Genomic DNA, 69,355 nt, shown 5'->3' with positions numbered 1-69,355 from the left:
TCAGACTTTCAGCGTGCCAACGGACCACACCACTCCCAACAGACAGACTAAACTCCTGGACTCCAGGGGACCCCAGCCACAGACCTCCTAGGCACCCAGAGGTCAACACAGCCACCCCCTCGCCCCAGGGCAGGTGCGAGGGGTCATTTCCCTTGTCACAGCCCTAGGTGTGCCATTTGATGGTCTGCCTCTCTGGGCACTGCCCATCCTGATGTGGAGAGGTCACTGCACCCACCCTGAGGTTGAGCCCCCACGGTGACCCCAAAAGAGTCTGCCCCCAAATCCCTCATGGCTCTGCTTCCCTCAGCCATGAGACTCACCTTCTTCAGAGCCACAAACTCATTCTCAGCTGTGGCCCTCAGAGAAACTTCCTCCTCATACCTGAGATGGGAGAGAGGGGAGGTGAGGGCAGGGCAGTGTCCACAGTTCCCACCCCGCAGGCCAGCCAGGGGCTGGGGAGGGAAGCCCACACCGCTGACCCCAGCCGCCCTGCCAAGTCCTTGCTGGTTGGAGTTGGGGTGTCCGGGATCCTCTCTCCACTCTGAGTTGGGGATGGAGAGGGCTCCTGTGGGACCTTCCAGTCCCAGTGCCAAGGCTACACTGAGGTCCCCTCAGGAGGCAGAGAAGGGAGTGGACACTATGGCCTCTGGGGTACTGCAGCCAGCGCCCTCTGCCATGGTGTCAATCCTAGCTCAGCTGTGAGGTGTCATAGACCCAGAGGAACTCAGAACTGAGCACCAAGGCAGGGGGCCACCTAGAGTGCCTCAGAGGATGGAAGGCTGAGGTGGGTGCAGAGCACTCCAGGCCTCAGGGCTGCTCTCAGGCAGGTGTGGACGGTCACAGCTCCATGAACAGGTCCTGCACTCCCTCAGCCTGCGCTGGGCCACACACCCTCCCTGGGCATTCTCATCATCTGTGCCAAGGGCTCTCCCAAAGCCAGTCTGTGGGGGAAGGGACACCAGAGCCGGCCCCACTCACTTCTTCTTGTAGCCCTCCAGCACCTCCCGCACGTGGTTGAGCTCTGAGGCCAGCCTCCCGCTGTCGGCCTCCGCATAGTCGGCCTCCCGCCTCAGGGTCTCGATGTAGCCCTCGAACAGGGGCTCCAGGTTGCTCTCGCAGCACTTGCGGTTCTGGTAGAACTGCAGCTTGGTCTCCAGCAGCTTGTTCTGCTGCTCCAGGAAGCGCACCTGCCATTCGGGGTGGTGGAGAGAAGGGATCAGGGGTCAGCCAGCTCTTGGCATGGGGGTGATTGTTTGAAGGGGCCTCTGACCCTGGAGCTCACCAGAGGTCAGGCAGAGGTGGGCCCTGAGAACAGGACAAGTTCTCCCTTTCCTGATCCTGATCCATGGTGGGAACCAGGGGCTGGTGGAGATATGTGCCTGTTCTCATGTGAGCCCAGTTCCCCATCCAGATGGATCCAAGTGACACATGTCAGGGGCCACGTTCAGGGCTCAGCACCCCTACTCTGAAGGCAGTGAGGCTGGAGCTCTCAGCCAGCACCCCACATTCAGACCCCATCATGGGGTTCTGGTGTGGGCATCATAGAGCTAATGTCAGGCCATCCAGAACAGAGCTGGGCTATCCTGCCCTCCCCCACTTCTTCTGGCAGACATCCCTTCCTGCCCCAACCTGGCCCACCTTCAGTCTGGACCAGTCTCAGCAGCCACTGATGCATCCCTCTTATACTTCCTGCAGTCCAACTTGTGCCTAGATAAGACTGTTCACTCCATTTCCCCACACAATCTGCTTCTCTGACTGACAGTTGAGTCTTTCTGGGTTTGTGTCTGTGTCCCATCAGACTGTGGTCTCAATGATGTAAGGTCATTCTGCTTCTTCCTCCTGTCTCAGTGTTCAGGCCTGGCTGTGCACCTGTGTTGGGGATCAGGAAGGGTGCGATCCAGGACACCCACCTTGTCGATGAAGGCAGCGAACCTGCTGTTGAGACCCTTGATCTGCTCTTTCTCCTCGTGCTTCACGCACTGCGCATTGGGGTCGATCTCCAGGTTGAGGGGCGCCAGCAGGCTCTCGTTGACGGACACGGAGGTGATGCAGGGTGGGCTGGGTCCGCACACGCCGCCAGAGCGGTAGCCGAAGCTGCGTCCGCAGGAGCCCGAGCGGAAGGCTCCGCAGACGCTGCGGCTGCCGAAGCCCCCGGTGATGCCGCGGTAGCAGGAGATGCCGCGGTAGGGGGCGGCGGTGATGCAGCAGCGGCCTGGCCGGGGCCCGCAGGCCGAGGCGCAGCTGAAGGCACGGCCACAGTAGGATCCACAAGTCATGGTGCTTTGGCGGGAGACGGGTGGCTCTGACGTTGGAGACGTCCAAATGGAGGGTGCAGTGGACGTGGATTCAATTGTTTGCCTTTTCCACCTCTGTCAGCCTTTTATATATCCGCGGAGCCTGGCTGACCACGTGGTTGGGGACTATTAGATGCCTTTATAGGCTTGGGTTGTTAAGCTACTGTGGCTCTCCCCTAAATGTGCTTAATTGGTGCCCATGTTTATGGTCCTTTGCCCTAAACTGCACAATTTTCTTCTTCAAAGGGCCAGCTCACCCCCACACGCACACCCCAGCCTTCTAATACTGTGTAAATTGAGAGGTTGAGAGACGTGGGGCGCACTGATTCAGGCTAGAAAGAGGGGTCAGGGCGGACCTGGGTCTCAGATTAGCTGCTTTTTTGGGGGGCGGGGGAGGTCGGTGCCGCTGTCCATGGTGCTGATCTGACCGGCTCAGAAAGGTTGGGCCAGCACATCAGATGATGTAAAACCTGAGGTGTGCTTGATCGTCTCCCTGACCCAGATGGTCCCTTTCTGCTCCCCCAAATCCTCACATTTACAAAAGTATCTAACTTAGTCTCTCACACAGGAACCCAACGCCTTCACACCTGCTCCCAAATCCTTCCCTATACTTGTCAAACCCCCCCCCCTCTCTCTCTCATCTCTCCTCACCTCTCACTTCCCTCCCTCTCACTCTCTCTCCACTCACTGGCTGCCTTCCCTCCACCGTCTCACACACCACCTGTCCTCAGGTACTCATCTGCACTTTCGCTCATCCTCACAGGAACATACGTGTGTACAGGATCTTAGGCCATCTGGCCAGTCTATGCCATAAGGAGGCATGCCTTCCCTTAGGGTCTTCCACAAGGTCTCGGGGGAACACACTGGCTCACTGATCCCAGGAGAACCCAGTCATTTCCACCAAGGCTTCGAGCAATGATCAAATATCTACACTTCACTGCAGGCCTCTGTGTTTCCTCCAAGGTCTGGGGTGAGCCCTACTTTTATGAGTCTGCATACCATTGGCTCAGAATACTAAGCCCCATAGAGCTACCTGGTCCAGCCCCCACCTCACTCCCTGAATCCTGCTACTTTCCATGTTCTGCCCTCCTGAATGCCCCTCCATTCACAGCAGTTTGTCATTAACCTTGACAGGTGTCAGAGGAGATCCAGATTGCTGCCCATCCAGTGTGGCCCTGAACTTCCAATGACTGAGTAGGGGCCAAGGAACTTTCCTAACTAGCCCTGGGGGCAGGACAAGGAGCAAGTCACTTCACTCTTCTGGGAAGTGGGTTAAGGCTTTGCCACGCACTGGACATTTACAGAGATGTGTACATGCTCAGTGTACTCCAGAGCACCATGCATATGGGTTTTGTTGTTATCTTTAAGAGGCAATTTGTGGGGCTGGGATGTAGCTCAGTAGTAGAGCACTTGCCTAACACATGTGAGACACTGGGTTCGATCCTCAGCACCACATAAAAATAAATAAATTAAATAAAGGTATGAAAAAGATGCAATTGGCTCTGGGGCAGTGTTTTGTTTGTCTTATTTATTTATGTATTTAGAGTTCATGTTGTGACCCACCAATGAGAGCAACCAGAATTTTATTTTAATGAACTAAATTTTTTATTTTAATGAACTAGATGAAACAACATCAAATAAAATAGAATAGAACAATATCAAAGTGCTTTATATTGCTTCCTGTGTAACTCTTGTTCCATAGTCTCTGGGTTTAAATTGTGTGTGTGTGTGCGTGTGTGTGTGTACACTCAGTCACTGTGTAAATTGATGTCTTAATATGACTGCAAAAAAAAAGTAGGATAGGTGACATGTCAGTTGAGACGACAGAACCAGATTCCAAAATTGCCTGGTGTCAAATCCCAGCTCTGCCATCCTCTGCTGTGTAACTTTAGGCAATTACTTCACCTCTCTGTACCTCCTCCATGATTTGTGAAATGAGGATAATAATAGTGCCCACCTCATAAAGTTGTTGTGGGGATGAAAGGAATCCGTCCGTGCAGAGCTCTTAGAACTAAGCCAAACGTACTCCAAGTGTGCAATCATTTTTATTTTTGTTGCTGCTGCTGCAGCCATGTTGGCATGTTTGATGGATTCACCCACCCACATTCCTAAGCCATCTATGGTCAGTTAACATCAATGGTGCCTGTTTTTAAGTGCTAATAAGAGGACTGAATGCAGTAATGTATGGGCGATGCTTAACACGACACCTGACACAAAGAAAGTGTTCAGTGAATATTATCTATTGTCATTCTACCACATGGGCCTGTCCAAGGGGCAGAAAGAACTGAAACCTTTTACTGTCTTCATTTCCCATATCCTGGGAAAGAGCCCAAATGCCCCTCCTCCAATCCCCAGTCCAAACTGAATGCCTCAGTGAGGCCCTTTGAGAATTTATCACCCTAACCAAGAAAAAAATGTCATTCATCCCTGGACAACCACACTAGTCGAAAAGAAGTTTGGTTAATCTGAAAAGCCAGTAATTGGTGAATAATTCATAGATTGTATTTATTATGTGACCTTAACTGACTATCAGCAAACCTCAGTCATGAATCAAAAACGTCACGCTCACTCATCTTGATCCCCAAACCTCCTGGTCTGTGGGTAGCCAGGGGGTGGCAGAGTGGCTGAGAGTGGAAGGTGCCCTTGATAATCCATCCAAGTATAATGGAACGCCAAGGAGAACAGGAGAAGGTCAACTCTCACTGCAGCTGGACAAATGTAAGTTGGAGCTGAGGAAGAACTTCCCAGAAGCTCCAAAAAGAGTTTGTACTTAAGGAAACTTTCTATCAAAGAAAACATCAGAGCTCCCTTAAGTCCTGCCTTTCTGGTGCAGCCTGTTGTGAGGTGGATTCTCCAAAATGGAGGATTGCTAAGATCGGATGTCACCTTCCAGCTGGGGCATTCAGGGACTCGGTGTCTGATATGATATGGGAGCTATCATATGATATGATAGGCTGGATCCTATCTTAATTTTGGAGGGAAGGAGGCAGTAAGGGAAGGAGGGAGATGCTCTAGGTCTGGCAGGGAAGACAGACCCTCATTCACAACAAAGGCCAGATGTCTGGAGAGGGCTGCTTTCAGATGTTCCACCAGATGTTAAGGAACACAGTGACTCTGCCTGTGTCCATTCAGGGACAGTGTAAAATGCAGCTGATCTGACTGGAGCAGCAGGGAGGGCTCCCGGGGAAGAGCGAGGACAGGCCTGGGTAAGGAGGCAGTCAGGACAGCGTTGGCAAAAGGGTGTGCCCCGGCATACTTCAGAGAGTGGAAGCAGGCGAGACCGGGCCAGGGGTGGATGGAAGGAGAGCCTGCAGGCCGTTGCGGGAGTGGAGGGGCCCGAGAGGTACTGTGACAGAGGAGGCAGAGAGCCGTGAAGCAGGGCCAGTGTCATCCTTGAGACTGCGTGCTGCGAGGCAGCCTGTGGCCCTACATCTGGAGGATACCAAAACATTTGCCTGCCAGGCTTGCTGGCGTCCAGGGGGCTGGGTCCTCTCTAACCTTGCAGTCCTGGCTGTCTGTGGGCAGGCCAAGTTCCAGTGAGGGGCACTGAGGGGGTAGCAGAGTGGCTATTTACAGAACAGCAGAGCTACCAAGCTGTCGCTGGGGGGTTCACCTCAAGTCTATCCACTAGGCAGGCAGTGGGTTAGTGAACTGGGGAGACGTTCAAGGTAGAACCCTGCCTCCTCAGCCAGGAGAGCCCCACACTGGCCAGTTATCCATCAGAACTCACCAGAGGGGAGTCCAATTAGATAGAGGGCAAAGGCCCTGGTAGGAAGCCTGGGTGGGGCTGGACACTGAGCTCTGCCTCCGAGAGCCCTCCCACCAACTAGGCCCCATGCCTACCCCAGCCCTTGCCCCGGCCCTGCAGAGCTCACTGCTATAAATCTGGAGCTCAGGTTGCCCACCACTGCAGTAGGTCTGGATCTTGCCCTCCGTGCTGGGCCCCTTCCCTCCTCCTCCTCCCCTGCTCTTCCATCCCTGGAGTGTCCCCCTTTCTTCATTATCCCCTGGATCTTCTCCCATTTTTCCTCCGCGGTCCCCCAATCATCTCTCTCCCTCCCATTCTCCCCAGCCACTCCCCGCCACAGGCCTCCTTTGTTTTTTTTCCAAGTGGCCCTTTAGAGTAACAGTCTAAGATTAAGCATCTCCTTCTCTCCATTTTCCCTAGGAATCCTCTCTCCCCTCCATGCCTCTCTTTCCCTCCCCCAGCATACATCCCATCTCCACTCTGCCCAAGGCCTTCAGGATCCTTGCCTCCGTCAGCTGGCTCACTTTGTCCAAGGACACATCCCCCTCCCTTCACTCAAGTCCCAGCAAGGAACATCACCCCTCCCCCTCCCCACTCCCAGGAATGGGCACACTCTGCTCTGCTTCATTTGGTCCCCACCCCATCCGACCACAAAGCTTGACAAAATTAGCCACCAAACTTTGATGGCTCCATTACTCAGCACTTAATATGTAGCTAGTACATTTTAATCATTCAACAAATATTTACTGAATACCTACTATGTGCCAAGCCCTTGGAACATATCCACAAACAAAACTTTTATACATTGATGTGATGCAGTCTTTGCACTTCTGTCCAGGGTCTGGGCCCACATCCAGCTTTTTTTTTTTTTTTTTTCTAACTGAAAGCTCATCAAGGACAAGGGTGAGTTCTCCTCCACCCGCTAGTCCTGAGTCCCAGTGGCACCCTGCAGGGCCTTGAAGAGGGCACAGGAGAAGAGATGACTGAGTGTGTGCTTGTGTGTTACACACAAACACCACCAAATGGGTGCTACCATTATTGACGGCAGGTGGCGGTCAGATAGAGGCACAATAGGACAAACTCATCCCTTCTACAGGGGTCCACAGCACCAGGCTGTGTCAGCTCTGTCTCAAACTCACAACCTGAGCAATTTCTCAACCTCCCCAGGCCTCAGTGTCTAAGAACACAGGTCTCAGGGGGTCATCAGTAAAAATCACGTAAGTCAAAACACGTTGGGTTCTCAGAAACATATCTAGTATGGAGAATGATAAACATCTAAGATGATGATGATGATGATTTTGGTACTGAGGATTGAACCCAGAGGTACTTAACCACTGAGCCACATTCTCCAGCCCTTTTTAATATTTTATTTAGAAACAGGGTCTCACTGAGTTGCTTAGGGCCTAAGTTGCTGAGGCTGGCTTTGAATTCTCCTGCCTCAGCCTGAGCTACTGGGATTACAAGTGTGCACCACTGTGCCTGGTTTAGGTTGTTATTTTTTAAGTTTGGAAGAACATTCATAAAATAGCATTCTACTCTAAAGATATACTACTTCCACAATTAAAAAACAAACAAACAAACAAAAAAACCCATGCACTCCAGAAAACCCCTCGCACAGATGCACCAGAAGACACAGAAAAGATTGTTGGTGCCAACTCTGCTCACCATACAGAACTCGGGAAACACCCATGAGAATATGGGGGTAGAAAGGTGAATAACTCTGTTCTCTTCGTACAATGAGCACTCCGCGGAGAAAGCCGAGCACTGCAGTCGCAGGAAGCAACCCTGAACAAAAGAAACCAGAATTGAAAGAAGACTGCAGCATGACTCCATTGATGTGAAGTTCAAAAACTGGGAAACAAAATAATACATCATTGAGGGATGCTTACATTGATTCTAAAACTAAAAAGGAAAACAAGGGATAATTAAACACAAAATCCAGGTGAGGGGTCACCCTAGCCAGGAAGGGGGAAAATACAAAAAGAATGGGGTATATTACATAGGAGGCTGCTAAGATTCCTGTATATGGTTTCTTCCTATAGGGGCAGGTACACACCTCTACAATCTCCTGTGTGTTGACATATTTCACAAAAATGATTTCATGAAATTAAATTTTATAAGAATAATTTTAACTTTCATAAAATACCTATACACTGCCAGAGACAAGAATGGTGAGTCTCTAACCCTCCCACCACCACCACCGTGAGTTTTTCCACTTGAAGAAAACAGGTTTAATGGAAATTTTATGTCTTCAAAAATGAGCAGCAATCAATAATTTGTGAAGTTTTATGAAGTGGTGTCACATCTGAGTTTCTTCATATCTCATTTGAAATTGTTTCTTGCGTCTTGAAAAATTGCTTAGCCACGGCCAGTCATTAGTAATTAACTTGTGCTTATGCATGGCATTTTTATAACGAGTTACATGGCAGAAAAAGTCGAGTGTGTGAGATGCACCTTGACTCAGCATCCTCAGGACACCCAGCCAGCTGGTTTCGGGAGACACTGCTGTCTGATGGTGGGCATTGCCCAGAATTGCAGATGAGGGTACAAAGAGTTTCAGAAGTATTGGCCCAGCTGCAACTGAACACATAAGGTAACAGCAACTGCCACATCCTCCTCTAGATGATCAGGTGACCCACAGAGTCTGTGACCCCGTATCTATCATGTCACAGGCCCCCTCTGAATATTGTGCACAGACACACTGAACCCTGCCCTGATTTTCCCCTTCCTGCTCTTTCCCACCAGCCACCCCCTTGCCCCTTCCCTAAGGCAGCTCTGCCTGCCTTGGCCCCCCAGGACCATGAGTCAAGTCATTTCACAACCCTGTTCTCTTCAGTTTAATGCATGCCTCTGTATTTTATGCAGTAGTTTTTCTAGACCTGTTCAGTATGGGTGGTTCATGGGTAAATAGGACATAGTGCAATCTACCAAATGAATTACAGGTCTAAAAATCCCAGAGGTATCCCAGTAGCTAAAAGTGATGGTGTCCATCCCCTGCCTGCCCTGCACAGCCAACCCAACTCCTTCCTGTCCAGCCTTCAAACAGCACCAGGGTGCCCCCTGCCACACACACCCCTCATTCACTCCTAGTTCTTTTTTTTTAACTTTATTGGTTCCTTTTGGATATACATGACATAGAACCCATTTTGGTATAGTTATACAAGCAAGGAATACCTTATTCTTATTAGAACTCCAGTCTTGCGGATATTCACACTGGTGGGATTCACTGTGCTGTATTCATAGATTTACCAGGAAAATTATGTCAGATTCATCCACTGTCTTTCCTTTTCTTTCCCTGTCCCCATCCCTTCATGCCCTCCTTGTTCAATCCCCTCTGCTTCTGCCCATCTTCCTGATTCTCCCCACCATGAATCCAGAGATATCCCCTCCTAAACAACTTTATTTATAGGGAGTAGGAAAAACAAGGGATGTCATTGCTTGCAGGTGGGAAAGCACCTATATCTCCTGGCTCTAGCCAGCCATGAGGCTATGGTCAAGTCATTTAACCCCTTTGCACCTCGGTTTCCTCATCTGTAAAATGGAGGTAATGGTACACCCTTCATTTTGTTGATGTGTGAATTAGAGATCACTTAGGTCATATAATGATGATCATATAGTACATAAACAATAAAATACCCTTTATCATAATAGGATGTATGTTTCCCTACAGAGTCCTTTCCAACTGTAAAGACAAAAAAACATATTCAAGTGATCCAATTAGCATCACCAATCTGACATTTTATGCTTCCTGAGCTGATATAATATGATATAGCATCTTTTAAAAAAATATTTTTATACCTTTATTTTGTTTACTTTTTTTTAATGTGGTGCTGGGGATCGAACCCAGTGCCTCACGTATGCTAGGCAAGCACTCTGCCACTGAGCCACAACCCCAGCCCCTGATATAACATATTTTATAAAATGTTTAATTTAAAACTATTCAAGATCCCAACCCAATATTGTCCAAAACAAAATTATGGGATGGTGAAAATGTTCTTCACCTGTGCTACCAATGAAGTAGGCACTAGTGGTGTGTAGTAATTGAGGACTTAAATACACAGAGTGCAACAGAAGAACTTGATTTTCTATTTACTTAATTTTAACTGATACAAATTTAAATAGCCACTTGTATCTATTACCTACCATATTAGCAAACCAGTTGTAGATCCAACTTCCAATTTTTAGAAAACACAAGGGAGAAAGCCACAAATAAATCACATAAAATCTATTTTTAAAAAATCTAGGGCAGCCTGAGATGGTGGCACACTCTGAGTCACCAGTGACTCAGAAGGCTGAAGGAGGATTGCAAGTTCAGGGTCAGCCTCAGCAACTTAGCAAGACCCTGTCTCAAAATAGAAAATTAGGACTGGGGAGGTAGCTCAGTGGTTGAGTGCTTGCATGACATGAATGATGCTCTGGGCATCACAAAAAAAATAAACAAATCAAATAAAAGGGGCTGAGGGTTAGCTCAGAGCATTCCTGGGTTCAATTCCATGTAACACACACACACACACACACACACACACACACACCCCTAGGAACAATTAGGAAAAATTGAATATGGGGTGGATAATATGTGGTGTTTGAAATTATTGTTAATTTTCTTACATGTGGAAAAAGTACCATCCTTAATCTTAAGAAATTTGTGCTGATGGGGCTAGGGTGCAGTTTGCCTAGTGAGCACCAGGCCCTGGGTTCAACCCCCAACATATCTCTCATCTCTCTCTCTCTCTCTCTCTCTCTCTCTCTCTCTCTCTCTCTCTCACACACACACACACACACACACACACACACACCATAAATGTCTGTTAAAGTATTTAAGGTTTACCAGCAATGATTTCTGAAAGCATCAAATAATGGGGCAAATGTAACATAATGTTATCAGAGGTTTTCTTTAGATATCTAGGTGGAACATCTGTCTGTGTTTGTTATAGTGTTTCAACTTTTCTCTGAAAATTTTTATAATAAAAGTTTAAAAAGATGTAAAAAATATTTAATAATCTGCTGACCGCTATCATATTAGGAAAATCTGATGATTTTCAGCAGCCCGTTGCAGAATCTAGAGTTGGAAAGATGCAGGTTTGTTTTAGAAGTACTTTAGTCACTGGGGCTGGGGTTCTGGCCCAGTGGCAGAGGGCTTGCCTAGCACATGTGAGGCACTGGGTTCAAGTCTCAGCACCACATTAAATAAATAAATAAATAAATAAATTTCAAAGACTGGAGGAACTTTGGATTGGGCAAAGGGGAGGTGGGGAAAGGAGGGGCACAGGGGTAGGTAAGATGGTGGAATGAGATGGACATCATTAAGCTAAGTACACGTATGAATGCACAAATGGTGTGGCTCTGCATAGTGCACAACCAGAGAAATGAAAAGTTGTGTTCCCTTTGTGTACAATGAAGCAAAATGCAGTCTACTGTCATATATAACTAATTAGAAAAAAATAAATAAAAGAAAGAAGGAATAAATGAACCAACGAACTTCACTAACTGTGGAATGGAGATAGCCAGTTGTTATTTGTAAATGCCTCAGTCTGTCCCAGGTCCCTTCCTCCATACATCACACTCTAGTCACAAGTCCCCTTCCCCAAGCCCCATTCTCCCCTCTGCTGGTCCTCTGCACAGCCCTCCTCTATGCCTCAAGTGCGCGTTGGGTGCATGGCTGCCAGCAAGGCACTTTGAAGTGGAAACATGCTGAGTCCCCAAGGGCCCAAAGGCTTTACAAAGAAGAGGGTGCGGGCCACTCCACCATTAAAGTACATTCTGGAGAGGGGTTGGACAAGGCTAACCGCCCAAGCCCATAAAGCTCAAATTGCCCCAATCCATCTTCATAGCCAAGCCCGTTCAGAAGCTGGGCATAAATAGGACTGGGGTGCCCAGACCAGCACATTGGAGTTTCCACCACGACTCCAGCCCTCCCATCTTCACCTCTGCAGCAAACACCTTCAGAAGCACCATGACTTGCGGATCAGGATTCGGAGGCCGAGTTTTCAGCTGCGCCTCAGCCTGCGGGCCCCGGCCAGGCCGCTGCTGCATCACCGCCGCCCCCTACCGCGGCATCTCCTGCTACCGCGGCATCACCGGGGGCTTCGGCAGCCGCAGCGTCTGCGGAGCCTTCCGCTCGGGCTCCTGCGGACGCAGCTTCGGCTACCGCTCTGGCGGCGTGTGCGGACCCAGCCCACCCTGCATCACCTCCGTGTCCGTCAACGAGAGCCTGCTGGCGCCCCTCAACCTGGAGATCGACCCCAATGCGCAGTGCGTGAAGCACGAGGAGAAGGAGCAGATCAAGTGCCTCAACAGCAGGTTCGCTGCCTTCATCGACAAGGTGGGTGTCCTGGATCGCACCCTTCCTGATCCCCAACACAGGTGCACAGCCAGGCCTGAACACTGAGACAGGAGGAAGAAGCAGAATGACCTTACATCATTGAGACCACAGTCTGATGGGACACAGACACAAACCCAGAAAGACTCAACTGTCAGTCAGAGAAGCAGATTGTGTGGGGAAATGGAGTGAACAGTCTTATCTAGGCACAAGTTGGACTGCAGGAAGTATAAGAGGGATGCATCAGTGGCTGCTGAGACTGGTCCAGACTGAAGGTGGGCCAGGTTGGGGCAGGAAGGGATGTCTGCCAGAAGAAGTGGGGGAGGGCAGGATAGCCCAGCTCTGTTCTGGATGGCCTGACATTAGCTCTATGATGCCCACACCAGAACCCCATGATGGGGTCTGAATGTGGGGTGCTGGCTGAGAGCTCCAGCCTCACTGCCTTCAGAGTAGGGGTGCTGAGCCCTGAACCTGGCCCCTGACATGTGTCACTTGGATCCATCTGGATGGGGAACTGGGCTCACATGAGAACAGGCACATATCTCCACCAGCCCCTGGTTCCCACCATGGATCAGGATCAGGAAAGGGAGAACTTGTCCTGTTCTCAGGGCCCACCTCTGCCTGACCTCTGGTGAGCTCCAGGGTCAGAGGCCCCTTCAAACAATCACCCCCATGCCAAGAGCTGGCTGACCCCTGATCCCTTCTCTCCACCACCCCGAATGGCAGGTGCGCTTCCTGGAGCAGCAGAACAAGCTGCTGGAGACCAAGCTGCAGTTCTACCAGAACCGCAAGTGCTGCGAGAGCAACCTGGAGCCCCTGTTCGAGGGCTACATCGAGACCCTGAGGCGGGAGGCCGACTATGCGGAGGCCGACAGCGGGAGGCTGGCCTCAGAGCTCAACCACGTGCGGGAGGTGCTGGAGGGCTACAAGAAGAAGTGAGTGGGGCCGGCTCTGGTGTCCCTTCCCCCACAGACTGGCTTTGGGAGAGCCCTTGGCACAGATGATGAGAATGCCCAGGGAGGGTGTGTGGCCCAGCGCAGGCTGAGGGAGTGCAGGACCTGTTCATGGAGCTGTGACCGTCCACACCTGCCTGAGAGCAGCCCTGAGGCCTGGAGTGCTCTGCACCCACCTCAGCCTTCCATCCTCTGAGGCACTCTAGGTGGCCCCCTGCCTTGGTGCTCAGTTCTGAGTTCCTCTGGGTCTATGACACCTCACAGCTGAGCTAGGATTGACACCATGGCAGAGGGCGCTGGCTGCAGTACCCCAGAGGCCATAGTGTCCACTCCCTTCTCTGCCTCCTGAGGGGACCTCAGTGTAGCCTTGGCACTGGGACTGGAAGGTCCCACAGGAGCCCTCTCCATCCCCAACTCAGAGTGGAGAGAGGATCCCGGACACCCCAACTCCAACCAGCAAGGACTTGGCAGGGCGGCTGGGGTCAGCGGTGTGGGCTTCCCTCCCCAGCCCCTGGCTGGCCTGCGGGGTGGGAACTGTGGACACTGCCCTGCCCTCACCTCCCCTCTCTCCCATCTCAGGTATGAGGAGGAAGTTTCTCTGAGGGCCACAGCTGAGAATGAGTTTGTGGCTCTGAAGAAGGTGAGTCGCATGGCTGAGGGAAGCAGAGCCATGAGGGATTTGGGGGCAGACTCTTTTGGGGTCACCGTGGGGGCTCAACCTCAGGGTGGGTGCAGTGACCTCTCCACATCAGGATGGGCAGTGCCCAGAGAGGCAGACCATCAAATGGCACACCTAGGGCTGTGACAAGGGAAATGACCCCTCGCACCTGCCCTGGGGCGAGGGGGTGGCTGTGTTGACCTCTGGGTGCCTAGGAGGTCTGTGGCTGGGGTCCCCTGGAGTCCAGGAGTTTAGTCTGTCTGTTGGGAGTGGTGTGGTCCGTTGGCACGCTGAAAGTCTGACGACAAAGCAAAGATCTGACCCCAGAGCCTAGGGATGATGCAGTAGGACCAGGAGTGGTCAGGGGGCCACTTGGGGGACTGCTGGGGGCTAGGGAAGGACCAGGTGGCAGAACTGAGGGGTCCCCTGGGCAGGCTTCCTACAGCAGGAGGGGTAAAAAGGAGAGGTGGGAGGGGTCCTGCCAGGCAGGTGGGCCATGTCCAAGGCACCAAAGGTTTGTTGTCACAGTTGAGGAGGTTGCTGGGTGCATCTGGGGAGAGTCAGAAGGCAGGAGATGGCTTGCTGGTAGAGACAGTAGGGATCCTTCTCCCCTGGCGTGAATGGAAGGGGTAAGAGGAAAGAGGCATTTAGAGGCACAATCTTCAGGGACCCTCTGAGCTCACCCCCACCCATCTTCCCAGGACGTGGACTGCGCCTACCTGCGCAAGTCAGACCTGGAGGCCAACGCAGAGGCGCTGACCCAGGAGATTGACTTCCTGAGGCGACTGTATGAGGAGGTGAGGGTCGCTAGGCCGGGCTGAGGGCTAGAGGGAGTGGGGAGGTGGACAGGGATTTGTGTCTGGGGCTCCAGGCCTGGATTGTGTGATCAGGCAGGGTCTGGGGACCAAGGGAGCCTGAGAAGTTGGGCATGGTGTGCTGGGTTGAGATCTGGTCTCAAGGAGCCTCTGACATGTCCCCATGCTCCTCCTGCAGGAGATCCGCATTCTCCAGTCCCACATCTCTGACACCTCAGTCATCGTCAAGATGGACAACAGCCGAGACCTGAACATGGACTGCATCGTGGCTGAGATCAAGGCTCAGTATGATGACATTGCCAACCGCAGCCGTGCTGAGGCCGAGTCCTGGTACCGCAGCAAGGTGAGGGGCTCAGGACCCTTGCCTCGTGCATGTGGCAGTGGCAGGGGAACAAGGCCTCTTTGCCTGGGGACTCTGATGCCCTGAGGTGGTGAGGGGAGGACAGACAGCTCTGAGGTTGGGGCCAGGGCAGGGCTGGCTGGCTGGTTGCACAGGCTCAGGGTGCCCCATGCTGAGCCTCAGAGCATGTCTGCCTCCCCCAGTGCGAGGAGATGAAGGCCACAGTGATCAGGCACGGGGAGACCCTGCGCCGCACCAGGGAGGAGATCAATGAGCTGAACCGCATCATCCAGAGGCTCACGGCTGAGATTGAGAATGCCAAGTGCCAGGTATGGCTCACCGTGCCCAACAGCAGGGGGGCTGGGCCCTGCCCTGTGCCACACAGCCAGGCTGTGCCCTATGTGGGCCTCACCACTCATTCTGCAGCCCATCTGCCTGACCAGGTCCCCAGGGTGGTCAATCTGGGTGATCCAGGTGAACAAGGCAAGAGGGCCTGTTTCTGGGCTGTTCCCAGCTGTGAGGAGACCCTGGGCACATCCAGGCAATGACATATACACACACTCAGGGACCATAACCTCCCCTGTTCTCCTCTGGGTCTCTAGAACAACAAGCTGGAGACCGCAGTGACCCAGTCTGAGCAGCAGGGCGAGGCGGCCCTGAGCGATGCCCGCTGCAAGCTGGCTGAGCTGGAGGGCGCCCTGCAGAAGGCCAAGCAGGACATGGCCTGCCTGCTGAAGGAGTACCAGGAGGTGATGAACTCCAAGCTGGGCCTGGACATCGAGATCGCCACCTACAGGCGCCTGCTGGAGGGCGAGGAGCAGAGGTGGGTCCCAGTCCCTGGATGTTTGTGTCCCTAGTACTGATACCTTGCCTAGACCCTATCTTTTCCTTGGTTCATCAAAGGTCAAGATTTCTGGGGGTAACACCTAAGATTTATCACCTTGGGAAGGTAGGGTGTATATGGTCAACCCGCTCCCTCTGGGCCTTGGCTCCTAATTTGTTGAGACTTCCTTGTGGATCCCACCCTAAGACTTTGGAGAGCTCTGTTTGCAACTGGGGCTGGTCACTAATTTCCTTTTCTTGTCCACCCTCAGGTTGTGTGAAGGCGTTGGGGCTGTGAATGTCTGTGAGTATTGGGGCCCATAGGGAACAGATCTCCCCCTTCTTGTGGGGGAGGTGTATGGAAAGAGGGATAGCAGTAAGAGCAGAACATAAATGTCACTTCAGGAGGGACAACCAGAAAAACCATGAGGAGATGCCCTTGGGGAAGTGGGATGCCTTGCCTTGCCTCCCAGTTTTGACTCAGCCTTCTGGGACTGCAGGTGTCAGCAGCTCCCGAGGCGGAGTCACGTGTGGGGACCTCTGTGTGTCTGGCTCCAGGCCGGTCACTGGCAGCGCCTGCAACGCCCCCTGCAGCGGCAACTTGGTGGTGAACACTGGAATGTGTGCGCCCTGCAATTCCGTCACGTCCTGCGGCCTGGGCACTTGCGGAGTGGGCTCCTGTGGCATTAGCTCCTTCGGAGTGGGCTCTTGCTCCAGCAGCTGCCGGAAATGTTAGTCGCATAGGCTGCAGCCCAGGCCCTGGCCTTTCTCCTGAGGAGCCAGTTCAGCCCCTCTCAGCCTAAGGGCCTGAGGCAAGGGCTCCATTGCTTCTGCACTTTGATGGGTCCCTTCCGCTCCCAGCCCCTTTGGTTTCCCTGTGTGATCCCCTGCTCCTGGGCTCTGCTGACCGAGAAGAAGTCCCCTTAGAGCCTAGAAAGGGGAGGACCAGGACCAGGGCCATACCCTGGGATACCACGGGGCCCAGGCTGGAGCCCCCCCCCCCAGCCTCCCCCTTCCTTTTCTGCCCTGTTCATCTCTGTCTTACTGTGCTTCCAATAAATCAATGTAGCCAACAGTGGACCTTGTGTGCAAGTCTGTTAAGCTCCTCAGGTGCTGGGGGTTGAGAAGGGCCTCAGAGTCACATGGATCAGATAAAGACCCAGGGCTGCCTCCAGGACTTTCCCTTACCCCTGGGCTCACAACAGTCTGACTTAGCCAGGGTTTGTGCTAGGCTCTACATGATGGAATTTGGTCCACACAACTTTAATGATTTTACCCACACAACCTCAACGGTACATCTCACAGATGAAGAGATCAAAAGTGGAGATCTGTGGTAACCAGCTTTCCACTTGGTTGAGTGGTTGAACTATGGTTTGAACCCTGTGTGTCTCTCTAGGGCTCATTCCACTAGACCGGAGCTACCTCAAAGACATCCTGCGCACGTCTGTAAACTGGTGGATAATGAGTGTTAGATTCTGTCATGACTCAAAACTTAAGGAAACATCACTCACTGCTTTGTTGGTGAAGACTCATACCTGGGTAATTTATTGGAATTCTTTAGGGGTAGATACATGAATATGATTTAAAGTTTCAAAAAGCCTTTGACATGGCTTTCTTTTTTTTTAAATGGAGTCTCTTTGAGGTTTGGAGATGCATTGCCTCAAAGGTTTGCATTGCCTCAAAGACAGAAAACTACACACAGAAACATGATGTGGCCCAGAGGTGAGAGCAGAGACTCTGGATCCAGGCTGCCTGGGTCCAAAATGACTCAGGAACTCAGGCAATGTGCTAGTTCTCTCTGTTCCTATTGGCATATTTCTAAAATAACAATAAAAGAGCACTTACCTCAAGGTCAATTTAGTATTTTAAACATAAAACACTTAATGCCTGCCACAAAATTATCACTATATGCATTTGTCATTAGTGTTATTCTTTTGCAGAATGCAAAGTAGAAGTGTCTCCAGGGGTCAGGGCCATGGCCAGCCTCTTATCACACTCATTCATGATCAGAAATTACAAGTACATGGAGAAATCTCCACCTCTTCTGGACCAGTGAGCTCCCTTGGTCAGGGAAGTATTCACAACACTGTCGAGGGTTTTGCAAGTGTTATGTGTTAGGGGGTGGGGTTGGCAGCTCAGCAGCACCATGGGCCCTGGTGAGTTCCTGAACAAGCATCTTTAGAGCAGGGTGAATCTCTAAACGTCAAGTCCCAGGGCCAAAAAAATTAGTAGAAATGGAATTCCTCTGCCTCGGGACAAGACAAATTTGAGAAAATAGAATACTGAGAAAGGAGAAGTGAGCGGCCTTAAGAAAGGCTCTTATAAGGAATCAAGCTAAGGTCTCCTGGACATTTCTCATGAAATTCTGAGCAGGACAGAGCCTCGCAGAGTTCCATAGTGGGCTGGTGTTGTAACCAGCTCTCTGTACTGTGACACCACACTGCTGAGAAGCAGGCCTAGTTAAGATAGCATCCTGAAGCCCAAACACCAGCTCCTCACTTCCATCCCTCCCCAGTCCAGAAGTCACCTACATCTCCAGTCCTGATGGACTCCCCATCTCTGCCACCTGATCCCTCCTCCCCTCCTGTGCCACTGGTCCTATCAACCCAATTGGTCCTTGAAGCTCTGCCATACTTTCATTCCCTCACCTACTCCAAGTCTTATCTCTCCTTCCCAGTCCAGCTCCACAACCCTCTCCTCCCTCCAGGATCCTGCTGCTGGAGAGGCTCAGGCAGAGAAGCAAAGGTGAACACATCATGTCCATGTGTGGAACAGTCACAAAAATGGACCTCTTCACTGTGTGACCATTAGCAGGTCCCCTCCCCCCTCCATGGGCTTCAATGTATTCATTAATCTAGTCTGGACTAGATTATATGTATTATAATGTAATAGAGATTATGTATTATATGCTATATAATACAAATTATATATATTTAATTTATGTTTATTTAATTTATATATAATAATGTATATAATTATATAAAATAATTTTCATATAATTTATATAGATTATAATATATACTCTATATTGTAGAATAATATAGATTATGTGATATAATCTATATTATATATTACATTTATATATTCTATTCACATATTTATATATAAATTATAATATTTATGTAAATTATATATTTGGTTTATATAGCTAATAGTTTATATAATTATTACATATAATAATTTATATATAATTTATGTACTATATACAATCTAATCTAGACTGGATGACTGCTAAGATCTCTTATCAATTTAAAGCTCTGTTAAATGAGATCCTAACTAGAATAAAATGTATTCCATGTTTGTATAATTTTGTCAAAACGGATTTTGCTGTCATGTATAACTAAAAAGAACCAATTTTTTAAAACTTTTTTTTTTAGGAGAGGTAGGAGAGGTCTTGGGGCTGGAGAGAAATGGGGAGTGTAGGCTGGCTGCAACTGTGCTGCGTGGGTACGTGCTATCTACGCATCTGCTCAAACTGCATGACTCTGGGTCTACAGGTGGCTGTGAGTGAAGCAGCGTGATTATATCTGGGTATTCTCTCAACTCTACCAGCTGTGTGGAAGCTCATGTGTGACTGTGAAGGTTTCTGTGTTTGTGACCAGGCACACAGATGTGTACATGTGCTGAAGAGAGGGGTTTTGGGTACATGTGGGTGTGGTAGTAGGGCAGGGATCACCGATGGAGACAGGCCCAGGTGGGAATAGTTATGGGCAGGTGCTGCTGGTTGCTGTTCTGGGGAGATGCCCTCTGGCTAGGGAGTCATTGTTCTAACCCTTGGGATTGCCTGCCTACCTCTCTTGCCCATCTGTCTCTTTAGCTCCAGCTGGAACAGAGAGATCAGAGGGCCTTAGGGTTTTGACATCCTTCTTTAAAGGTATTCAAAGTGTTTCTAAAGGGCTGGGGGTAGAACTCAATGGTACAGTGTGTGCTTAATATGTGTAAGGCCCTGAGTTCAATTGCCAGCATCCCTCAAAAAACTTCCACAGAACTCCAATAACTAAAAATATTAATGCATTTAACTCTTATCATTTTAAGTACTTTATAAGCTCTTTACATACAGGAATGTCTTTTGTTCTCAAACACCCTGCGAAAGTACTATTCTATTTTACAGATAAACTTTGACTCATAGAGAATAAGTAGGAAGGAAAAATCACTTTACCAATTAGATCTGAAGTCTGATGTGGGGTGGGACTGAGACCCAGAAATAGGGGAAGAGTTTGGTCCAGGTAACATCAAGACTGGAGCAGACTCCAGGTCTTTCCTTCCTTACTCCAAGCAGGTTTGGTTGATATCTTGAACATGGGGTTACCACAGAAGACTTCTGAAGAGTTATGTGAGGTGAGGCATGATAATGGTAGGAAAATAGGACCCATTAGAGACTGAGATAAACTTCAGTAGAGTTGAGGCAGCTGGGGATGTTTAACCAAAACAGAAAGGACGTGGGGTGGGGTTCTGGACAGCAGGGTAGATAGTGATGGGTTAGATTAACCTGAATCATAAAGCCTTCGTTCCCCATTCACATCCACTCTGTGGCAGGCACTGAGTATAGATGAATGAGACAGTCACCGCCCTCGGGAGACTCAAATAGAGCCTGTGGACACAGCTAAGATAGCATCCCGCTTGTTTGAGTGCTATGAAATGTGAGGCAGGTGTGTGACACCAACAGAAAGCTGATTCCTTATTGTCCCCTGATGCCAAGAAGCAGTGACTGACTGGTGACGGTCCTCCCTTCAAAAATCACCTGACTCAGGGAGCATGCAATTGGACTGGTGAATGACTCTCCATAAAAGCACCAGGCATTTTCTCCCACCCCAGACTGGAATGTGGCCCATGGCCATGGTAGTCTCTCATGGGTCCCCAAACCACAAACATTGCTGGTGACCCACAAGGCCCTGGCCTAGAGACTTTAACCTGACCCCAGTGACCTTGGGGATCTCTTGGACATCAGAGGCAAGTTCAGGCTTAGGGTTCTGGAAGCAGGATGCAGGCTCAGTCCTTAGAAATGCAGGCTGCAAACACACACCTGAAACCCTGCCCACAGTCCTCAGGGACATTTCTGTCTGCACTTCCCACCAAGTTCTTTCATCGACATGCTCATGGCAGCAGGAGCTGGAAAAACTGGCCTTGAAAATCACAGAATCTCATTACCTCCCAGCAAAATGCAAGAATATGGAGCTGGATCCAGTATCTGGCAACAGGGCAGTCTGCTTTCAGGCAGCCGTTTTGCATTGGGAATCGTAGGAGGAATATTTATACTATTGGTGTAGGTCAGCTTTGATCCAGTGTGGTTAACATGAGCCCAGCAGGGCCACGTGCCCTGCCTCTCAGGTGGGGGCCACCTACCAGCCAAGTTTCTCTCTCATTCCTTTTGCATGAGACTGTTCTATTTACCCAGGAAGGGGGACTTTTGAATACCTGTTCTCAGGACAGAGAAACAGGAAAACACAGCAGACAGTCTGGCACTAGAGTACCTTAAAAGGTAAAGCGAAGGGCCTCTGGCGAATGACGCACCTTAGCCCCACCCAGAGACATAGAAAGCAGGAACTATTGTTCCCAAGACACACTGGTGATGTAATCCTTTGTGCAACAGAAAAGAATGTGAGTTTACTAAGAAGAAGCTGCTCTCCCCAGTTTGCATGGTAAGGAAAGAGCCCAGAAACTCGGCCTTGCTCTGGCTACTCCACCCCAAACTATCCCATCTTCTTCCCCCAAAGTCCGGTTGCCTTGCAAAACCTCAAATCACACTAATTCTTAGACCTGGAAGTATATAGGTACCCATGCTGCCCTCTGCCACTCTAAGGTCACTTGCTAAACCAGAACTCAGGCCTGGGCTGCCCAATTGTGTTCATCTCCCCCAGTGCTGCCTGTGGAGGCCCTCTTTTCAGAGCCTGTCCTCAAGTACCTTGTCAGGGCAGCAGAAAACAGGCAGCCCTCACTCACTTCACCCCACTCTCCTCTCTTTCTGGTCTGTTTCCTTGTTTATGATTGTCTCCTCCTGGGATAGGAAATCATCTCCAAAGAGCCAGGTCTAGAATGTCTTGCTCATGGTCACACACCCCAGTGCCAAACACTGTGCAAGACCCTGGGAGGCCATTCAAGAAATATTGATAGAGTAAAGGAGTGGCTGAATAAATACTGTCCTCAGCAACTCTACCCAAGAGAGCTGACTGCAGAATCCAGGCTAGACCCTCCTGGAGGAATTTCCCCTTCTCTTGGTTTTCCCCAAGGGCCCTCTGATTTGCCCTCCCCATCCTAAGGACCAATAGCAAGTTACCGAACATCAGTCATGTGGGCCACACACCACAAGGGGAGAGTTGCTTCCTGGTATTGCCCCCCCCCCTCCTGCCAATGGGGCCAAACTTGGTTTTTGTTGCGGGGGTGGCCTGGGGAATAAATCCTAGCAGCTCAGTCACTACAGAACTTTTATTGTAAAGGAGGAGTCCCTGGAAAAGAGGGGTTAGGGCAGCTCAGAGCTGCAGGGTGCTGGGTGCAGGGAAGCCACAGTCTACGCCTACTCCATGGCACCAGCGACCAGACTTCCTGCACTGGGGACAGATCTGTCACAGTTCTGTAAGCTTCGTTCCTAGACCTTACGCTCCGCAGCGAGGACTGAGAGGAAGAGGTGGAGAGAGGGCTAGCTCCATGGGAGAGGGCATCTGAGACAAAAGGGCCAGAACTTGAGGTTCCTCTGGGGGCAGAAGTTGGGATTCCTCGTCTTCTCCGGAGCTGGCAAGAACGGTTCAGCATCCGCGGGAGCCACTGCAGCTGAAGCCCCCGTCGCAACCTGGGCGGCCGCAGCGCGCACAACCGCCGCTGGGGGCGCTCGCGTCCAGGGAGCCGGAGCAGGCTCGAGGCGCCAGCAGGCGGGAGGGGCTCGAGGTCAATGGCCTGCTGGCCGCAGCGCTGCCCAGGGCTGGGCAGAGAGCGGTGTGAGAAGGAAGGAAGCCCTCCGGTGCCCGCCCCGCCCAGAAGACCGACGTACAGGGAACAGATACCCAGACCCTCCCCACCACACTTGTGCAAACTGCCCCCAAAGAAACAGATTCACAGAGCCTTCCCCCAACACACACAAAGAACCGCCCCCAAGAGAAGAAGGGTCCCCAACCAAGGCAAGCTGCACAGAGACGGCAGGCACAAATGTAAGGACAGAAATACCCTTCAGGTTGGAAGCATCCAAAATGGGGGTGGGGGAATACAAGAGTTGGCCTCTGCGCAAGGTACATTGTTTACTTACCCACATTCCCTGCCCCAAATCCCAGACCAAGCCTGTGGGGAGAAGCAAGAAGGTAAGTGAATCTATATACTAAGTTTGATACTCTCCATTCTCCAAGACGGACGCTCTGACCCAAGCCAAGAGACTTCCATCCTGCAAGCTCCATGGGTCTGTCTGATCCCCACAGCCTTTTCGTCAAAATTCCTTCCGGACCTTTAAACTCAGTTCCTCCTGCTTTCATCCATATGACTTACTTCAGTGGATGACTTCTTGGAGGAGAAGAAAGCAAAAGATCGCCCCCTTTCTTTAGCCTCAACTGATCTTGGAAACTAGAAGGGGGGCATTTTAAACTTATAAGGGAGACCACAGAGGAGACAGCTCAGTGATCTAAAGAATGTTGTGAAGCCTCACACCATCACTTTTTACCTGTGTGTCTTTGAGGTTGTCATTTACCTGCCCTGAGACTTGTCCCTTGTGTAAGGGTAGTAATTCCTCCCCCCCTGGGCTTTTGCAGGGATTAAAGGAGATGATCATTGCAGCATGCCTATGTGGCTCCCACCTGCTGGGAGTTCACGCCTGTCTGCCCCTCAGCCTGGCCTACCCAGTTCACACTGGAAATGCTTGGTTCCTATTGCTGTCTACAGTGACAAGCCAGCCCTACCTGTTCCTTTTAAAAAAGCATTCCCAAGCCTGAGGAAGAGAGGCAGAGATGAAGGCACATCACACTAGAAACCTTATCCCCCCACCCCTGGTCTCTGCAGCTGTCTTGATGGACAAACTGGCCCCTGCTGTCTGACATGGGGGTGGGGGAGGGGCAAGATACTTGTGGGATCACCCCCCTCCCCAGTGCCAAGGGTCCTCATTAGCAGAGCCCTTTTGTTCCCAGGCTGTAAGAAGGTGGGGAAACTGGCTCCAGAAGAACCGGTTACCCTCCAGGTGACCCCTCCCCATCTAACAAGGGTTGTGGCCGCTCTGCCATGCCCTGCTCACCCACAGCTACCAGAAGCACCTTCTCCCCTCACCGGCTCTCCTCACTCTCCAGAAGTCTGCGGTAGGTGGCGATCTCGAAGTCCAGGCCCAACTTGACAATCATGAGCTCCTGGTACTCGCGCAGCTGCCGCGCAATGTCCTGCTTGGCCCGCTGCAGGGCGCCCTCCAGCCAGGCCAGCTTGCCCTTAGCACCTCCTGAGGCGCCCTCCTCCTGCAGGGCTGCCAGGTCCTTGGCTTTCTCTAGTTCATAGGGCTGAGGGTGAAGGAAAACCAGGGACAGAAGACATCCTTGGCCTCCACTCTTCTGCCCTCAAGGATTCAGATCTTTCTCAGGGGTGAAAGGGCCAGTGAGGGATTGGAGATTGTCCATGATTGTGAGGAGAGGTAACAGGCCTGTGCTAGGCCTGTGTCTAGACTGCAGGATACAAAACAATCCACCCACCCCCTGCAATCGGGGTGGAGATTTGGGGCCAGCCATCTGGGATGACTGAGAGAGAGCGCTTTGCAATCTAGCTTGGTGACACCCCTCATGGGAGCTAGGATCCAGGAAGCATCGAATGCTACTGGTGTTCATGTTTCATGAGGAAAACCAATAGAAAGAATACCTTCCCCCACAGACACTAAAGTATGGGGTCTCTGAGAAAAATAATAATAGTAACAAATACTGAAGCCTGAGGCAAGCCTGCTGCTTGGGGAACAGGCTGCCTCACCAGGGAGGTGAACCATGACAGGCCCACCCCACCCACCCTGCCAGCCCTGCCCCCTTAAAGTCATCAGTGCCTGGACAAGAGCAAAGCTTCACCGGGAATGTCCCTCAGGCCTGAGATACTTGCATTTGCAGAAAGTTAGACAAGATTGGAAGCAGGAGGAGGAGCCCTTCCAGGGGGTGCGTAACAAAGAAGGATAGTGGGGAAGAAAAGAGGGCTGGGAGGGAGAGAGAGATTAGGAGAAAGGAAGCATCCATCAGGATCCTCTTCTTCCTAAGGCCCAAAGCTCAAGTCACAAACACAAATGTCTGCAGGGGCCTGCCTGGCTAGAAGTACTAGAGGTGAAGGCCCAGTGTTAAACAGACATCAGTATATCCAGTTCCACAGAGAAACACACTCTCTTCCATTTCCCTGATGACACCAGGAACCCTCTGGAGCTTTCTATCTTTTGGTTCTCTAGGCAAGGGTTCTACACCTTTTCTCTTCCACAAGGATCACAGAGTGAAGCCAGGGTGTGAAATGGCAAAGGGTCTTCGGCCTAGGTACCCAAAGATGCAGTTGGGAGTGGTAGGCCCTGCAGCACCCCTGAACTTGTACCCTATGAGAAGAAGATGGAGAAGAAAGAGATGTCTCTTCTCCAGTCTAATGTTACCAGCTTAATATGGCCAGATCTTCATGTTTTAAAGAAAACAGGAATTCTAGGTAAAAATCTTGCAACTTCTGAAATATACATACTCATATGAACATAACTATACAAATAATCATATTCATACATATTTTTTATACGCTAGTTACCCACATGACGTACCTAGAGTTCCAGGCAAAGGTAGGCATGCAGCCTGCTTCTGTTTGCTCACACATTTACAAATAGAAAACTCTGGAGGGTTTCTGTCTAAAGGATGGGAGGGTCTGGAATAGTTGTCATAAACAATGGGCACCCTCCCACCGTCACCAGCCTGCCACCCCTACGCCCACACACCTGACCCTTAGCACCATCCACCTCCACAGCCAGCTGCTGAATGGCCTGGTTAAGCCTGTTCAGATCCTCCTTGCTGTGCCTCGGGCCCTGCGTGTGCTTCTGTGTGGCCATCTCCATCTCCTCACACTGGGGGTGGGCAGGAGAGGAGAGCAGAGGTCAGGGAGGAGAACCAGGAGATCAGGACCCATGGCTCCGGTGTCCACCCTCCATGGTCGTCACAGACGGCCAGCTCACTTCTGTGGTCATCTGTATGTCCACCTAAAAAGGGGCTGGCAATCTTTCTTGTCTCTAGGGTAGTTGGCTGCACCAGGCAGCCCAGCCAGGAGATGCCAAAGCCAGTCCACACTCCACACCAATTATCACACTTTATCTCATGTGACCACCAAAATGAATATTAAAAGCACTCGATAAAATTTTAAAATGATTCCTAATTTTAAAAATACTTTTTTCAAATCTAGGAATATGAGGAAACCCACTTAACTTGATGAATGCGATAAATCAGAACCCCGTGACGGGGACCCAAGCACCATCTCCTTTCTCCAACCAAGAATACTATGGGGAGCGCGGCCTACAGGAAATGAAGTTGGTGGCACTGTTGCCTCCATGTGCAATACGTAAACAGCTTGGGCACAGTGCCTGACACTTTTCCTAATCTTTTACTGCCACCATCTCATTGGTGCCTCATGTCAATCTGTGAAGTAGGCCTGGTAGAGGCGACCGTCTGTCACCTTTCCCTGAGCAAGCAGGTGGGTACTCATTCCATTTACCGTGGGCACGGAAGTAGGGGCTCAGAGGTGCTGAGCCAGAATGCATGTCTTAAAAATCTTTTTAGTTGTAGTTGAACACATACCTTTATTTTGTTTATTTACTTTTATGTGGTGCTGAGGATCAAACCTGGTGCCTCACACGTGCTAGGCGAGTGCTCTACCACTGAGCCTCAACCCCAGCCCCAGAATGCATTTTATACCCTGAGGGACAGTAAAGTCACTCACAACCCAGACAGTGGGAACCTCACCCACAAATTTCTGCTGTGTCCCCACTGCCTACCCGGTCCTGCTCCTTTTCCCAAAAATTGTAGACACAGCAGAAAAGCTTGTGCCTGACTGGGTCCCACAGATCAGAGTGGAATCTAAGCCCCCTTGATCCCTGGGTGACCCATGAGTCACCTGGACAAGTCTCACCATGTGAAAGGAGCTATCATTTCCTCCAGTTTCTCTTGAACACCAAAGCCCAGCTCCAGCGCCCGAGGAGCTCCAGAATCCTCACCACTGAGGCCTCTCCTTCCTGGGGGCTTTGTGACGTCACCTTGTTTCAATCGCAAAATTCTGACCTGGAGGTCTCAGAGATGGGATGGAAAGAGGCCATCCTGTGGCCGAGATGGGAAAATGGAAGTCCCTGGATTGAAGTGGGAAAGTGAAGGAAATTGGAAGAGAGAGAAGGCTACTTCAGATGGGGGAAAATGAGTGAAGTTAGGGAGTCTGGGCTTGTGGCATGTACAATGGGGAGCTACAGAAGGTGCTTGATCAGGAGAGTGTCCTGATGTGGAATGTCATTTACGAAAGCCAGTCTGATAACAATGTGGAAGATACAGGAAGGTAAGAAACTGGACTGGGGATGGCAGTTCCCAGAATTGGCAGGGAATCTGGGGTGAGGCTCTGACTAAACTGGTGGAGGGAGCCAGACCAGAGAGCACAAGTTGCCACTGATATTTTCTTTTTTTATATAAAGTTCTCATACTGCAAAAGAGCATCTGTAACATATGTTCAATGATATAAATAGCAACAATAACATAACAAACCTGTGTGCTTACCAGTACCTCCAAAAGTCTCCTTGGGACCCATGCTGACCCATGATCCGTGGCTCTGCCCCTTCCCCTGGGATTTTATGTTAATCTTCTCCTTGCCTTTCTTTGATTTATCATATGCAAGTATCCCTAAACTATTACCTGGTTTCACCTACTTTTAAGCTTTATAGGTGAAACCAGGTAATAGTTTAGGGATTCACTGTGTGCTTCTAAAAACAACTTGCTTTTTCTCTCTCGAGTTGTAATTTGAGATTTATCTCTTTTGATGAAGCTTTGTTTATTTTTCAGTGTTGTGTAGCATTCCAAATGTGCTTATTCATTTACCTATTAGTAGTGCATATGTGCTTTTTGGTTTCTTGTAACAAACCACGCTGTTACAGATATTTGTACTTATCTGTGGGCACACTTCAACAAGAGGTTCTTAGGGCTACTGGCAATCAAACAGTTTTTTTATTTTTTTATACCAGGGATTGAACCCAGGGGTGCTTATCCACTGAGCCCATCCCTAGCCCATTTTTATTTTTTATCTTGAGGCAGGGTCTAGCTAAGTTGCTTAAGACCTCACTAAGTTACTTAGGCTGGCCTTAAACTCACGATCCTCCTTCCTCAGCCTCTGGGATTAAATGTTATTTTATTATAATTTGGAATAATATATGTGTGTGTATATATGTGTATGGGTATGTGTGTATGTGTGTATATGCCTGAATCACTACCACACACATACACAATATATAAACTGAAATTATATTATTTATAATATAAAATTATTTATTAAAAAACTGCTCATCCCTACTGTATGTAATGTACTCTGATATTCTGACTAATCTCATTAACACATTTTCACTTTCTATTTATGTTCTTGTATTTTAGCTTCACTTCTTATAAACGGCATTTTACTTGTCTTTTTTTATTTAGTAATATAATGAAAAGGAAAGATCCATGAATATTTTGCCAGACCAAATGTATTACGGAGTTGCTAGCAAGCCACCTACAGGCTCCTGCCCTTGCCTCTCCTGTGCTTACCAGAGCTCGTCACTTCCCTGAATGGTGCTATATCCCTTTGATTTTGTATTGTTTTGTTTTATCAAATACATGCATAACTAAAAATGTAGTTTTTAGTTTTTTTCCTAACCTTTTTTATATAGAGAAAGCATTTCCATGATTACTATTGAAGTTTTAATATCTCTTTAAATTACAAGTGTTCTTTGTATTTCTGGATATTACTTCTTTGTCACTTCTATGTACTACAAATATCATCTTCAAGTTTACAAATTGTCTTCATGGCCTATTTTGATAAATAAAAGTTCTAAATGTAATGTATCCTTAATTTATCAATCTTTTATTTTGAGCATAGTATGTTTCTTGTTTAAAAATCTTCCCTATACCAAGGTCCAGTGTTTTACTTCTAAAGTTTTAAAGTTTTGCTTTTAACATTTATGATTTTAACTTGTTTAAAATTGATTTTGTGTATAATAAAGAACAGAGATCCAGTTTAACTTTTTTTCCTGTGGATATATGTAACTATGTATGGGTCCTCCTTTCCCTGCACTCTGTTATATGTCAAATACACACAAAAAAACATTGTTACATTAAGGTTATATGAAGTTTATGCTCTTGTTTATCAAAGCTTATGCACAAACTTGTTTATATATGTATATAAATGTAGAAGCTATCTATTTTGTTCCATTGGTTAATTTGTCCATCCTTGTATGAGTACCCCAGTATTCAATTATTGTTGCTTTATAATAAATAAGTTAAGATTCCTAAAAGAAGAGTAGTCCACTCATTCCTTTTTATTGGTACCTTGGCTATTCTTTCTCTTTGTTCTTCCCCATAAATTTTAGAACTAACTCATCAAGATGTATGTTGTTTGGAACTTGATTATAGTCACATCCACCCTGTAGATCAGCTGAACCAGAATCAATATCTTGTCACAGTAATGCTTCCTATCTATGAACATGGTACATCTTTCATTTAGTTAGATCATTTTTTATCCTTAATTTTCTATAACACTTTTACAATGTTTATATTTCTCAAGGTATAGGCCTCTCCCATATTCATTATATTTATTTCTAAGTATCTTGTGGACTTTAAATCATTTTATCAATTTTATTTAGATATAATTTGCATACATTTTAAGAGAACAATTCAACAAATTTTGACATTTCCATCACCTTAGAAAGTTCCCTGATGCCTTTTGCCATTGGTCTCTCACCCCATTCCAAACCAACATTGATCTAATTTTTATCACTGAAGACAATTTTTTCTAGTTCTAGAACTTCAAATGAATGGAAGCATACAGTCTATATTTTTATTTCTTTTTTCCATTTAGCAAAATGTTTTATAGATTCACCCACATTGTTTCATGAATGTACTAGTAGTTCATTTTTTTATTGCCAAGTGATATTCCATTGTCTGACTGTATCCCAGATTGTTTATCTATTCATCTGTTGATAAACATTTGGGTTGTTTCTAGTTTGGAGCGATTATGAATAAAATCCCTATGAAATTCATGTACAAGTGTCTGTATAGACCTGTTTTTCAGTTCTCTTGGGTAAATGTCCCAATCACTGTGCCATTTGATAAGTGCTCATTTAACTTTAAAAGAAACTGTCATACAGGGGCTGAATGTACCTCAGTGATAAAGCACTTGCCTAGAATGCGCGCTGCCCTGGATTCAATTCCCAGCACTACAAAATAAAATGAGATTGGCATACAGCTCTCCAAGGTAACACTAGCATTCTATACTCCATAACATTCCAGCTTATTCACACTTGGCATTGTCAATCTTTCATATTTTAGCTTTTTATTACTGGGGAGGAATCTAAACACAACCTCCAGCTTCAAAACACCTAATTGACTTAAAAATTCACAGCTGGGCAATGCATTATTAGTCTCACACTGGTTTTGCTGTAGAAAACAACTCTGATGTGTGTGTTATGATGATTATAGTTCACTAGGTTGCTCTACAGGGACTTAATGGCCATTTTTGCTAAAAACACTGACTCATTCCTTGAGCCTAGAAGTTAGGAATATGAGGTGGGTGCAGTAGCACATGCCTGTAATCCCAGTGACTTGGGAGGCTGAGGCAGGAGGATGTAAAGTTCAAGGCCAGCCTCAGCAACCTAGCAAGACCCTGTCTCAAAATAAAATAAAAAGCAAAAAGGGCTGAGGGTCATGGCTCAGTAGTAGAGCACCCCTGGTTTCAATACTAGTACTGTGGAAGGAAAGGAAAGGAAAGGAAAGGAAAGGAAAGGAAAGGAAAGGAAAGGAAAGGAAAGGAAAGGAGAGGAGAGGAGAGGAGAGGAGAGGAGAGGAGAGGAGGAAGGAAGGGAGGGAGGGAGGGAGGGAGGGGGGACCAGAAACACCAGACCATGAAAAGAGGTGGCAATCCAAGCTCCTAGAAGTATTTCCAGAAAATATTTGAATATTCCTCCCCTTTATTAGCCTATCTCTTTCCCTCATAATTCCTATACCATATCTGTAATCTCTCAACCCCCTGCATTTGAGAAGCAGATTTACCAGCATGGATTCCCACTTCTCCATTCTTTGGCCATGAACAAAGCCTTTCTTTCTCCCCAACTCATCTCTCAGATTGTTTTTTCCATGGGGTGAGCTTCTGAGCCTTGGGTCCGTAACAGGAAGTATGAAGAAGGTTCACAGTGCACTGGTTGCCATCTTGTCTGGGTCCACCAAGACAAGACACACTCATATGCATCCAGTTACACGAAGTGGATTTGTTACTTACACACCAGTTGCAAAGAACAATGGAAGCCTAAAATCTCTTGTGAGCCCAAGGCTCAGGAAGCTGCCTAGAGAGAATAGAGTCTCAAACTGCACATGTGCCATTTGCACCACAGATGAAGGACCCCTAAAGGCAGCTGCCCTGGGCTCTACACCTCAGAGGTGACATAAAACACTGAGCTAAAATATTGAAGGACATTCTTCAGGAGGACAGAAGCCAGGCTGTTCCTCAGCCACTCCCTGTCTCAGGATGCCAGGTTCTCAGCACATTCTGCAGTTTTTCTTGGAACTTCAAGCAAGTAATGGAGAGAACTGCATCAGACCACGGACACCCAAAGAACTGCCGAGCAGTGGGTGTTACATATTTTCTCCTTGTGGTTCTAATTTGGATTTCCTTTATGACTAATAATGATGAGCAACTTTTCACGTGCTCCTTGGCCCTTAATATATTTACTTTTGTAATAGGTTGATTCAAGTCTTTTGCCCATTTTAATTGAGTTGTTTTACTCATTATTATTGAGGTCAGACTTCTTTATTTTATGTTTAATGTAATTATTGATGACTAGATTTAAGTCAACCAATTTACTGTTTCCTATAATCCCTTCTGTTTGCTTGTTTTGGCTTTGCTTTGATTGTTCTCTATTGTTCCTTTTCTGCCTTCTTTTGGATTAATCAAATATTTTAAAATATTTAATCATATTTATTTTATTGGCTTTATAGCAATATTTTATTTTGGTAATCACTCTAGAATAACAATATGTATCCTAAATCTATCAAAGTCTATTTAGAGCTAACATCGTGCTACTGCACACTTCTCAGCTGACATTTCATCCTTCACAGAACCATTCACATTCCCACAGATTATTGTGAAATCTATATTTGCTTTTTGTCCAGTTTCCTGGCATACAACCCTTAAAATTCTTGGAATCTCTGAGGTGATAGTATCTTTTTTATGCTAGTGAGTTGACTGATGGCACAGCCCTATGGAGTGTCTGGATCTGGACTGGTCAGAGGAAAAAAAGAAGTCAGGATTAAAGGTGGGGATCTCTAGCCCCTCCCCCAATCTCTAGGGAGCAGAGAGGGGCTGAAGATGAAGTTGGTCACCAGTGGCTAATGACTGAATCGTTCATGCCTATGGAATGAAACCATCCTAAGAGCCCAAAAGGACAGGGTTTGGAGAGTTTCTGAAGAGCTGATTGCATGGGGGTTTCTGGAGGGTGGTCATGAGGCTTGAAAGCTCTGCCCGCCCTCCCACATGCCTTGCCCTTTGCATCTTTTCATTGTGTCTTTTTTTTTTTTTTTTTGGTTGTTGTATATGGACAGAATGCTTTTATTTTACCCTTATGTGGTGCTAAGGATCAAACCCAGTGCCTCCCACACGCTAGACAAATGCTCTGCCAATGAGCTTCAGCCCCCGCCCTCATCATATCTTTTGTAATGCACAGCAATGGACACATTTTGTCCACTCTTTTTTTTTTGGGGGGGGAGGCATTACTGGGATTGAACCCAGGGACACTTACACACTGAGCCACATCCCCCACCCTTTTTAATATTTTATTTAGAGACAGGGTCTTGCTGAGTTGCTTAGGGCCTTGCTGAGTTGTTGAGGCTGGCTTTGAATTTGTGATCCTCCTGCCTCAGCCTCCCGAGCCACTGGGATTACAGGCTTGCTCCATTCTTGGGTTTCAAAATGCCTTTATTTCAACCATGTTTTAGATACATTTGCTGGTTATAAAATTCTTAGTTTATTATTACCTGGCCATGATTGTTTCTGACAACTGGTCAGTGGCTCTATATGTAATGTGACCTTTTTTCCCTGGTTTCTTTGAAAAAAAAATTTTTTTTTTACTCTCAAGAGTTTAGAATTTTCACTATATGTCTATGTGTGATATTATTTTTATTTATTATGCATGAGGCCCCTTGATAAATTGAGTTGATGTTTTTATCAAATACAGGACATTTTTTGTCAAATATTTTTCTGCCTCATTTCTATTCCCTTTCCTTTTGGAATACCTATTACATATATGCTAAATTATTTGATGGTGGTACCAAGGGGCCCTAAGGCAGTTGATTTTTCTTCTATTTTTTTTTCTCTATTCTTTGTACTGGAAATTTTCCATGCATCTGTCTTCCAGACCACTGATCCTATTTTAATGGGAATGACACAGCAAAGGTTGCTGCCTAGGCCCTATTCTCTTATAAATACTGTTAATGTTACCAGAGTCCTTTAGGAATGGCCCCTACTCTATCACAAGAGACCAGATTCAGCCACCCAGCCCATATGTCAATCAAAGAGATGAGCAGTGGTAAAGGGCAGGAAAGGAGCTTTTAATCAGCATGGCTATACCAGGAAGTACAGATATAGGGGTATAGTGATCAAAAGTCTATCTTCAAAGGACTGACAGAAACTTTGTGGTTTTACAGAAAAGGGGACTTGTATGACTGAGGGGTTTGCATAGCTGACAGAGCAGGTCATCCTGATCAGACCACGGTCTGGCCCATCATTGCCTCAGCTCAGATTGTAAGAGGTGACCATGGAGATGTCAGCTTCAGGGAGCAATCTGGTTCCCCTGAGATGTTTGCTCCTGCTTGGGGGGGGGGGCAGCCTCAGTCCCTGTCAGGGGATAATTACTCCCATTTGGCGGGGTGGGGGTGGAGGGTGTGATTTTATCATGAACAGCACTGTCATCTGTGAGGATCTTTTATTCCTGGATTCCAAGTGACTAAAGGTTTAGGGCAATGACTGGAGACTTCCAGGCTCTGTAGTTGAATGTCCCTTCAAATCTTGAAAATATCTTAGCAACTCTGATCTCAGTGTCCTCAGTCTTGAAGGGGGATGAGATAGGTTAGATCAATTTAGGGCTAATAACCTTGTATTACATTCCTTAAGTGATTGACAGGCTCATGTGCAAATTTAGCAAGAATCTGACCCAAGGTTTAAGGCAATAAAAGAGACAGATATAAATGAAGCCAGAGGCTGAGCTTTACCCTGCTTTAAGTTACCCAATGGGGTCCCTGCAAATCTAAGTAAAGAGATTTGCTACTGCTCTTAGCAAAGGCAGTAAATGGTGATCTTGATATCCAGGCCCAGCTTGGAGTTCATCACCTCCTGGTACTCCTTGAGCAGGCAGGCCATGTCCTGCTTGGCCTTCTGCAGGGCGCCCTCCAGCTCAGCCAGCTTGCAGTGGGCATCACTCAGTGCCACTTCGCCCTGCTGCTCAGATTGGGTCACTGTGGCCTCCATCTTGGTGTTCTGGGGGCCCAGAGGATAACAGGGGAGGTTATGGCCCCTGAGTGTGTCTGTTCGTTACCTCAATATGTTCAGTATATCTATCTGGCTAGGAAACCCCCCCAAAATTGGGTCTTGCCTTCATCAGTTGGGTCACCCTGAGTCACCAAACCAGGGACTCTACCTGAGCAAGTGGACTAGAGACTGGATGTTGAACTATTTTTTTCTTATAATCATATATGCTTTATTTTTTCTTTTTTCACATCTTTATTGGTGCCTTATAGTTGTACTTAACAGTGAGATTTGTGGTTACCTATTCACACATGCATACAATACAACAATATAATTTGGCCAATATCACTCCCAATCACATTCCCCCTCCCCTACTCTCTCCCCCACATCCCTTTCCTCTATTCTACTGATTTCCCTTTGATTTTCAAGACTCTCCACCACCTTTATTTTTCCCCCTTTAGCTTCCACCTATGAGAGAAAACATACGACCTTTGAAATTTTGCTTAACATAATCTTAATTTCCACGTGTTTTCCTGCAAATGACATAATTTAATTTTTCTGTATGGCTCCATAAAACTCCATTGGGAATATATATCAGATTTTCTTTATCCATTCATCCTTTGATGGACACCTGGGCTGATTCCATAGTTCACATATTGTGAATTGTGCTGTTATGAACATGGGTATGCAGGTATCACTATCATTTGAGGACCTTAATTCTTTAGGATGAATATGGAAGACTGGTATAAATGGGTCATATGGTGGTTCACTCCCAGTCTTTTGAGGAACCTCCATACTGATTTCCAGAGTAGTTGCACTAATTGACAATCCCACCAACAGGGCAAAAGTGTCCAATTTCCTCCACATCCTTTCCAGCATTTATTATTGTTTGTATTCCTGGCGACTGCCTAAGTTTAGACAGGGTACACCCTGGCTGTGTGGCACTGGGTAAGCCCCAGACTCCTTGTTATTGGGCACTGTGACCCATACCTGGCACTTGGCATTCTCAACCTCAGCTGTCAGCTTCTGGATCATTCAGTTCAGCTGGTTGATCTCCCTGGGGCAGTGCAAGGTCTCCTGGTGCCAGATCACCGTGGCCCTCATCTCCTTGCACTGGGGGAGACAGAGATGCTCATGAAGTTCAGCATGGGGCAGCCACCACCCTCTCAATGCCAAGGCCCCCCCCCATGCACATCCTTGCAAGAGGAGCCATTCACAACCAAGAAGGCACCATCCCCAGCATGTCCACAGCCTGCACACACCTATGTGCCTGCCCTGTCTATGTCCCCCATAGAATCATTTGATCTTCTCTCACACATTCCCCAGGAAGGATGCGTGTCACTTGTTGGGGGCAGGGGACAGTTTCTTCAGCCGAAAGAAGCCTTGCTAATAGCTAGCTCTTGTCCCTCACAGTGCTACGTCTAGGAGGCAGGTGTCCTGAGCCCCTTATCTTGCTGCGGTCCCAGGAATTGGCCTCAACCCAACTACAGTTGGCGACATCATCATACTGAGCCTTGATCTCAGTCACCACGCAGTCTATGTTCTGGTCACAGTGTTGTCCATCCGGATGATGACTGAGGTGTCAGAAATGTGAGCATGGAGCAGGGTGTGTGATGCATGCCTGTAATCCCAGCAGCTTGAGAGGCTGAGGCAGGAGGATCAGGAGTTCAAAGCCAGCCTTAGCAATGGCAAGGCACTAAGTAACTCAGTGAGACCCTGTCTCTACATAAAATACAAAATAGGGCCAGGGTTAAGGCTCAGTGGTTGAGTGCCCCTGAGTTCAATCCCCAGTACCTAAAGGAGAAAATAATAATAATAAATGTGGGTGTGGAGAACCTGGATGCCCAACTTTACTGACGAAGGCAGCAAACGTGCTCTTGGAGCACTTGATCTGCCCCTTCTTGTGCTTCGTGTGCTGCACGTTGGGGTCCATCTCCCAGTTGAGGGACGTGGGCAGGCCCTCGTTGGTGACACAGTGGTGATGCAGGGGAGGTCCACACACACCACAAGAGCAAGAGCCCAGCTGTGTCTGCAGGAGCCACTGCAGAAAGCCCGCGCTGCAGCTGCCTAAACCCCAGGAAGGTGGAGATTTAGCAGTGGCTGGGCAGGGGTCCACAGACCAAGGCACAGCTGGTAGTTCGGCCTGAACCATGTCTCTGAGAGGTCACCCAGGAGCAGAACTACCAGAGCTCAGGCAAGACCATCCACAAATCATGGTAACTCCAGGCTGGAGGAGGTGGAACTAAAGGAAAAGACAGGATTCTGACTTCTCCCTCACTGCCTCATCTCCCCCCTTTGACAGAAAGCACAAGACCACACTCTCCAGATGGTCTCTGTTATCTGGGGATCCTTCAGGAGAACTTGTCCCATAGCTCTGAGACTGGGTCCCCAAAGCCTTAAAAGAGCAGTGGAATTTGGAGTCCTCAGTCAGGAGAGCATCAGTTTGCAGGAGGCCACAGTCCCAGGACCTGGAAGAGCAGGCCAGGCCATGGAGGGCTCCCTTGATTGTCACCAGTGCAATAGGCAATGGAGAGGAAAATAATAACTGTAATAATAACAACCACAATTATTGACAGCTGGCTATACACCAGGCATTGTGCTAATGCTTTATAGACACACTTTATCCTCAGAATGTCTCTGGGAAAGTTTTATTATCTCAATTCTAGATACTAGGGAAACTGAGACTCAGAGAGATTATATGTATGTTTTCACCCAGATCACAAATGGCAGAGCCAAAGTGTGTCTGATTCCAGAGACACTTGATCACTCTACCACGGAGAAGGAAGAAATGGATTTCTGAAACGGGAATACTGATGGTTAAGGTATTTCATGATGAATATTCCAAAAGTAGACAAACATATACAGGCACACATAAACACACACACACACACACACACACACACACACACAACTTTCACACACAAGCACCCTCCATGTATTATCCCCGTGTCCCTTCTGTGAGCATGGACTCCTCTGGGTCAAGCATCTCTGGTGCTCAGCTTGATGTTTTAAGCTCACCCTGCTTATCTACCCCTACCGTATCTACCCCTTCATCAGTCAAAGAGGACTACCTGCCATTCCCCAAATGGGTTCTGGCCTCTCTTGCTTGGTGTCTTTGCTTATACCATTTCCTCAGACTTAATCCTCCTCCTCAGCTCTCATCTTGTCACTTCTAATTCCTCACATTCTTCAAGCCCAACCAAAGTGTTGTGTCCTCCAAGGACTCAGCCCTGACCTCAGCCCCAAGCACCCATACTGGAGGGTCACACTGCAGGAAGTCCCCACAGCCTGGTGCTGCCGTTATAGCCAGACCCCTGCAGTTTTGCATGAAGCTCCTCTGAGCACGCCTACCCTGTCTGGGATGCAGAATCCTCCCTCATGCTCTGAGCCTGGTTTCTGCAGGATCATCAGAGATGTTCTCTGTCCTGAATTGTTTCCTGGGATCCACTGGGGAGGAGACATGATGAACAAGACAGGACATCAGCTTTCCATCCATAGAATGGTGCACTGGACATGGAAAGGGGAAGGAGACTATCTTCTAGAAGATCTGGCCACGAATGGAAAAGTCCTCCTGTTCCCATAGCCTGTGACCACCATCCCTCTCTATAGGGAACTGTCCTTCATTGTCTTTCCTTGACTGTGAAATTTCTCATGTTTCAGCCCATTTCTCCTGGGTTCCAAGAATAATAAAGGGGCCACCAGGGAGCACGTTTCCCTGAAGCTGGATCAGGGATCCGTGCCAACAGTTTGTGGGGTTTCTGTCCAATGTTCATTTTCCTCTTCTTCAGAAGGTTGTGTTCTTTGTGGGCACAAGTCAGCCTGCAGCTTTCCCACCTCTCTGAATTTCAAATGGACTTAATTTGCTGTGTGGACAAAGACAAGCCCACAGGAATGTGGAAAAGACAGCAAAGGGGACAATGGGACACTCCTTGGCAATGAGATGCCAGGCTGGCTGTGATGACCTCTGGAGTTCCAAGATTTAATTACTGTATGCACAATAATAACTCATCTTTAAAGCAAAGGAAGCACAGGGTGACTTGCAGGCTTCTCTTTAATGCCAGCTGCTGAGCGCACACTCTGGTTACCCCTGGCAGTCACTGGACCCATAATTAACCTCTTTATGACAGGTTGTGGCCTTCTGGAGTTGGTGGCCACCACCAAGTATCAGTTGATATCAGGGAAGGATTTGGATCAGTCCCCTCCCTCTAAGAGCCCAGCAGTCTATGTCCCGAGCTCCAAGAACTGAGCTCCCAAAACCCCAACCCTGGGAGAGGCCAGCATGGAGGAGGGCCAGAGAGTCTCCTTTCTGATTCTGACTGCAGGCCTCTATGGAGCCTTCCATGTAAGACCTTTAAAAAGTCCCTGGATCATTCTAAGCTCAACTTCCTAACAGATAAATGGGCCCAATAATATCAAATTCAGAAGGATGCCTGGGGAATTAGATGAATTATGTATTGGAAAGCCCTCCCCAAAGTACAAGGAGCATTGTGTAGCAGTGAGGCACATTTAGCTCCCTTCTCCCCCAAGTGGAGAGGAGAAGAGTATAGGGAGTCCTTGCTCAGGGTGAGGGGGACACCAACTAGAAGAGGAGAGGAGATATGAAGTAAGTCCTGAGGAGAAAAGAGAAAGTTTTGCCTAAAGGGACACAGGTGGAAATGACAAATTAATAATAGTAGAATAAAACAAACAAACAAACATTTGTGGAGTTCTTAGTGCTAGCTAGGGAGAGCCCTAAATGCTTTCTGATCCATTATCTCATTAGATCCTCCCAACAAGTCTTATCATTATCCCTACTTAGCCTATGAGAAAACTGAGACTCAGAAAGTTTATTCATCTATCCAACATCACGACATGAACTTGCCCTTGACTTTCGAGGGCCCTGACCCCTTCAACACACGCGCACACACTGGCCCCCCATACCGTGCACACATGCACAGGTAACTCCCAGGGCTTCCCAAACCTCAGGGTTGGGACCCAAGAGGGAGCCGGGTGTGTCCAGCCACATGCCCGGGATGGAGCCAATAACCCAGCGCTTCCCGGGCTGAGTCCCAGCAGCGGGGCGTAAGGGACCCGCCCGCGGTGCCCACAGTGCATGGCCCTCGGAGCTGACCAGGCGCTTCCCGGCCTCATAAAACGCTGGCAGGAAGCGAAGGCCGTTTCATGTGGGCTGCCAGGCGGCCCGGCCCGCTTTGATTCCCGGCTCGGCGAGGCGCAAGGGCCGAGCCCTCCAAGCTCGTAAACGCCTGGGCGGCGAGCTCCCTCCCCGGGCCCGCGGGCCGCCATATAAGGCTCCGCGCGGGCTTCGGGGTCCAGCCTGCCCCTGCCCCTGCCACTGCACCATGTCCTGCCTCTCCGGCTTCAGCGGCCCCTGCGGCGTCCGAGCCTTCAGCTGCGCCTCGGCCTGCGAGCCCCGGCCAGGCCGCTGCTGCATCACCGCCGCCCCCTACCGCGGCATCTCCTGCTACCGCGGCATCACCGGGGGCTTCGGCAGCCGCAGCGTCTGCGGAGCCTTCCGCTCGGGCTCCTGCGGACGCAGCTTCGGCTACCGCTCTGGCGGCGTGTGCGGACCCAGCCCACCCTGCATCACCTCCGTGTCCGTCAACGAGAGCCTGCTGGCGCCCCTCAACCTGGAGATCGACCCCAATGCGCAGTGCGTGAAGCACGAGGAGAAGGAGCAGATCAAGTGCCTCAACAGCAGGTTCGCTGCCTTCATCGACAAGGTGGGTGTCCTGGATGTTCTAGAAGGAGATGGGTTGCCCCAGGCCAGTCTTTATAGAAATGCAAAACGAGGACCGCTATTTTATGATAATTTTCGGGTGTCCAGACCCATGATATTAAATAGCATTGAAACATCTGATGAGAAAATTCATGTCCTGTTTTCTTCCTTAAAAGTAGCTAGAGAGGGCTGGGGTTGTGGCTCAGTGGTGGAGCGCTTGCCTAGCATGTGTGAGGCACTGGGTTGGATTTTCAGTGCCACATATAAATAAATAAAACAAAGCTCCATTGACAACCAAATAATTTTTTTTTAAGTAGCTGGAGAAAAATCTCATTGAGTGGCAATGTGTGTGACATCTACTACTTGCTTCCCTTCTGCTTGTAATAAAGACAGCAAGCCCTGGGTTCGGAGCTGTCTGGGACAATAGTTTCAGCTAGGATTTGTTTTGCGAATTCCTTGTACCTGCCTAGTGATGCTGGTTCTGTGGTGGTAACATGAAGTTACCACTTTAACTCCCTCAGTGTAAATGTTTACAGATTTCACTGAGTGAATATGCTTAGAGATGTCACATGAGTAAAATAGCACAGAGGGTAGCAAAATTCTGAAGTCAGCCTGTGAAGGGTGGATATTTAAGAATTGCTGCCAAGAGTGCAGTCCTTTGAGTGTACACAGAAAGGAAAAGGGGCAGGGATAAGGCAAGGACCCCCCCCCCCCCATCACCACCACCAAAGGCTCACAGAAAGATTTGCCAGAGCAGGACTCCAGGCCCAGGATCTCTCCTGCTCCACAGATTCCTGGGGCTAGAAGGTCCAAAGCTTAGATCCCCAGTTGCACCATTCCCCTCTAGGAGGGGCTAGCATGCCTCCACCGACAGTATCCTAGGGAGGTAGCAAGAGATGGCATGTGGAAAAGGTCCCAGCCTGAGCTCCACCCCAGCATCCTCCCCATGAAGACTGTGGGTGAGCTAGCCATGATTTTGAAAGGGAAGATGGGGCTAAGGTAGCCATGAAATCCTATGAGCCAAGACCACCTAAAATTATCCATAAAGTACCAACAGTCTCTATTCCTCATCTGGAAGTTCCAGCCTGGGAATTCCCAGCCACACTCAAGGAGTTGGATGGAAGGGTCCCGAGGCTAAAAGGCAAGGAGGCACCTCAACTCCACCTGAAATGCATGAGGAGTGGAAACCTGGAGGCCAAGGGCCTAATCTTGTTTGCTGATGGTCTTCCTGGCCCACAGTGTACTGCTGCCATTGTGTCTCTCCAGTTTGAATGACTTCCAGTAAAGGGTGGCACGCCTCACCTTGTCAATCTGGCCTCCAGAGCTGTGTGACGCTGTATCCTATATGAGTGTAGGCCACCTGCGACCATACATACCCCACATCTCCCCAGGCCTCTTCCGACCTTGGGCATCCTGCTTGGAAATAGTCTAACTTCTCTGCCCTCCCCAACTAGGAAGCCCTTCCCACCCTGACTGTTGGGCAACTGTCCACCATGCCCCAGCTGACCCCCAAGGACATCCATAAATAAGCCAGGGGTCTGCACTGGGGGAGCTCATGGTGGAAGGCTTCCTTCCTATTTAATCCTGCCCAGTACTGCTTTGGGGAGCCTTCCATGATTGTCACTATTCTCCATGGATACCTGTCCCCACAGTAACCCAGCACAATGCTATGTCTCTCATTTGCTCAGCCATGAAACAAGGATTCCACAGGTGCATCCTCAGGTCAGGAGAGCCCAGAAAGAACCATGACATCCACCTTGGCCTCTACACACTTTTTGGCCTCTACACATTTTGCTGCTGGTTCTGTCTCGACTCTGCCATTTCTCTAAGGAGAGCAGGGCATGCTGGTTCCTCCCGCAGACTTTTCTCCCACTCCCACCCTAGGTGCGCTTCCTGGAGCAGCAGAACAAGCTGCTGGAGACCAAGCTGCAGTTCTACCAGAACCGCAAGTGCTGCGAGAGCAACCTGGAGCCCCTGTTCGAGGGCTACATCGAGACCCTGAGGCGGGAGGCCGAGTGTGTGGAGGCCGACAGCGGGAGGCTGGCCTCAGAGCTCAACCACGTGCGGGAGGTGCTGGAGGGCTACAAGAAGAAGTGAGTGCAGTGGGGAAGCAGGTTTGGAGAAATAAAACAGGATTAAGTCAAGACAAGATAAATTTGGATTAGACTACCAGAGGAACTTCCCAATAGAAAGAAGACAGTGACAATAAGCCTCTGAAGGGGAGGGATTTTTTTTCTGGGTTGGGAGTTTATGGTCGTAGAGAGATTCTGAGCTACTCCAGCTACCTCGTCATGATATATTTATTTCATTAATTCATCAAACATTCATTGGGCATCTATTCAACATTCTAGGTGCTGTGTTAGGCACTGAGTGGGGGAGGGATAAGAAAGTAAGGAAGAGGGAAAAGGAGGGCTGGGGATATAGCTCAGTTGTTAGAGAGCTTGCCTCACATGCATAAGGCCCTGGGTTCAAGCCCCAGCACCACACACAAAAAAAAATGAAATAAGAGGGGAAAGTTTTACCAGGACTAGGGCAAATTCCTGCCCCTCAGAGAGTCACAGTCCAGAAACAGAACATGCACCTTCAAAGGCACCCACCCGGGAACCACATCAGCAATGAGAATCCCTGAAACTGGAAGAGCCTTGGGTGACAGGCTGGTTTGAATGCCCAGAGCACAAGAATAGACAAGGTCCCTTCTAGTTCAATGCTCTGGGCTGTGCTTGTCTGGGCCTTTATTCTCTCTTCATCTGAGCTTTGTGTCCTGGATCCTCAGGTATGAAGAGGAAGTGGCACTCAGGGCCACTGCTGAGAACGAATTTGTGGCTCTGAAGAAGGTGAGTGACCCCAGAGGACTCATCCCACATCTGAACCGAGGGTGGAGGCAGCAGAAAGTTGTGTACATTTGAGAGGCTGAGCAGCTCCCCCAGAATCACAGCTCCCCCAGAATGACTTCGCCCCTGTTCCTCTCTCCCAAAGGCTCCACAGCTCCCCTTTAGCCCCAATGTTCAAGTACAGGGCCAACTTCAAGCAGGCAACATTCTTGTCCATCTGGCCACTGGCTTCCCAGTTCCCCGGGCCCTGTGCCTGATGTAGATTGGGCACTCAATAAATACCCATGACTGAAGGAGCTGCTGAATGCCAGGCAATGCCGACAGCCTCAGAACGGTGACAGCTGGACAGTTCCTCACCTCTTCAGCCTAACTCTGCACAAGTCTCACCACGTTGCCTCTCCTTCCAGCCACCTCAGTGTGACAAAATGAGGCACAGAGTTGAAAGGTCTTGCTCTGAGTTGCCCTGGGCTGGAAGGGGCAGTCTGGATGGCCAAGCACCCTTCTGACCACAGATCTAGATTTTTCTTTGCACGAGATCCAGAGCAGAGAGGTGTGAGGCATCCACACTAGGTCCTAAGCTTGGGTGATAATGCAAGGTGTGAGTTCTAGAGGAATCATCCTAGTGGTCCCAGAGGAAGTGCCTGGAAACCTGGGGGAACCCCCTCTTCTCCCCACACCTGCTTCTGAGCCCACTAGCTTCATAAAGGGCTTTGCCTGAGCCATGACACCAGACACTAGGATGACATCCAAGCGAGCTTCTCAAAGAGTCTGCTCATCCTGCTGGGGGGACAGTGAGAGTTCTGGGTTGTGTTCCCAAGGAGACACCTGGCCCATCTTTCCCCTTTAGGACGTGGACTGCGCCTACCTGAGAAAGTCAGACCTGGAAGCCAACGCGGAGGCCCTGACCCAGGAGATCGACTTCCTGAGACGACTGTATGAGGAGGTGAGGGGCTCAGAGCAGGGGGCAGCAAGAAGGGTGTTAGGCTTGGGAAGGACTCATCACCATTTTGACTTCCAAGCCCTAAGGCAGCAGGTCGGGAGCACAGAGTAGTTGAGAGACTGAGGCAGGTTGCCTATCAAGAGTGAAGAAGGAGAGTTTGACCTCTTGTATCCTGTGCCCTGACAAGTGGTTACTTCCTGGTTACTGCGTTAACAATCATTACAGGACGTCAGCTCTGGTCCTAGACCCTGTCTGAGATCAGACAGTTGATCTCAGACCTGGACTCCCTCTACCTTCTCCTCTCAGCCCCAGGACTCGGGGCCTGAGGGGTGTGGTGGGGTCCCGGGGTTCAGGGAAAGACTATGACTGGGACTTCACACAGGGAAGGAAGCAGGGGAAGGGTCAGGGAAGGACTGTGAGATGGTGAGATGCCAAGAGTCAGACTCTGGACATAGTTCTTTCCCTCCCCTCCTCCTGCAGGAGATCCACATTCTCAACTCCCACATCTCAGACACCTCCGTTGTCGTCAAGATGGACAACAGCCGCGACCTGAACATGGACTGTGTCGTGGCTGAGATCAAGGCTCAGTATGATGACATCGCCAATCGTAGTAGGGCTGAGGCTGAGTCCTGGTACCGCACCAAGGTGAGAGGCCCTGGACACCTGCCTTCTGCGCATGGCAGTGGGAGGGGTGTGAGGTATCCTTTAGAAAGGCCTTCTTTTATTCTAAGCATGACAAGAGAAGGGCTGACAGCTCTCAAGTTGAGATGGCAGAGCAGGGCTGCCATGTCTGGTTGTACAAGTTGAGCACTATACCACCTACATAGACATCAATGATGTCTTAAGTGGGTGGGATGTCCCATGCTGAGCTTCATGAGCATCTCTGCCTCCCCCCAGTGCGAGGAGATGAAGGCCACAGTGATCCGGCACGGGGAGACCCTGCGCCGCACCAGAGAAGAGATCAACGAGCTGAACCGCATCATCCAGAGGTTGACGGCCGAGGTGGAGAATGCCAAGTGCCAGGTACAGGAGCCCAGGTCCCCCTCAGTGTGGGAAGAGTGGGGTCAGCCTGCATAGAGGAATTTCAATCAGACATCTTGCCACTTTGTGAGAATAGAAGCGAACATCAAACATCAGGCCGTCTTCTTCATGAAAAATGCTCTACATTCTCACTGAATGGAAAAGGCAGGGTAGTGTGGAGGGAAAGGAGGTGACAAGGGCTTCCCTAGACCCAGGCGCAGAATGGAACAGAGCAAATGGCACTGGTCAGGGATGCAGAAAACCTGGGCTCCCCAACCAGCCCTTTCACCATGTGAGGTGGGAGAGTCTGGTCCGTGTTCTGGATCAGTGATCACACCCTCAGATGTCGTCAGACACTAGTGAATGGGTGAAGCAGGCTGTACCCAAGGCCCTGGATATGGGGGTATGGCAGGGACTGTGGCTCATGAAAAACACAAAGAGCAAAACCAACCAGATCTCCCCAAGACAGGCTACACAGAACTGCAGGCCTAGTGTGATCAGATCTCCTGATTTTTCAAAAGAAACCCAGAATCTGGATTGTTATGTTAAATTTCCAAAACTGAGGCCCACTGTGCCTATGTTCCCCGAGCATGAATTTGCAATTCCTAACAAATAAATAGGCTCGTTTGAGAGTCATCCATCAGTGGAAGCCTGGCCTCTGATTTAAACCCAGATCAGGGGGCCTGAATAACTCTCTCCCCTGCCCCCAGAACACCAAGCTGGAGACCGCAGTGACCCAGTCTGAGCAGCAGGGCGAGGCGGCCCTGAGCGACGCCCGCTGCAAGCTGGCTGAACTGGAGGGCGCCCTGCAGAAGGCCAAGCAGGACATGGCCTGCCTGCTCAAGGAGTACCAGGAGGTGATGAACTCCAAGCTGGGCCTGGACATCGAGATCGCCACCTACAGGCGCCTGCTGGAGGGCGAGGAGCAGAGGTGGGTCCCACACCTATGGAGAGGGTGCCTCTTCAATGTCCCCAAGTAGGGCTGCTGCACTTCAAGAGTCAGGAGCGTGTTGGCATATTATTTGCATCTAATTTGCATCAACACTTCTTAAAGGAGGGAATTTGTAGGTCAAAACATTTCAGCAGCTTTTTCCTTCCTAATTTTTGTCTCTTTGCTTTCCCCCCAAGGTTGTGTGAGGGCATCGGTTCTGTAAATGTCTGTAAGTAAGCCACACTGTGGGTTTGGAAATAAGGGCTTGGAGTTTCGGGTGGGCAAACTTTTTCTTAAGGGGTCACATAGTAAATATGTCAGCCTTGCAGGCGGTGTGGTCTTTGGTAATATGAAAGCAGCCACAGTCATAGCTGATGCTAAACAGGAATGGCTGGGTTCCAACAAAAGGGAAATCACCATATAGCCATGGTTTAAGAGACTAAAAAGAAGGAGAGGGTAGGGCAGTGTGGTTATGGTCGTTTAAGTAGCTATTTCTGCCTGTGGGGAGTTCCTGGGCCAACAGTGTATCAGGGATGCTTGAGATTAGACTCCAGGGAGTGCCCAGGTGATGATGTGGGAGAAGGCACTAGAAACCTCCAGGAGGAGCCCTAGCTAGGAAAGGGGTTCTGGCCAGCAGGAGGGGGCCCCCAGGCCAGGATCTCGCCTGGGGCTAAGCATTGGCCTCCTCCCACAGGTGTCAGCAGCTCCCGGGGCGGAGTCGTGTGCGGGGACCTCTGCGTGACGGGCTCCCGGCCAGTGACGGGCAGCGTCTGCAACGCCCAGTGCAGCGGGAACCTGGCGGTGAGCACCGGAATGTGCGCGCCCTGCGGCCAGAGCTGTGGCAGCGGCCGCTCGGTGCGCTTCGCCTAACGCCCCGGCTGTGTGAAGACCCTGCTCCGCGAGCCCACAGTCCCTGCGCCCCGCCGCGGTCCCGGAGCTCCGAAGGCTCCGGACTTGAGGAGGAAGAAGGGCTGCGGGCACAGCGGCCTGGCCTGCCCACACCGCCGCGCGCCCCGGTCTGCACCCCCTTCCGCACTTGTCCCTCGGCGTCTTCCAGGAAGAGCCGGGCTCCTGGCCCGCAGGTCTGGCCCCGCTGGACCACCCCCAGGAGTCTAAATGACCGGTTTCCTTGTCGCCTTGGGCAAAGATCCGATCCCAATTTGGGCTGCTCTGGGCGCTTGGACACCTGTGGCTTCTCACAGATTGGCCCCAGGAACCTTCCTGCGCTTTGCCTCCTCCTCCTTCCAAGCCTAGCTATGGTGACAGGCTGCGTTTCCGTTTGGGAGGGACCAAGCTTCTATCAACGCCTCTGCTCCCTCCCTTCCCTCATGCTTGGTCTCCACGTTTCCAATAAAGCTCACAGTCATGTATAATGTGCTCTGATATTGTCCCCTCCCGTGGCCCACCAGGCCTTTCTACCCAAGTCTCATTCCTGGGGAGGCAGAAGAGCCTTTTACACCATGGAGGCAAAGAACTGTCTGGGTATCCTGCACCCAGCCTGCACACACTGGGTCAGCAGCCCTCAAACCCAGACATGCAGGACCATGAGGAGTTCTAGCCAGGAGGGGAGGAACTTGGATTTCCTATCACCTTAGGCAGGGGACTTGTCACCTATAGTTGCTGGGACGCCAGTGGTCTGCTTCCATCATGCCTACTCCCTCCCCCCAAGTTCAACATGGGAAAATTCCCTGTCTATGGGATCAAATATGCAGCTATCCCCCAGCAACCAACATATCCCAGATGCTCCTTTTCCACCACACACCCACATACCACCACCATCACCCCTCAGGGTCCCAGACATGGAGATCTCCTACTGCCTCCCTAGTATCCCTCAGATATGCTGCCGCCCATCAGGAACAGATGTCCCCACACACAGGTTCTGAAACAAAACCCTCAACATTCACAGATGCACAGGCCCCCATGTCAGAGGTCCTGCCATTAGGAGGCTCCCTTCAAGCCCAGGTGTGATACACAGAGTTCCCCTCCCCTCTCCTCCCACCTTAGAGACCAGACACCTCTGCCCAAGGACCCAAGCCCAGATCCCTACCAGGGACTTAGACTCTGACACCCCATTCCCATGCACACACAGACCTCATCCATCACGCCCAAGCACCCCAGACACAGTACATCCAGACACAGCATCCAGGGCCCTAGGGCCTGGCTGACCCAGCACCAGGAAGGCTTTTGGCAGCTGGCATGAAAGTTGGCTGGCCTACCGGAAACCCCGGCCTGGGGCAGTTGAATGTTTATGTCCTTCTCACTAGAAGAGGAATGTGCTCTGGCAGCAGAGGGCCTGGGGGAGGGGCGCAAACAGTCCTGTCATCCTCTGGACTGGGGAGGACTCTGCGCCCACTTGGAGCCTGAAGTTCTTTATGGTCTTCCCCAGTTTCCTGAGCTAGAATCAGGCCCATCCCTGGGAGGAAGCCAAGGCATCACCCTCAATAAGAGTCCAGTCCCTTAGAACAGCACCCCCACACCACCATGGTCATCCAGACTCTGCCCTGCCTAGTCCCCTGTCCCCACTCCCCATCCCCTTCCATGCCCAGTCTAATGAAATCCCGACGTCAGGCATGGGCATGGGGCTCACCCAGGGCTCAGAAATTCTCTTTATTGAAGCTCCTCTGACATTAGTTTTCAGACTATGTTTCACTCTCAGGACCAGTGGTGGGAGGCGGGAGTCCTCCCATGACTGTGGGCAGGGGATGTGTTGTCTGTGCCCACAGCTTAGTTGTGGAGGTTCCTTCTGGTGGCAGATGAGGTCCTGATGGAATAGGCCTTGAGGGCTCCAGGTCCCCCGCTGCTCGAGAAGCTCAGGGCGTTGCTGCCCATGGTTCCTCCGAAGACCAGCCCTCTGCCACTGCCACCAGTAGAACTCACCACAGCTGGGGGAGACAAAGGAGGGCGCCATTGGTAAAGCCCTCCACAAGGACTCCATCCCTTCACCCCACCCCACCCTCCAGCTCAGCTGCCTCCCTCCCTGACCCCTCCACTGGACAACCCAAAGGGAGTCTCTAACCAGGGGCTGCACTCCAGGGGTTCACTGCCCTCCCCTCCCCCACTCCGCCCCTCTGTCTCCCCATGACCCCTCACACTGAGGCCACTGAGCTGGATATGAGCTGCAGGGAACCTGCCAGGGTAGAAGGAAAGGAGGTTCCCAGCCCCACAAGCAGGGCCCGCAGGACAAACTGTCATTCTAATAACCCAGCGAGTCTGCACAGCACAGAGTGGCAGCCAGAGACTTACAGATGTTCACCGCTCCTGCTCCATCTCCGACCAACCTGGGGACAGAGGACAAACCATGAGAACAGCTCTGCTCTCAACACTGGAGGAGCACTCCCAGGCACCCCCTCCAGACCCCAGCAGGATCCCTGTTCTTTCCTTCCTGTCCCCACACCTCCAGCTGGCCTTCCACATTGTTGCAAAATGGGTGGAGGGGTGGGGGAGGTTCACATGCCACATGCTCAGGGGCAAAGTCGCACAACCTCTTGTTGCCCACTTATAAATTGGGTCTAACATAGGACCAAGGTCAGAGATTTGTTGGTGAAGGTTAAGTTACAGAAGTTATCTAAAGCCCTGCACACCCAGGATTTGGTAAATGGTAGCCGCACTTATTATATATGTACATGTTTGCCTTCCCTCACCAGATCATAAAGTCCTAAAAGTGGGTTGTTGCCTATTCATTCCCGTGTCTCATCCCCTAGCACGAGGCCTGGAACACAGTAATTACTTACTATGTGTTGAAATAATTAGTGAATTGTTGACTGATTGAATGCAGCTCCAGCCAGGACCTAGGAGGGCGGTGGGGTAGGTGGGGTGGCTTTAAGCAGCCTGTGGGGCTGAAACAGGTCTTGCAGTGGAAATTAAAAATCCATCTGAGACAGCTGGGTGTGTTTGTTTTGTGACTCACAGCCCCATTTTCACCAAGCCCTTGGCCTTGGGGATCAGTTTGCTCTGCAGGAGGGAGGGGCACCTTGCTTTAGTAGAGGAAGTGAGGGGAGCTCAGCAGGTCTCAGCAGCCTCAAGCCCAAGAAGGGGACAAGGGATGTGTTTTCTGGAAGCTTCCAGGATGGTTGTTCATATAGCCCCTGCAAGTGCTTGGAGTTGCCAGAAGCAGAGAACAGGGTGAGTTGCCTGCCACCAAGCAACAATCCTGTGTTAAGAATTTCTGGTACAACACCTAGAGGGCTCAGAAGGAAGAGAGCTGCATGTCCAAGCCTTAGTGATTTGGGTGATTTTCTTTTCTCATTCTAAGTATTTTTGTGCCTAATTTTATATTTGTAACTTTGTGTTCTCAAAGAAGCACCCCCCCAAATTAGAAGAGTTTGGGGATCATGACCCTGGATCTGCCCCAGAAAGGGCTGACAGGTTAAGAAATAAAAGGAAGGTGTCCATCTCCACGTGCCCCAAGGATAGGGAAGGCCAGTCTTCTCTCCAAGCACCAAGATCTAAGCCTGATGAGAGCAATTTGAACTGAGATTAGGCCTTCAGAAGAGGACGTCTCCACTTGCTGTGTGACGTTGGGTATGCCATTAATCATTTTTGAACTTCAGTCCCCTCATCTGCCCATGGAAAGAAGCTGGTTCAGGTCCTACTCTAAGGGTCCCCCAGCTCTGACTTCTATAAGGAAAAGAGGCCCAGCATGAGAGTTCTCAAGAAACTGAGGTCCCCCCATCCCATGGAGGAAGAGGGTGCAGAGAGAGGCATCTTATTTGGAGCTGCTCTGTGCCCTGGTCAGCATCTCTCTTCTCACAAAGACTGAGTGCCCACCTAGGGAGGGACAGGTCAAGGGCCGGGGCAGAGCCCTTCCTCCTCCTTCCTGCCTCCCAGCTCATACCTGCTGCCACGGTTTCCCCTCTCTCCAGGCTCTCTGCTCCTACACACCCTCATTCTCCCTTCCCTTCCTTCCACTCTGTTCATCCTCCAGCCTCCTCCCCAACCCCTCAGGAATGCTGCTCTGAAAAGAAAGTTTGCTGTTTTCTTTTTTTAAAATAAATTTAGCAATTAAAATACAAGGTACTGTCCACTACTTCCTTTGAGCATGTTTTATCTCTTCAGCAGATGTGCCACCTCCCTGAGGGCAGAAGCGTGTCTACACGTTATCCATCTGCATGCCGGGTTCTAACAAGCCAAAGCCAAACATGATGAGCCCCAGCCTTTGCCAGGCTGTTATTTCTTACTTCTCCAAATCCTAACTTCCCCCCAAGGCACACTGTAAAGCCTTATCTGTTGAGAGGCTCAACCAATCCAACCAGGAGAAAACAAAGGCCCAACTCCATTGTTAGAGGCACCTGGTCTTTCTTGAAGAATATCCTACAAGACTAACCCATCCCAGCTTCCTCTCCCACTGTAGGTGAGTATGCACATATGTCTGGGGACAGAGGAATTCTCCCTGTTTAGCACACTCTGACAGTACCACATTGATTTAGCTGAGTTACGTCATGAGAAGCAGCGTGCTGCCATGGAAGATGCCGGACCAGGAATCAGCACTCCTTGACTCTGCGCCGACTGATCAATTAATAACAGTAGACTAGGGAGTCAATAATATCGGATCTGCTTCCCTGTGTTCTGAGAATCAAATAAGATACCCCATGAATGCCCATACATGCAAAGGGGCTTTATGCTAAGTGACCTTTCCTTCTAGAAGGTTGTTTCATTTAAGGCAAAGCAGCATCCATCCTTCCTGGTACCTCCCACCCCTGTGCCTTGCAGACAAGGGACACACAGAAAATGCTGGTACATAGCTGAACATCAGGCCCAGACCCCACTGAGCACCCATCCCGGGCCTCGCTTCCCATTCCTCACCGGCTCTCCTCGCCCTCCAGCAGCTTGCGGTAGGTGGCGATCTCGATGTCCAGGGCCAGCTTGACGCTCATGAGCTCCTGGTAGTCGCGCAGCTGCCGCGCCATGTCCTGCTTGGCCTGCTGCAGGGCGGCCTCCATCTCCTCCTGCTTGGCGCGAGCATCCCTGATGGCCAGCTCCCCCCGCTCCTCGGCCTCTGCGATGGTAGCCTCCAACTTGGCTCGCTGCGGGAAGTGGTGGGACTATGAGCTGGAGGACAGAGCTCACCAGCCTCTGCTTTCCTGCCTACCCATCCAACAGTGAGCACCTCGGTGACTTGCTTAAAGTGGATTCCTTGAACTGCTGTCTCCCCCAAGCACCAGAGAATCCCAAGAGTTAAACACTTGTGGACTTGGCTCTCCAAAGCCCAGGTTCCCATCCTGGCTCTGCCACTTACTAGCTATCTGGGCTTGGAAGAATCAACCTTTCCAAGCCAAAGCTTCCCCTTTCCTGAAAGAGCAATATCATAGTATCTATCTCATAGGGATCCTAGAGGATAAAAAGAAATAAAACACAAGAACTCTTATCACAATGTCTAGCAAACTGCAGGCGCCTAATAAATGTTATTATGAGGGCTGGGTGGGGTGTCTTAGTGGTAGAACATCTCCTTAGCATGTGCAAAGCCCTGGGTTTCATCCTTAGCACCACACACACACACACACACACACACACACACACACACACACACAATGCTGCTATTATGATTGCTAGTATTAATAAATGTTATTAGATTTGTAAAATCCTCAGTCCCCCAGTCCCCAACTAGAGGAGTTCCAAGGCCATGGATTTCTGGGTTGAGTCTCCAAATGCCAGGCAATTGACAAGAACCAGAAACAACCTTCAAAATAAAAATCAGCTGGGAACAAGCCCAGAAGAGGGGAACTTGGGGCAGAGGGACCCTACTAATCATTCCATATACCATATCCATAGGTCATGGGTTTGGGTAGGGAGAGTTTGGTGTACCTGTGTCTGCCTTGAGCAACTGCCACTTGCTACCTGGCCTTAATGTTCCCCTGCTTTGGGCTCTTCCCCCACTGTTACAGTTTAGATCTTGATTGTCCCCCAAAGGCTCATGTGTTGAAGGCTTTGTCTCCAGCTAATGGTGCTATTCAGGAAGTGGTTAAACCTTTAGGAGGTGGGGCCTAGTGGAAGGAAGTTAGGTTATTGGGGGCATGCCCTTGAAGAGGAGATGGGGACTCTTGCCCCTTCAACTCTGCTTCCCGACTGCCATGAGATGGGCAGTTTTGCTCTACCACAAGCTTCCTGCCATAATGCTCTGCCTTGCCGTAGGCCCAAACAACCATGCAACCATGGACTTAAGCCTTTGAAACTGAGCCAATATAAAGCTTTCCTCCTTTAAGTTGATTTTCCTCAGGTATTTTGTCACAGTGACAGAAAGCTGATTAAAACAGCTATTACCAGAAGTCTGTCTAGCCCCAGGCATCTTGTTCAGCTCAGTGAGCTGCTACCCCCATTCCCTAGCTCAGGACTGACTCCTTCTTCTCACTTCTCATCAACCATCCCCTACCCTTGTGTTGTCTTCCCTCAGCTGAAGCCCCAGCCCCCTGATTCTCTGTCCCTGGACTACCTCTCAGTGCCCTGTCTTGTCTGACTGGTGTCCCCTCAGCCACAGACCATACGCCCCTGCCTCTGGAGGCCCCTCCCAGATCCTCTCAAGGCCCCTTAGTGATGATAGATACTTGACTCTGAGCCCTGGTTCTGCCCTGTTGTGTGGAGAAGAACTGGATGTGGTAGAGGATATAAGATTTGGGAAACCGCCATTCATTATTCTGTGCCTCCCCTCCTGGCCTGGAAACTGGCCCACTTCACAAGGTGACTCATAACCCAACATCTGTGCCAGGAGGCAGCCTCCACCCCTGTATAAACAGGCCTTCAGGGCTCTGAGGTGAGGACGTTTCTGTGTAACTCACCCTCACTTCCCATTCCCCAGCTCGTCTGGAGATAAGATTTCTGAAGATGTTGCACTTCCCCCCCCCCGCCCCTTTTCCCCCTTGAGACTCTGCTCCAGCTGAGCTGCCCGACCACACCCACACCTCCACCAGGGATTGGGGACCCTTCCCTCCTCAACCACCCCCCCCCCGAACCTAGCTTCCAGTTTTCAGTCAGTCTCTTGTTGGAGATCTGTACCCCTATCGTGTGCCAGGTGCTGGAAGAAAGGGACAGAGAAGCGGGCAGATGGGGTCCCTGCTCTCAAGGCATTTGTATAAACCAGTGGGGATGGGGACAGTCGATAACTTAATAATAATTCAGAACATTTCAGAGTGACAGGTGCTTCAAAGAACTTCAGACAAGCTGCTGATATAGTGGCTAGGTGTTTGAGGAAGTCAACTCCAAGAAGGGGTCTTTTGTCCTAAACCCAAGGTTGAGAAAGAGACAGCCATTGACAGAGCTGGGAGAACCACATTCCAGGCAGAGAGAGGCCCAGTACAAAAGCCCTGCATCGTGAACACTCTTGGCAAATGCAAGATACAGGAAGCAGGCCAGTGTGGCCCAAGCAGAGTGGATTGGGAAGCAAGGTCAGGGTGAGAAGGGACTTGTGAGCCTTGGTAATGAACTGTGAGTTCCCAGATGTTCATACTGCCCCAGAGCTGGGTGCAAGCAGAGCGCTCAGTACCAATGGCGTAACTGATGGTGGCTCTTCGCTCACCAGCCAAGGCTTCTGTCCACCGGCTCTGTGGCCAGCCAGCACTCTTCCCGCTCTGGCCCCAAGCCAGCATCTGGCTAAGAGCATTCTATCCTGAAGGTCTCACCAGCAGCCCTAAGAAGTGAGCTGCAGAGCGTAGGCCCAGGGGAGACAGGATGACAGTCTCCCCTCCACCTTTCTGCTCCTCACCCAGAACTTGGCCTCAGATGGCTGCCTCTCACATGCCCCAAGGAGCAGAGAGGAAGGAGGGATGAGAGCCCAGCCCCACCTGGTTCTTGATGCTGTCGATCTCAGCCTGCAGCCTCTGGATGGCCCGGTTCATCTCTGCAATCTCGTTCCGGGTGTTCCGGAGGTCTTCCCCATGCTTTCCAGCCTGGGCCTGGAGGGTCTCAAACTGGAGGGGCCACAGATACAAGTATTGCAGGGGTGGGCCATGATTACAGGTGATTGGTCTCTCTACCCAACCAAGGAGAGCCCCTCCCCACTTCTATTTCCAGGGAAGAACAATCAGAAAACCAACCATCTGCACTCAATGCCAGGAGGCCAGAGTATTGGGCAGTGGGGTGGGGAAGGGGTTCAGTCACCTCTTAGCAAGGACACAGAAGGTTCCCAGGGCCCTTCCCTTTGACCTTGGGTCTCTTCCCACTCCTACCCTGGCCTACTGCTGGACAATAACTGAAAGCCTAAGACATTATTCAACGTTCACCTCCCTGTACTACCCATTTCACAGATGCAGAGCCTGAGTCCCAGTGTAGGGGAGGAACTGTCCAGGAATCACACAGCAAATCAATGACACATGGAGGCCAGAACTCAAGTCCCCTTGTTGGTGTTCCTTGGCTCTCACCCCTGCACCATGGATGACTCTTTATCACTGCAGAGACTTCCTCTATGCTGCTTTTTAAGACTTGCCTCGGGCTCCGGCCTCTAGTAGCACTAGCTTACCCCCGCATCACCTCCCATTCCTTCAGCCCCCACACCCTCAGCTGCCCTGGCTCCATGAAGTATGTATAAGGATGAAGCCTCCCAGATCAGGAGCCCTGGCATTCAGAATCTAGAGCCTGCTTTTCCATCTACTAGCAGTGTGGAGTTAGGCAAATCACTTCAATTCTCTGTGCCTCGGTTACCTCATCTTTACAACAGTAATAATAATGGTACACACAATAGAGCTGTTCTGTGGATTAAGTCAACAGAGGTAAAATACTGGAAATATCACCTAGCACTATGTAAGCATGCCGTGCCTGTGTAAGTTCTGAAACTATGCCGAGCATTATGCTCTTAACAAATTCTCATTATTAGTAATGCATGTCTACTTCCTCTGACAGGTCCCTGCATTGGGCTAGAATCTCCCTCAGAGCAGAGACCTGGCCCATGTCCTCTTCCCTGGACTCCAGAGAGCACCACAGATTTAACCACTGATACCCTCCAAGACAGTGGGGCCCCCAGCCCTGAAGGCTCCAGATGAGGTGAGGAGGAGGGAGGCTGCCACCAAGGGCCCTGGCAGGAAGAGGAAAGACGCCCCCAGGGGTGGCACACCTTGGTCTGGTACCAGGCTTCAGCCTCAGCCCGACTGCGCTTGGCCATCTCCTCATACTGAGCCTTCACTTCAGCGATGATACTGTCCAGGTCCAGGGAGCGGCTGTTGTCCATGGACAGAACCACAGATGTGTCTGAGATCTGGGACTGCAGCTCTGCCAACTCCTGGAGGGACAAGACAGAATGGTGGACTTGAGGCAGGACACATCCCTATGCCCACACCTGCCCTGGGACTCCCTGCACAAGCGAAAGGGGGAAAAAAAGGGAGGCTAGAGTGGGCCTGCCCACCCTTGGCTCCTAGAGTCTCAAAGCAGATCTGGTGGAATCAAAGGAGGTAACAGGACAGTGTGGTGCTCGGTCCCCTCAGGGCACAGCACTAGTGGAGGATGATGAAACAGATCCTATCACACTCCCATGGGATGCACCACAGCCTTTAAAACTGGTGATGAGCTGTGTTTACAGACAGGGAAGGATGTCAGGAGTAGGCTGTAATGCGAAAAATATTTCTCTCTTTCTCCATGTGTATATATGCACCAAAAAGTCTGGAAATGTCAATACAAAGATGGTGATGTAACAGGGTGCATTTCATGATTTGGGTATAAACTTTATATTGGGGGAGTTGTTCTTTTTTTGCTTTGTTATTTTCCTTTTTTTCTCTTCTTTTTCTTCTCCCCCACCTCCAGAACAGCAGGGGAAGCAAGGTTAACCTTTTTCCCATCCTATGCCAAGTTATTATGTCCTTCGCTGACCACAAGAACAAAGAAAATTCAGACCTGGGAACCAGTGCCAGTGAGTCTGAGCAACATCTCACTCAAGGCCACCAGCTGGACATTCATTACATCCACCAACAATTATACGTGCAGTCCAATTCTTGAGCCCCCTCCCCCCTTTAAAAGCCTTTATTTCTCCTTGTGAGGAGGACAGCAACCTTTTAGGACCTTAATCCACTGACTTCCCCATTGCTAGCATATCAATAAGTCTATTTTTTTAAATTTTTTCTCAAAAACCTTGTTTCTGTTATTTGAATCAGCCCGAGGACAAGCACCGGGTTTTTACAACAGGCAGAAGTGATCTGTTCTCCATGTTATGCCTCACTTAATTTTCTGTTCTTCTTTGCAATGAGCATGCATTACTTTTGCAATAAGAAGAAACAATTACATATTAATATAAACACAGTGTACATGTGAATGTGCATATAGGTACAGATGGCATACATATATATAGCATGTGCCACACGTAAGAAGACCTGCATGACAGGAGAATAAACTGGACATCACTTTCCTCTGTTCATATATGAATACACAACCAGTGAAACTCCACATCATGTTCAACCACAAAAATGGGAGGTTATACTCCAGTGTGTATAGTATGTCAAAATACACTCTACTCTCATGGATATCTAAAAAGAATTCAAAGAAAAAAGTGGGGAGAAGGAGAGGGGAAGGGAGAAGGAAAGGAAGGAGGAGAAGAGGAAGAAAAAGGAGGAGGAGGAGGAGAAAGAGAAGAAGAGGAGGGGGGGAGGAGGAGGAGGAGGGGAAAGGGGAGGAGGAGGAGGAGGACAAAGAGGAAGGTAGAAGAGACAAGGAGGTTCACTGAACTTAGATTGCCTGAAGTAGCCTCAAGGACCCAGCCCCTGAAATGAACAAACATGCTGACATTTGAAGGCTGGATGTTCAGGCAAAGACTAGACTGAAGAGAACTGAGAACTTGGTCTGTTCTTAGTTAATTATGCTCCTGCCCATCCTCTGTCCCTCTGCCTAAGGCCAGCAACTCACACTGAGAGCAATGGAAATGTTTTTAAATTCCCACAAAGGTAAAGAGCTGGAAGCCCAGGCAGGACATAGGTGAGAGAGAGAGAATGAGAAAATCACAGAAGGGTGGCTGGTGGTGGGCAGACGCCCACCTTGTCCCTCTGGGAATAAACTCTCAGACACTCGTTCCCTCCTCACCTGGGATCCCCAGCCTGTCCCATTCAATGCACCTGTGAACTGTGTCAGAGCCTGGCCTCCTCTGGCTCCTTTCAGCCCCACCCAATCCCCCAACCTGACAAATTACCAAGGTCATCCCAAGTCTCTTAAGACCAGTCCTGATAGACCCTACCCCTTCTGCTACTAGCCCCCTCCTCCTACCCTAATGCATTATGGATTCCTGAGTCCAGAAAGAATAAAGAACAGGATGATATCATCACCCTCAACACACACCTAGTGGTCCATAGGCAGGGTGCTGGACCAGATGGCTCCCTGCCTAGGGCACAGAAGGAGAAATGTCAGCCACCCATGATTCTCACCGTCTCATTGAGGGTCCTGAGGAAGCTGATCTCATCATTCAGAGCATCCACCTTGGCCTCCAGCTCCACCTTGTTCATGTAGGCAGCATCCACATCCTGGGGGTAAAGGGACAGGGCAAAAGGACACCATATCCATAGCAACAGGAACATTTAATAATGATAGGATCAACCTGTCCAACCCCCAGGGCCAAACACCACTGGCCTAGTAAGAAACTCAGTTTTTCCAGGTCACTAACATGACTGGTGGGACGCTCCCTCCCCAGGCCCTCCAGGGCTCTGGCTGGGCATAGTCTCCACAGGGCCCCAGAACCAGAGCTGGCTTCCCAGCACTGGCAACCCAGAGCAGCCTGAAGCCCCAGACCTAGCCCTTGACCAGTTCCTGAAGTCTTTATGGTGTGGATGCCCCCTTGGCTCTGCCACCAACTCTGTGACCTGAAACAAAATCACTCCTACTCTGCAAGACTCCTTAATGCATGGGAGAGTTTATCATCTTTCAACTCCCAGGTCCCCTCCTACAGAAGGGACAAGTCCAGCAGCCTGTGAAATGGCAGTGCGGTGGCTCTGAGGCAGGCAGGTCACACACAGGAGCCCAGGTCAGAGGGTGTCTGGGCTTCTCTACCTACACTTAAACTCCTGGGGGTAGGGCTCACTCTTCCTCACCCTGGGATCTCCAAGGGCCCAGCACTCTGGGCATCTTGTATTCTGTGGATGGGCCTGGATTCACCAGCTGCTCAGTGAGTAAGGGACATGTAGCTCAAAGCCTTCACACGTGCTCCTAAGGCCTGCCAAGCTCCTTTCTCATATCTCCAGGGATAGAGAACTCCTTGCCTCAAGACTACTCCTTGCATTCACTCCGCAAATATTTCAGGCTGGCCAGGTGCCACCACCCTTGCCTGGGACAAAACATTCAAGCTACAATAGAGCATTTTTCGAGGTTGAAACCTCCCTCCCTAACCTCCATCCTTTGGTCTTAGCTCTAACCCTGGAGGGCTAGAAGTAAGTCTTGTCACTCACCAGACACATACACACCCACAGGGCAGGCTGTGCTACTCTGGCCACTCTGGCCTGGCTTCTACTCCAGGCTGGATCTTGGCTACCGGTCCCCACCAGCCATTCAGGTAAGAGATCCCATGATCCCCTGTCCCTTGTGCTTACAGATGATCCCCCTCCAGCCTGTCCACCCGCTCACCTTCTTCAGCACCACAAACTCATTCTCAGCAGCCGTGCGACGGTTGATCTCCTCCTCATACCTACAGCAGGGGAGGGGACACAGTGTCAGCACAGCTTTACCTCCAGTGCCCTCACACACAGGTGTGAAACCCACCCTGTTCTCTTACCCTCTACTAATGACACACCTGGAAAAAAAAAAAAAAAAACAGGTGTCTGAGCATGGCTATTCCCAGGGCTTTGAGTTTTGGTGTAGAGGGGGAAGGACAGCAAATACATGTGAGTATACATGCTTATGGACTGCAGGTGCTCTCTGCGCCCTAACTCATTCCACCCTCCCAACAGTCCTAGAAGGATGGTACTGTGGTTTTCAGAGAAGAGAATGAAGACACAGAGCTACTTAGTGGCAAACCCCAGATGTGAGCCCTGGAGGCTCCATAGCCCAGGCCTTAGCCACTGGTTCAGCCCACCCTGAGGAGAGAAGAAGGGTCTAAAGGGAGGAAGTTATATAGAGTCCTCAGCCCCCATTCTACTCCCACAGCAGCCCTCCAATCCCTCCTCCTCCCAAGGAGCAGCCCCTTCTCCTTAGGAGAATCTCTACAAATAGGACCTAACCCAGAAGTTATTTGGGGACTCAAAAAAAGGTCTAGAAACAAGAGCTCAGCAGCATCCAACAGTGGCTGGGAGAGGCGAGGATAGCCCAAAGCAGCTTTGATAGGAAAAAAAAACCTCTGGGCGAGTCCAGCCCCTCCAGGAGGCTCAGGGGATCCACAGTCCCAAAGTTGTACTTAAGTTTTAAAAAAGTTATGGAAATCTCTGCCAGGCCCTCTGTCCACCCAGGCCTTGGTGCTGCACTGCTGAGCCTGGAGGGTGTGCAGACTGAGGGTCTGGGAGCAGTGGTACTCAGGGGCCCTTCCCTGAATCTTTGGAGCCCAGGCCAGCCCCATAGGAAGGTGACCTGAGGGCTTTGGAGTAGGGGGAGATGGGTGTGCAAGGGGCTGATTACCATGCCCTCCCAGCCCAGCCTGGTGTGATTCCACCTGCTGTGGGAGTCATCTGTTGACTTTTGCCCCAGGGAAGTAGCAGGTGGGGGACCCTCTGCAGAGCCTTGTTTGCTCTCCTCCAATCAGAGCCAAGATACCTGCTCCTGCTTAGTCACAGGACCACAGGAGAGCACAGAACACAACTCACTGCCCCCAGTGCCCACTGGCAGGTGTGCCAGGGTGGGGCTGGGGGGTGGGGCTGGGGCCCCACCCAAGCCTCAGGTATTGGTTTCTGTTCAAGGAGAAAGAAGGACTCAGTGAGCTTTCAAAGACCTCCAAACCTTCCTGCCCTCCCCTTCTAGCCTCCTTCCTGGCTCTGCCCTGACCAAACCGCCTCAGCCCCTGAACCCCACTCATTGTTCAGGATGATCATCCTCCCTCCTTGCTTCTTTACTTCCCACCCTTTGTCCACTTCTGGAAGTCAGGGACCCAAAATTCAAGTCCCAGATCCCAGTGACCTACTCTGTGATCTTGACCAAGTCCTTGAACTTCTCAGGTTTCCAAATTCTCTACCTGCATAAAAGGGAACTGTTCTAGAATGACCTGCGAGTATCATGCAAGTTTGAAGCACCCCACTCCTAGGATACCTTTTCTGCCCTCCCTTGAGAACTTCTTCAAGCACCCGACCATGCAGGGAAGGGTAGACTGAGCTATTTCCCCCAGACTGAGTCAAGAGAAAAGACTAGAACATCCAACAGCTCCAGAGGCTGGAGAGGGAGGAAGGGGGAGAGAAGAGGCAGGGAATGTGTTAGTAAAGACCCGGTCCTTCAGGGAATATCATACTAAGCAGCTGCACACTCTGACCCCTGAACCAGAGGATTATGCAGAGGCTCAGGGACCCAGGAGCAGGTGACTCCAGGAGCATTACTTATTCTTGAAGTCTTCTACCACATCCTGCATGCTCCGCAGCTCCACCTCCAGGCGGCCTCCATCCATCTGTAGTGCCTCCAGCTGCCCCCGAAGGCCAGCAATCTGGGCCTCAAAGAGGCCAGAGAGGCAGCTGCTCTTAGCTGATTTTGATTCCTGCAGCAGCGCCCACTTGGTCTCCAGCATCTTGTTCTGCTGCTCTAGGAAGCGCACCTGAAAGAATCGTGGAAGAGGAGACTCTCAAGGGGCTGACCAGGCCACCACAGCATGGTTGAAGAGAGTTTCAAGTCACCCAACAGAGTCCATGTTCCCATCAACAGGGACCCTGGCACTGGTTAGGGGACCAGTGATGGGAACATGGGCTCTGTTGGGTGACTTGGCCCTCTCCTCTAAGGTTCTCAAGTGTCTTCAAGTGTGAGCCAGGTGAGACTGCCTCACTGATGTCTCAGAGTCTCCGCTTTCCTTTACTCCCTTTGCATTCTCTACCTCCTGCCTCTGAAGGGCCCGCTTCCTGTATGTGGGGCCTGGGGATGACCAAGCCACTCCTCCCTTCAGGCTGGGACCTCTCAGCTATGTCAGTTTCCTGTCTCCTCCAGCAAGGCCTTGGGCAGGGGCCTATAATCAATCCAATGTGAAAGGAGCACCTCCCATATGCCCAACCCTGGGGCCCAAAAGGTCCTTAAGAAGCACTTAACATGCCTGGGGGGGGGGGGGTGCAGGAAAGGCCTCCTCCAAATCAGCCACTGGGGGCACCAGGACCTGAATGTTCACCGTAAGACAGTGCTGCTCAATAGCAAGGAAGGAACCTGGGCCTGGGAGGCTTCAGTAGAACTTGAAGGATATGTAGGTCCAAAAGGTAAAGGCAAGGAGGACGTGGGGGTGGAGGAGCCTGGAAGTACACAAAGGCAAGGGAGGGCACACTTAGTCTACGCCCAAGGGAGGGGGTCTTGCCCGGAGGGTCTAGCAGGGCCACAGCACTTGGTTCCTAGGTCCAGCTTCACTTGAAGCCCCCTTCTCTCAGACCCTCCAGTGGTCCTCCCTCCCACCCACAGAAGCTCATGTGTGTGGCAACAATAGACAACCAGGAAAAACATCTCCCAAATGTCTCCTTCCCAGGGTCCCTCAGTGCCACTTCTTGTCCCCAACTGGGCTATCTCCAAAGGTAGGTGTAACCTCACCTCCTACCACCAGGACCAGGCAGGTGGGTGGGGCCAGGAGCCTTCCTCCCTCCAGGCCTTTATTTCCAGCATCTGAAGGAGCCAGCGTCTCCTCAGCTGGAAAGGGAGTGACACACACACACACACACCCCGCCCCACGCCTGATGCTACACAGCCTCCACTCAGGGAAAGGGACCTAGAGAGCAAAGAACTCCTGGCCTTGTCTTCTGTATCTCCTAATCTGATGTCTGACAAAGCTGGCCCAAGAGCCCCATAGAACTGGAGATAACAGCCTTCCAGGCCATCTGGACAGAACCTGGGGACACATTCCTGCAGGTAAGGGAGAGGCTTGGAGACTCTTGATGTAAGAGAGAGAGGGCTTGGAGACTAACAACAACAGAGTTCAAGGGGTCGGAAAAAGCCACCGAGCTATTCTCCAGACATTGGTGGACAGAGAGAAGGACGCCAGCTTCCCAGCGCCGGCCTGCACGTGGGCAGGGTTGGTTAGGGTGGCTGGTGAGGCCGGCAGTGTGGCTCTGGGCAGGGTCCTGTCCGGCTCACCTTGTCAATGAAGGAAGCAAACTTGTCGTTGAGGGTCTTGATCTGCTCTCGCTCCTCCTGGCGCACCTGCTGGATGGAGGGGTCGATGTCCACCCGCAGAGGGGCCAGCAGGCTCTGATTGATGGTGACTTCGCGAATGCCGGCGCCCACTGGACCCCCATAGGCGGAGCGCACCGCCACCCGCGGCCGCGAGGCGCTCAAGCCATAGAAGCTGCTGCTGCCGAGGCTGCCTGGGCGACCCGAGCTCAGGCGCACCTGGCCTCCGCGGCCAGGGAGGGCGGCCGAGCGCGAGCTGAACACCTGTGAGCTGAAGTGGACGGACATAGTGGCCGGACCCCGCTGGGCCTTGCGGCGAATGAGGAGGTGCGCGAACTCGCTGACCTCGAGCACACTGTGTCCCTTTTATGGTTCGGCGCGGGTGGCTGGGCTTTCCCAGGTAGGGGCGGGGCGGGGCAGGGCTGGCCGCCAGGCACCTTTCTCCTCCGCCGCCAGGCCCCTCCGCCAACTTCCGCCCTCCGCACCGCCCACACCAAGGCGGCCGGGCTCTGGATCCAAGCAGGATTGATCTGCAGTAAGCAGAAACGCCATCCATCCGAGGACACCCCCACCTTCTGCAGGTGGCCGCAGAGAACAGTAGGGAACAGCAGGCAGAGCCCTCTCTTGACCTCACAGAGGCCACCTACAGCTTATCAGGGAAGGTTTCTGCAAGGGGTAAGAGCATCCAGATTCCCAAGGCCAGCAGAGACACCAGGTGGTAATGGACTAGGAAAGAGGTGGACCAAAATGCTCCAGCTCAGAAGTCAGAGTCCAAAACCCCCTACCACAAGCCAGAAAGGCATTTCCTGTCACACCCTCCCCCCAAGTCCAGCTGCTCCTGGAAAGATCAGCTCAAGTCTTGCATAATCTGACCCCAGGATGGGCCTGACCTAGCTGGTTTCCTCAGCTGCATCCAAGATGACACATCACATTTCCACATAGAAACTAGATGGATCCACTTCTGGCCCCTCTCCTTCCCATTGGGCATTTGCACCCTAGAAGCCCATCTCTTCCACCTCCTACTCACATTTCCCCAGTGTTCCACACATATTTTATCTGTGGATGCTTGTGTATATCTCTGACACTTTGTGGCTATGTGTGTACTTCTGGGTGCCCACATCCCTGAATATATACATCTGTGAGTGTATTTATACAAGTGGGAGTCTGTGTGTGCATGGAGGGTCTGCATACACCGTTGCACATATTTGTACACGCATCTGAATAGAAGCAGATGCTTCTATTCACATTCAAATACTCCTTCCCATCCCCACCCCAATTTTCCTGTTATAAGCCCTGGACCTCCCATGTCTCCTCACCTAAAGTCACCACCAGACAATTTCCAGTAGTTTCAACCTAGTGGAGAGAGCTGCAGGCACTGTGCTGGAAGAGGAAATCTCGGGTCCCAGTCAGTTGCTCACCTCCCCTCCTCTAGGACCCTCCTCCATCTTTCCCAGACACCTCACTCACTCCCTGTCATACCCCCTCTGCTTGGCTTTTACTCCACCTCTAGCCCCACACAATGAGCTGGCCAGGCTGGAGGCTCTTGGATGGAGGAGGGTGGAATGGAATGTCCTTCCTGGTTTTCCATTTCAGTTAGAAACCCTAGGCATGCAAAAGAGACCAACTGTTAATTCACACATACACACTCCAACTTCCTTACCCTAAGGGCTCATCCTCAACTCCAAATCCTGGCCTCTCTCACCCCTCCCCACCTCTCTCACCTCTCTGTGGCATGGGTCCCTCCCTGCCTCCTAGAACCTGGCTGAGAAGACTTGATAGGGTTCTGCTGGTGCACTGTGACCCTAGACAAGTCACTGACCTTCCCTGGCCCACAGTTCCTTCACCAAATCCTTGGGTTCCACACCTAATGGGAACTGTGAGAGGGTTCTACAAAGGAGAAGAGGTGTCTGGGCTCTTCAGGCCTGAGCTCCTCTCCATGCTCCAGCAACACTTCCCCATTCCAGGGCCTGCCCCACACCCACCCTGGGACTGTCGTCCCTTCTGGAAGCATTCCTGCAGGCTCTAGCCCTAGCCAGATTGCTACATTCCCAGCCAGTTCCAAGAGCCCACTCAGTACCAGGCAGCGCTGAACACAGCAGCCTCTGGAGGGCTTCTTGAGAAGCTGCCAGTACCACAAGGCCTCCGATCAAATTCCTGCCCCGCAGGGGTTCGCAGTCTAGTTCGCACCCAAACTCAGGCTTCGCATGTGCGCATGCGCATATCCCACATGCCTCTGTCTGCCGGCAGACCACCTTTCAAGATCCTGGACAGTATTTTAATAAATTAATCCCACAAAGCCAGTAGTCTTCTGCCCACCCAAAGGCATCCTCTCTCTCCCCCTCCCTCCCCCGCACAGACACCAAGCCAAGCACACACACTTACTATCCTCCCACCCTCCTTCTTCGGTCCCTCCGCATCCTCTGGAACCCAGCTGTGAACAGCAGCACCAGGTTCTCAGCCCTGCCCAGCTCCACTAAACCTGACCTAGACACCAGGGCCCCTGCAGCCCAGGCTCCAAGTGGAACTTCTTGTTCTGCTCTCCTTGGGAGCGGTTCTTTCTGGCTTCCTCCTGTTCAGAACTATTACTCACTGTACAGTCCCTAAAAAAACGTATCTTCTCATTCTTCAGGAAAAAAAAAAAAAAAAGAATAATTTTTTTTTCATTATCTTGGAATGTGAATGCATATAATCGTAATAAAAGCCATTTAACTTCCTTCATGGAATATAATACTTTAAAAGAAAAAAGTCAAATGATAAAGGACAAGAAGCAACACCTGTGACAGGCAGCAGGCTACTTTCCTGAAAACATGAATCAATAAGAAAAAGATAAATGACCCAAAAGAAAAGAGCAACAGATGTGAATCCTAGGAGTTACAGCTTACATGCCATACATGTGCCTCCTACACATGTGCCTCCTATACATGTGCCTGGTCCTGTCTTACTGAGCCATTTAGTTCTCTCAATAACCCTATGATGCAGGTATGTAATATTATTATCCTGGTTTTAAGAAACTGGGGTACAAAGAACTTAATTACCCAAGCTCACACAAGTAGGATGTAGAAAAGCTAAGATTTGATTGAACCTTGGTAGTTGGAATCACCAGATTACTTTGGGGGAAAAAAAATAAAAGCAGAAAATGGGCTGGGGGTATAGCTCAGAAGTAGAGTCCTTACCAGGCAGGTGGGTGTGAGGCCCTGTGTTCCATCCCCAGCATCAAAAAAAAAAAAAAAAATGAAATCAATAAGCAAATACGAAACAAAAAAGTTCAACTTCACTCAAAGATATACAACAAGAATAGAAACAAAAAAGCCATTTTTCTTTGCCTGTCAAATTATCAAAGACTGAAATATTTAATGACAGCTTTCCGGTTGGTGGCTGTATGCTTAACAGAAAGCCTTGTCCTTTGTTGGAAGATTATGGATTGGTACATACTCTTTGGAGGACAAGTTGGCAAAAGGTCTTAAATTTACAAAGACATTGTCCCTTACATGAATAAGTAAAGCAAATAAAAATGAATGTACTAGTCTTTTCAACAAGTAGTTCCACTGCCAGGTTCTTATCCTGCAGATGTTCACAACAAATGTGTGTATATATATATACACATGCTCTCTGCTGCTATTTTATATTCCTGAAAAAACTGGGAACTTTTATGTCTGTCTATAGGAAACTGAATAAATGAATTGAGCTACATTATGCATTCAACAATTATTTATTGAAATGAATAAATTCTTTTTATGTACTGATAGAGGGGTTTTTGTTGTGGTTGGTGTGTGTGTATACGTGTGTGTGTGTGTGTGTGTGTGTGTGTATGTGTTTGTCTGAATGAACTCAGAAGTCCTTAACCACTGAGCAACATTCCCAGCCCTTTTTTTATATTTTATTTACAGACAGGGTCTTGTTGAGTTGCTTAGGACCTCGCTAAGTTGCTAAGGCTGGCTTCGAACTCTCAATCCTCCTGCATCAGCCTCATGAGCCATTAGGATTACAGGCGTGCACCATCACACCCAGCTGAGTTTTTAACTTTTACATATTGATTGTAAAATCTGTAATTTTAAAACTTCCTCCTGGGCTCAGGCAGTCCAGCTAAGCTATGCCTCCCTCCACTGTGACTGATCCCTGCTGGCTCACAGCCATCTCCTGACCTCATGTTCACCCAGGACCCTGGCACCTGAGTCCTGCCACTCCCCTCCACCCCAGGCACCCTCATTTTCCACACAGACCCACCCACATCTCACTCTCAGGGTTCCTTGAGGCACTCAATTCCAGTAAGTTTCATTTTCTCCCTTCTTCTCCTGACTGCCTATAGTCAACACTCTAGATCCTAAACAGCGCCATCTCTGAGTTCTTAACTGCAGGACCATTCCAAAGTCTCTCAGTGTCAGCAGATGGACTCATTTACTACACCAGCACCTCAGCCCTGAGCCTGGTTGTTCATTTCCTCCCCACCCACCACCCTCTTCCTTGCAACTTGGACACTTTGATTATGACCTCATTCTCTGACCCCTTATCTACAGTCTCCTCCACCTAGATAAACCTCCAGCCCTCTTCAGCCTGAACACTGAACTTCCCTCCTGCAGCTCTAAACTGTGGATTTCCCAGGGAAGAAAATTCATCAGTATCACCACAACACACATTCTATAGCTCAGCCATGGCCTCTTTGCTACTGGGCATCCATCTCTGCCTTTGGTTGGCAGCCTCTCCCAGGCCTCCCGATTGCTACTGCAAAACCTCCAGACCTTCATTGTACCCCCCGGATACCCCCATACTCTTCCCCCCTCAACAAAGAATCACTGCATTCTTCTTCACTGAGAACATTAAGTTGAGCTGATAAAAACTTTGCCTTCCTGCCCACACCCAAACTAACCCCTCCATTCCACCTCTCTCCCTCTCTCCAGACTGCAGCACACCATCCTTCCACCTGTGTCCTAGACACCTGCCTCTCTCACCTCCTAAGGTATTCTGCTCTTTTGGTTACCTTCCTTTCTAATGCTGTCAAACCCTCCTTTTCTGGCTCCCTCTCCCTTCTCACAGCCAAGCTTCCTGGCAGAGTTATCATCCTGTACTTTAGTTGAAGCTGTGGGGGAAGAAGTCAGATGTCAGCAGGCCCCAGTTTCAATGGGGTGCAGAAGTGGAAACTTGAAGTGCTGAGCGCCATTTCCAAAAATGTTTGGCAGGAAGGGAAAGTGAGACGGGAAGTTAGCTTGAACAGAAAGCCAGCTTAAGTGAAGAATGATTATGACCAGTGAGACCTGAGTAAGTGGGGGTGACAGAGGAGAGGCAGAGACATGCTAAAATTTCTCATAAATGTGAGAGATTAAAGCTAATTAATGGAACAAGGTCCAGAGGGCTGGGTCTGAGTCCAGGTGGGGCCAGTCATGGTGCCCAGAAGAAATGCCTCCATGTCTATGGCAGGAGGGAGGAACCAAGGGTGGACAAGGTATAGATAGTCACAAGTGGGCAGAGGCCAGATTAGAGAAGGTTCTAGAAACTCTGACAACAGCTATTTCTGCTTCTGGAGAAGATAGATACATTTCGTGGGCCTGTTATACCGAGTCCTTTATACCAGATCATCCTGCCCATGTACTTTTTCTGGTCTCAGTCCACATGGCAGTTATAGCCTGTAAAAGATCTGAAGTCTAGTGAAACCACACAGCACCCTAATGGTAGGTTGGTCTCCGCTTTGACTCAAACTGCCTCTTTCTAGCTACATGACCTTGTAGCTGGCCTCTGAGAGACTCAGTTTTTTTTATTAATAAAATGAGGAATCGATGTCTTTCTCATAGGCTTAAGGATTGGAGAAGATAATGCATACAATGTACTTAAAACCCTGAACACATCACCAAGACTCAATGAATGGGAGCTGTTACTGAAGTTATTACTGTAGCTGCCAATCATTGGAACTTCTGCCATGCTGTGGACCTCTCTTTGCTGTTGAGGGACTGTTTTAGTCAGCTTTTTCATTACTGTGACTAAAAGACTTAACCAGAGCAACTGTAGAGGAGGAAAAGTTTATTTGGGGGCTCACAGTATCAGAGGTCTCAGACAGCAGGTGCCATTCCTCGAGGCTTGAGGTAAGGCAGAACATCATGGTGGAAGATGTGTGGTGAGGGAAGTGACCCACATGATGATCAGAAAG

At 50.0% G+C, this 69,355-nt stretch overlaps 5 protein-coding genes and 1 pseudogene across 6 annotated transcripts in view; 2 read left to right on the top strand and 4 right to left on the bottom strand.

Annotated features, from left to right (window-relative positions):
• The window catches only part of LOC308657429 (keratin, type II cuticular Hb6), a gene marked incomplete at both ends in the record, with an annotated part of 5,437 nt that extends 3,161 nt beyond the window's left edge, over nucleotides 1–2,276 (bottom strand). Inside the window, 3 exons of the mRNA XM_081309119.1 lie at nucleotides 321–381; nucleotides 979–1,187; nucleotides 1,911–2,276. Of these exons, the coding sequence (XP_081165245.1) occupies nucleotides 321–381; nucleotides 979–1,187; nucleotides 1,911–2,276 (636 nt within the window). The remainder of the gene's footprint in view (nucleotides 1–320; nucleotides 382–978; nucleotides 1,188–1,910) is intronic.
• Nucleotides 2,277–11,995: 9,719 nt separating this feature from the next.
• LOC308657423 (keratin, type II cuticular Hb1) lies at nucleotides 11,996–16,685 on the top strand (the record flags this gene model as incomplete). The annotated part of the gene is made up of 9 exons (XM_081309113.1): nucleotides 11,996–12,364; nucleotides 13,088–13,296; nucleotides 13,894–13,954; nucleotides 14,674–14,769; nucleotides 14,966–15,130; nucleotides 15,331–15,456; nucleotides 15,730–15,950; nucleotides 16,222–16,253; nucleotides 16,450–16,685. 9 exons carry the CDS (start codon nucleotides 11,996–11,998, stop codon nucleotides 16,683–16,685), a joined length of 1,515 nt encoding a protein of 504 aa, XP_081165239.1.
• A 5,854-nt stretch (nucleotides 16,686–22,539) lies between these two features.
• LOC308658230 (keratin, type II microfibrillar, component 5-like) lies at nucleotides 22,540–27,679 on the bottom strand (the record flags this gene model as incomplete). Its single annotated transcript, XM_081310827.1, has 6 exons — nucleotides 22,540–22,558; nucleotides 22,734–22,862; nucleotides 24,185–24,405; nucleotides 25,860–25,964; nucleotides 26,886–26,941; nucleotides 27,649–27,679. The coding sequence occupies 6 exons, from the start codon at nucleotides 27,677–27,679 to the stop codon at nucleotides 22,540–22,542; spliced, it is 561 nt and encodes a 186-aa protein (XP_081166953.1).
• A 6,756-nt stretch (nucleotides 27,680–34,435) lies between these two features.
• LOC308658229 (putative keratin-87 protein) lies at nucleotides 34,436–36,779 on the bottom strand (annotated as a pseudogene). Its single transcript has 4 exons — nucleotides 36,499–36,779; nucleotides 36,078–36,248; nucleotides 35,618–35,740; nucleotides 34,436–34,639 (listed from the first exon to the last, which is right to left on the bottom strand). The product of its transcript is annotated as a putative keratin-87 protein (transcript).
• Nucleotides 36,780–39,727: 2,948 nt separating this feature from the next.
• Nucleotides 39,728–47,398, top strand: LOC308657427 (keratin, type II cuticular Hb1-like). The gene is made up of 9 exons (XM_081309117.1): nucleotides 39,728–40,347; nucleotides 42,228–42,436; nucleotides 43,117–43,177; nucleotides 44,022–44,117; nucleotides 44,595–44,759; nucleotides 45,012–45,137; nucleotides 45,845–46,065; nucleotides 46,263–46,294; nucleotides 46,760–47,398. Exons 1-9 carry the CDS (start codon nucleotides 39,967–39,969, stop codon nucleotides 46,933–46,935), a joined length of 1,467 nt encoding a protein of 488 aa, XP_081165243.1. The 5' UTR covers nucleotides 39,728–39,966; the 3' UTR covers nucleotides 46,936–47,398.
• Nucleotides 47,399–48,666: 1,268 nt separating this feature from the next.
• KRT7 (keratin 7) lies at nucleotides 48,667–64,008 on the bottom strand. Its single transcript, XM_081309128.1, has 9 exons — nucleotides 63,184–64,008; nucleotides 61,467–61,678; nucleotides 59,578–59,638; nucleotides 58,389–58,484; nucleotides 56,102–56,266; nucleotides 54,837–54,962; nucleotides 51,868–52,088; nucleotides 49,309–49,343; nucleotides 48,667–48,947 (listed from the first exon to the last, which is right to left on the bottom strand). The coding sequence occupies exons 1-9, from the start codon at nucleotides 63,505–63,507 to the stop codon at nucleotides 48,790–48,792; spliced, it is 1,398 nt and encodes a 465-aa protein (XP_081165254.1). The 5' UTR covers nucleotides 63,508–64,008; the 3' UTR covers nucleotides 48,667–48,789.
• Nucleotides 64,009–69,355: the final 5,347 nt, after the last annotated feature.

The sequence above is a fragment of the Spermophilus citellus genome (assembly GCF_964194105.1).
Source record: "Spermophilus citellus genome assembly, chromosome: 10".
Taxonomy (NCBI): domain Eukaryota; kingdom Metazoa; phylum Chordata; class Mammalia; order Rodentia; family Sciuridae; genus Spermophilus; species Spermophilus citellus.
Note: the sequence above shows the minus strand (reverse complement) of the source record. Positions and strands in the feature narration are given on the sequence as shown.

What these genes read in the sequence shown, in the direction of transcription:
- LOC308657427 (XM_081309117.1), top strand. Translation starts at nt 39,967, where the DNA reads ATGTCCTGCCTCTCCGGCTTCAGCGGCCCCTGCGGCGTCCGAGCCTTC. An exon ending in TGAGACGACTGTATGAGGAG is followed by an intron (nt 44,118 to 44,594) that starts GTGAGGGGCTCA and finishes CTCCTCCTGCAG; the next exon opens with GAGATCCACATTCTCAACTC. An exon ending in CATCGGTTCTGTAAATGTCT is followed by an intron (nt 46,295 to 46,759) that starts GTAAGTAAGCCA and finishes CTCCTCCCACAG; the next exon opens with GTGTCAGCAGCTCCCGGGGC.
- KRT7 (XM_081309128.1), bottom strand. Translation starts at nt 63,507, where the DNA reads ATGTCCGTCCACTTCAGCTCACAGGTGTTCAGCTCGCGCTCGGCCGCC. An exon ending in GTAGAAGACTTCAAGAATAA is followed by an intron (nt 59,639 to 61,466) that starts GTAATGCTCCTG and finishes CCCCTGCTGTAG; the next exon opens with GTATGAGGAGGAGATCAACC. An exon ending in AGTTTGTGGTGCTGAAGAAG is followed by an intron (nt 58,485 to 59,577) that starts GTGAGCGGGTGG and finishes CTTTACCCCCAG; the next exon opens with GATGTGGATGCTGCCTACAT.